We start from the raw sequence: 72,089 nt of genomic DNA, 5'->3' as shown, positions 1-72,089 counted from the left end.
GTCGCCATGGCGACGAGGGAAGCGAAACACGGAGGGCCGCTCATTGCGGCCTTCCGTGTTATTTCTTGCCGCCGGAGGCGATCAGAAGATCGCCTCCGGAGCGCCCTCTAGTGGGCTTTCATGCAGCCAACTTTTAGTTGGCTGCATGAAATAGGTTTTTTTTTATTAAAAAAAAACCCTCCCGCAGCCACCCTGGCGATTTAATCAGAACGCCAGGGTGGTTAAACGTAACGCCTGGTCTCTCCGGGATGACATGCCCTATAGCTGGGTCCTTTTGTAGCAAGTACCAATGCTTTTGCAAAATGTGACTAAGACTGGAATGTTGGGCACAGTATCTAGTCACAAAACGTAACTCTGTTGGGTAGTCTGATCCCAAAAACGTTGTCTTAATTAGAGATGGCCCGAACGGTTCGACTGTGAACTTATTCGCGCGAACTTCGGTGGTTCGCGTTCAAGAACGTACGCAAACTTTATGGCGGTTCGACCCGCCTCCTATACTACATCATTAGGGTCAACTTTGACCCTGTACATCACAGTCAGCAGGCACATTGTAGTCAATCAGGCTACACTCCCTCATGGAGGCCCACCCCTCCTTATAAAAGGCAGGCAGCGTCAGACATTTTACTCACTCGTGTGCCTGCAGTAATTAGAGAAGGAAGAGCTGCTGCAGACTCACATAGGGAAAGCTTAGTAAGGCTCTTGTAGGCTTGTTAGCTTGCTCCTTGCTGATTCTTATTGCCAAAATAGCACCCCTCAACACTCTTTTAAAAGCTAATCTTGTTCTTGTGATCTATTTTTTTTGTGTGTGTGACCCACTTGCATTATATACAGCCCTGTCAGTCAGTCGCAGCTGGCCTTTGGCCCCTTCCTACTGTGCCACTGCCAGGCCCAGCACATTCAGTGACTACCTGTGTGTGTGACAGGCAGCTGCACATTTATAATCCCATCCCAATCACTGCACCTTTTCACTGTTCAGTGCACCTACCTACCTACGTGAACGCACGCATTGTTAATACCACCAGTCATTGCACCTGTTCACGGTACCTGTGTGTGTGTGTGTGACAGGTGAACATTTGTAATACCCAGCAACACTGCATATACCTACCTGTTGTTCAGTGCACCCACCTACCTACGTGAGTGCACGCAGTGTGATATTTAATACCACCAGTCAATGCACCTGTTCACAGGTGCACATTTGTAATACCCATCACTGCATATACCTACCTGTTTAGTGCACCCACCTACCTACGTGTGTGCACGCAGTGTGATATCTAAAACCACCAGTCACTGTACCTGTTCACGGTACGTGTGTGTGTGTGTGACAGGTGCACATTTGTAATACCCAGCAGCACTGCATATACCTACCTGTTGTTCAGTGCACCCACCCACCTATGTGAGCGCACACAGTGTGATATTTAATACCACCAGTCACTGTACCTGTTCACGGTACCTGTGTGATAGCTGCACATTGTATTGATACCAGTCACTGCATACCTGTTCACTGCACATTGTATTAGTCAAGTCAGAGCATACCTTTCACTTCATCCCCCCAGTATGGGCAAAACAGGCAGGCCACCCGGCAGGGCTGTTCGAGGTCGTGCTGACGTGATTTCGTGCGGCCATGGACCATAGTACAGTGTTCAGAAGGCGTGTGCTATTAACCCCCAAGATTGTCAGGACGTAGTTGACTATTTAACACAGAACACCTCATCTTCCTCAGCTTCCGCACGGAAGCGTGACATATCTTCCTCCTCCTGTTCTGATTCTGGCACCCCACTTAACACTTAATCGGCCGCCACCACCAAAGTGCCATCACCCCGGGGCTCAGCGGTGTGGACATTTTTTTGTGTGTCTGCCTCAGATGAGAGCAATGCCATCTGTACTCTCTGTCACCAAAAATTTAACCGTGTAAAGAACAAGACCCGCGTAGGGACAACTTCCTTACGAAGGCACATGATGACAAAGCACAAACTGCAATGGGATGACCACCTGAGAAAAAGCAGCACACAAAAGCAAAGCCACACTCTGCAGTGGAAGATACCAGGCCGCAATTATTTCTCAAATAAAGTGATACCCAAACTGTACCATGAAGTTGAAAGGCAAGTGGTGTCATCTCTTGCACACAGCGTTGGGTCAAGGGTCCATCTGACCATGTGGTCTGCAAAGCACGGTCAGGCCTGCCTGAAGACTAAGTCAGTCCCCACACACAGCATCTCTGCCTGCACGCCGTGTGACTGCCTGCGCCAAAACTAAGTCGCTCCCCACACAGCACCTCTGCCTGCAGGCCGCTTGACTGCCTTCTCCGCCACCACCAACAAGGTCCAGGACTCCAGGTGAATTTCTGAATTTTTAAGGCCGTTGCTAGCAGCGGCCGCTATAATAATTTTTTGGGTGCGTTTACATGCCTGCCTAATTTTTCTGGCTGCACTGCAGCTGCAACAACAAAACAAAAGGCATGTACATGTGCCAATTCCCCTTCATTATTATTACCTTGCCGCGGTGAAGGGGCTTGCGTATCACAGTGAAGCAATGACCGACGGCTGTATGAGTGTCTCGATAATGAAATCGTTGCTTCATTGTGGACAGACCAAATTTGATCAGCTGGACAGTCACTGTTCTGTCATTCAGCTACCTCAGCCCGGTGACCATATGGGCTGGCAAGCCGCCATCACCTGCACTCTCGTCATGGTGCGCACCAGTCCAGCATGGCCGTCACTACACAAACAGCTGTTTGCAGTCACTGCGTACCTTTCACTGCATCTGTGACTGCGCATTGTATTATACCTGGCAGTTAGTGCATACCTTTCACTTGAATGGATGGCAGACTTGCCCTCCATAACAGATTCTCGTTAAAGGATTTAAAGTTGATTCGTCTAATATACAGCAGGGCCTCAAAAGTCCTCCTGTATTGTTATTTTTGGTCACTACCTCGGGACTTGCATGCCATGCCTGCTGCCTTCCTTGGATGTGTGGTAGCCGTTCCTGCTCCTTTGCCCACAGCGTGCCTGCTGCCTTCCTTGGATGTGTGGTGGTGGTAGCCGTTTCTTAGGCCCCCACTCCGGACCGGAATCGAACCAGGATTCCGCGGCCATTACCCGTGGCCACCATGGTACTGAGAAAGTACTATCGAAAGTTTCACACAGTTGAATGAATGGCAGACGTGCCCTCCATAACACATTCTTGACAAATGCTTTTGATTTGGTTCATCTTGCGCTGGGTCAAGGGTCCATGCCTGGCCTGCAAAGCACGGTCAGGGCAGGTACATTACTTATACAGCAAATGGGTCCTTCCTTGGATGTGTGGTGGTAGCCGTTTCTCAGGCTCCCACTCCGGACCGGAATCGAACCCTGATTCCTCGGCCATTACCCGTAGTCACAATGGCAGACTTGCCCTCCATAATAGATTCTTGTTGAAGGTACTGAACAGCAAGCAGAAAAAGTAATTTAAAAAAATAGATGTAAGCTTTACCAATGGTAGAGAAAGAACCATCGAAAGTTGATAAGGCAGTCAGAAATTACCTGATATCAATGAGGAAGAACAATCTCGCCATGGTGCGCACCAGTCCAGCACAGCTGTCACTACACAAACAGCTGTTTGCAGTGCGTTACACAGTGAGTTTGGTGTGTCAGTGTGAAGCAGTACTCTAATGGGCAGCACGGTGGCGTAGTGCAGCGCTCGGTCCCTGGTTCGAATCCCAGCCAGGGCACTATCTGCAAAGAGTTTGTATGTTCTCTCCGTGTCTGCGTGGGTTTCCTCCGGGCACTCCGGTTTCCTCCCACACTCCAAAAAACATACGGATAAGTTAATTGGCTCCCCCTAAAAAATTGGCCCTAGACTACAGTACTTACACTACATAATATAGACATATGGCAATGGTAGGGATTAGATTGTGAGCTCCTTTGAGGGACAGTTAGTGACAAGATATATATATATACACTGTACAGCGCTGCGTAATATGCCAGCGCTATATAAATACTAAATAATAATAATAATAATTACACTCCCTGATTGATGTATACACATGCAAGATGTTTTAACCACTGAAGGACTGCAGTCATAAAACCTCTTAAGGACCAGACACTTTTTTTCCATTCAGTCCACTGCAGCTTTAACGGTTCATTGCTCGGTCATACAACCTACCATCTAAATGAATTTTACCTCCTTTGCTTGTCCCTAATACAGCTTTCTTTTGGTGCTATTTGATTGCTTCTGTCATTTTTAGTTTTTATTATATTCATCAAAAAAGACATGAATTTTGTAAAAAAAAAATGATTTTTTTTAACTTTCTGTGCTGACATTTTTCAAATAAAGTTAAATTTCTGTATACATTTTTGTCCATATTTATTGTGCTACATGTCTTTGATAAAAAAAAAAAAGCATTTAGTGTATATTTATTGGTTTGGGTAAAAGTTATAGCGTTTACAAACTATGGTGCAAAAAGTGAATTTTCCCATTTTGAAGCATCTCTGACTTTTCTGAGCACCTGTCAGGTTTCATGAGGTGCTAGAATTCCAGGATAGTATAAATACCCCCCAAATGACCCTATTTTGGAAAGAAGACATCCCAAAGTATCCACTAAGAGGCATGGTGAGTTCATAGAAGATTTTATTTTTGTCACAAGTTAGCGGAAAACCACACAGGGGCGTTTCTAGGGTCCTTGGAGATCGGTGGCACCTGTGGGCACCAGGCGGGGAGGTATATGCGGCGCGCGCTGCGGCAAAAATGGGCGTGGCCACGAGGTGAGTGGGCGTGGCTGCGGGTGGGGCCAAATGTACATGAACTTAGCAGCGGTGTAAGCTACAGATAACGGGCCTGCCCATCGAAATATTGGATGGAGCCCCCTGTCCTTTATTTAGATAATTTACAATCAGTATAGGCATAGATCAAAGATGTATACGCACATACAATTTTGATTGGTCAATCACTGACCCCCAATTTTACCACCCCCGTGCAGTAAGTTTGCCAACAGACAATTAATTTTATGAACAGAGCTAAAATTGGCTAATCAAAATTGTATGTGTGTACCAGGCTTTACAGCTAATACTGTACATACTGAAAGTAGCAGGGATCAGCATACAATATAGCTGGTTTACAATCAGTAAAGGCACAGAGTAACACCTTACACTGTACACACTGGAGGTAAATCAGCACACAGTGCAGGCACTAGAGAACAGCGTATACTGTTCATACTGTAGGCAGCAGAATTCAGCACACTGCAGCTAGCGTGCCAAAAATATGAGGATCACGTTGTGCGGCGTGCTTATCGTGCCGCACCAAAAAATGGGTGGGCCATGGACCAGAAAATAGGTGTGGTAACGGCCGGGTGGAGACAAATTTACATGAACCTAGCAATGGTGGGACATTAGATTATGACAGTGGTGGTGAACCTTTTGGAGGCCGAGTGCCCAAACTGCAACCCAAAAGTCACTTATCTATCGCAAAGTGGCAACCGCAATTTAAACTAAATACTGTACAAACGTTTTAACTCATACATGAACATTATGGAAAATCCAAGTTGAAAATAAACCGTGAAGATAAACAATTTCATCCATCCTACTCCTGAAAAATGTATTCAATTTTTTAGAACCTCCCAGTTTTATTTTCTGTTTTAAAAAGCTAAAAAGTAGGTTTAATGCTATTGTCTCATATGATAAGGATTCAGCTTTTCCCATAGTCTCGCAGTTAGCAATCATGTGACCCCCAACAAGACAAATTCAGCAATCATGAGGCCTCCAACAAATCATGAGGCCCCCAACAAGACAAATTCAGCAATCACGAGGCCCCCAACAAATCATAAGGCTCCCAACAAGACAAATTCAGCAGTCATGAGGCACATAAATAGACAGCATTTCACATAAATAGGCAGAATGCCCCCTTAATATGGTAGCCCCCCAAGTTAGGTAGTGAGTGACAGGGACCCCCAGGTTAGCTCGTGAGTGACAGGCGCCTCCAGTTAGGTAGTGAGTGACAGGGACCCCGATAGTGAGTGCCAGGGAGCCCCTTTAGGTAGTGAGTGAGTGCCAGGGAGCCCCTTTAGGTAGTGAGTGAGTGCCAGGGAGCCCCTTCAGGCAGTGAGTGAGTGCCAGGGAGCCCCTTCAGGCAGTGAGTGAGTGCCAGGGAGCCCCTTCAGGCAGTGAGTGCCAGGGAGCCCCTTCAGGCAGTGAGTGAGTGCCAGGGAGCCCCTTCAGGCAGTGAGTGAGTGCCAGGGAGCCCCTTCAGGCAGTGAGTGAGTGCCAGGGAGCCCCTTCAGGCAGTGAGTGAGTGCCAGGGAGCCCCTTCAGGCAGTGAGTGAGTGCCAGGGAGCCCCTTCAGGCAGTGAGTGAGTGACAGGGAGGCCCTTTAGGGAGTGAGTGAGTGACAGGGAGCCCCTTTAGGGAGTGAGTGAGTGAGTGACAGGGAGCCCCTTTAGGGAGTGAGTGAGTGAGTGACAGGGAGCCCCTTTAGGGAGTGAGTGAGTAGGGAGTGAGTGAGTGCCAGGGAGCCCCTTTAGGGAGTGAGTGAGTGACAGGAAGCCCCTTTAGGGAGTGAGTGAGTTCCAGGGAGCCCCTTTAGGGAGTGAGTGAGTGAGTGCCCGAGAGGCCCTTTAGGGAGTGAGTGAGTGAGTGCCAGGGAGCCCCTTTAGGGAGTGAGTGAGTGCCAGGGAGGCCCTTTAGGGAGTGAGTGAGTGCCAGGGAGCCCCTTTAGGGAGTGAGTGAGTGCCAGGGAGCCCCTTTAGGGAGTGAGTGAGTGCCAGGGAGCCCCTTTAGGGAGTGAGTGACAGGGAGGCCCCCTAGGGAGTGAGTGAGTGCCAGGGAGCCCCTTTAGGGAGTGAGTGAGTGAGTGACAGGCCCCCTCCAGCCGCCGCCGCTTCCCCCCCTTACCTCGTAGCAGACCTCAGGATCAGCGGCGACTCTGCCAGTAAGAGCGGGCGCCGGACACACCCGCTCGATATGCGGAAGTGATGTCACTTCCGCATATCAGTGCGGGCGCTGGGTCCTAGCGCCCGCACGATTGGTCGCCAGCTCGCCGCCTGATCCTGAGGTCTGAGTGACGCGGCGGCGGCGGCTGGAGGGAGCCGCTGCCAGAGGGGGCCGGGCGGAGATCCGTGGCACCCCAGGATAGATTGGGGGCACGTGCCCCCCCAAAATAGGGCTAGCGACGCCCCTGAAACCACACTTTGTGACCAAAAAAATGAATTCTGCCATGGACTCACCATGCCCCTCTCTGAATACTTTGGGATGTCTACTTTCCAAAATGGGGTCATTTGTGGGGTGTGTTTATTGTCCTGGTATTTTGGGGGGTGCTAAATTGTAAGCACCCCTGTAAAGCCGAAAGGTGCTCATAGGACTTTGGGCCCCTTAGCGCACCTAGGCTGTAAAAAAGTGTCACACATGTGGTATCGCCGTACTCATGAGAAATAGTATAATGTGTTTTGGGGTGTATTTTTACACATACCCATGCTGGGTGGCAGTGGCGTAGCTAAGGAGCTGTGGGCCCTGATGCAAGTTTTACATTGGGCCCCCACAAGCACTCTATACATAACAATTGATACGTTACACCAATACCTGCCAATGGCAACTACAGTGTCAGATGTGCAAGAAGGGAATGGAGAGCAGTTTGTTAATGATTACTACTAATCAAAGTATCTATAGAAGTGATTATTAAAGCACATGACCAATAGAGAGCTAATACTGCAGTTGAGGGAGGGCCCTTTGGGGCCCCTCTGGCCCAAGGGCCCCGATGCGGTTGCAACCTCTGCAACCCCTATTGCTACGCCCCTGCTGGGTGGGAGAAATATCTCTGTAAATGAGATTTTTTTGATTTATTTTACACACAATTGTCCATTTACAGAGATATTTCTCCCACCCAGCATATTTATGTGTAAAAATACACCCCAAAACACATTATACTACTTTTCCCGAGTACAGCGATACCACATATGTGGCACTTTTTTGCACCCTAACTGCGCTAAGGGTCCCAAAGTCCAATGAGTACCTTTAGGATTTCACAGGTCATTTTCAGGCAATTGGTTTCTAGACTACTACTCACGGTTTAGGGCCCCTAAAATGCCAGGGCAGTATAGGAACCCCACAAGTGACCCCATTTTAGAAAGAAGACACCCCAAGGTATTCCGTTAGGTGTATGGTGAGTTCATAGAAGATTTTATTTTTTGTCACAAGTTAGTGGAAAATGACACTTTGTGAAAAATAAATTTCTGCTAACTTTTTACAAAAAATAAAATCTTCTATGAACTCATCATACACCTAACGGAATACCTTGGGGAGTCTTCTTTCTAAAATTGGGTCACTTGTGGGGCTCCTATACAGCCCTGGCATTTTAGGGGCCCTAAACCGTGAGGAGTGGTCTAGAAACCAAATGCTTCAAAATGACTGTTCAGGGGTATAAGCATCTGCAAATTTTGATGACAGGTGGTCTATGAGGGGCCGAATTTTGTGGAACCAGTCATAAGCAGGGTGGCCTCTTAGATGACAGGTTGTATTGGCACTGAAGTGCAGGAAGCGCAGGATGTTCTCAAATCATGACCTGACATGGCAGCAGAGAACATGGGCATGTGATGTATTGGGTCCGTAGACAAATAAGACCGCAATACATTCTTTTTGACTAGACCCATGTTAAGGAGAAGGCCCCAAAAAATGTTACGTTCGGAATCTTGGAGTGGCTTCCACCGTAAAGGCTGGGCATAGTAGCTTCTTGGATTGGCGGTTGCGTATTGTGTGGCATAACGGTTGGTCTCGCCACAATTAAGTCGTACCAGCAGTGATCAGAAAAAAAAATTCTGTCACTGCGGTGGGGCGGGTGAGCGTTTGGCCGGGTGACCAGAAGCCCGCAGGGGGGCAGATTAGGGCCTGATCTGATGGATAGGAGTGCTAGGGGTGACAGGAGGTGATTGATGAGTGTCTCAGTGGGTTATTAGAGGGGAGAATAGATGCAATCAATGCACTGGGGAGGTGATCGGAAGGGGGTCTGAGGGGGATCTGAGGGTTTGGCTGAGTGATCAGGAGCCCACACGGGGCAAATTAGGGTGATTTGAGGGTGATTTGATGGGTAGGTGTGCTAGGGGGTGACAGAAGGTGATTGATGGGTGTCTCAGGGTGTGAATAGAGGGGGGAATAGATGCAAGCAATGCACTAGGAAGGTGATCAGGGGTATCTGAGGGCGATCTGAGGGTGTGGGCCAGCCATTGGGTGCCCGAAAAGGGCAGATGAGGGTCTGATCTGATGGGTATGATGGGTAGCAGTGACAGGGGTTGATTGATGGGTGATTAGAGGGGAGAACAGATGTAAATAATGCACTGGGGAGGTGATCAGAGGGATCTGGGGGGGCTATCTCAGGGTGTGGGCGGGTGATTGGGTGCCCACAAGGGGCAGATTAGGGTCTGATCTAATGGGTAGCAGTGACAGGTGGTGACGGGGTGATTGATAGGTGATCAGTAGGTGATTACAGAGGAGAATATATGCAAGCAATGCACTGGCGAGTTGATCAGAGTGGGTCTGGGGTGCTATCTGAGGGTGTGGGCGGGTGATTGGGTGCCCGCAAGGGGCAGATTAGGGTCTATTCTGATGGGTAGCAGTGACAGGTGGTGACAGGGGGTGACGGGATGATTGATAGGTGATCAGTTGGTGATTACAAGGGAGAATATATGCAAGCAATGCACTGGCGAGTGGATCAGAGCAGGTCTGGGGGGCTATCTGAGGGTGTGGGCGGGTGATTGGTTGCCCGCAAGGGGCAGATTAGGGTCTGATCTGATGGGTAGCAGTGACAGGGGGTGACGGGGTGATTGATAGGGGATGAGTAGGTGATTACAAGCGAGAATATATGCAAGCAGTGCACTGGCGAGTTGATCAGAGGGGGTCTGGGGGGCTATTTGAGGGGGTGGCGGGTGATTGGGAGCCCACAAGGGGCAGATTAGGGTCTAATCTGATGGGTAGCAGTGACAGGTGGTGACAGGGGATGACGGGGTGATTGATAGGTGATCAGTAGGTGATTACAAGCGAGAATATATGCAAGCAGTGCACTGGCGAGTTGATCAGAGGGGGTTTGGGGGGCTATTTGAGGGTGTGGCGGGTGAGTGGGTGCCCGCAAGGGGCAGATTAGGGTCTGATCTGATGGGTAGCAGTGACAGGTGGTGACAGGGGGTGATTGATGGGTGACTGATGGGTGATTAGTGGGTGTTTAGAGGAGAGAACAGATGTAAACAATGCACTTGGGAGGTGATCTGACGGCAGGTCTGCGGGCGATCTGAGGGTGTGGGCGGGTGATCAGATGTCCCGCAAGGGGCAGGTTAGGGTCTGATCTGATGGGTAGCAGTGACAGGTGGTGACAGGGGGTGATTTATGGGTGATTTATGGGTGATTGACAGGTGATTATAGGGGAGGATAGATGTATACAGTACACAGGGGGGGGGGGGGGGGGGGGTCTGGGGAGGATCTGAGGGTGTGATCAGGAGCCCCCAGGGGGCAGTTAAGGGCCTAATCTAAAAAATAGCGTTGACATATAGTGACAAGGAGTGATTGATGGGTGATTAGGGGGGTGATTGGGTGCAAACAGGGGTCTGAGGGGGTGGGCAGGGGGTGTGTGAGGGGTGCTGTGGGCAATCAGAGGGCAGGGGGGGGGGGCAGATCAGTGTGTTTGGGTGCAGACTAGGGTGATTGCAGCCTGCCCTGGTGGTCCCTCGATCACTGGGACCACCAGGGCAGGAGGCAGCATGTATAATACGCTTTGTATACATTACAAAGCGTATTATATGCTTTAGATGCGGCGATCCAGAGGTTAACAACCCGCCGGCGCCAGAGGCGTATCTAGGCAATATAGCGCCCATGGCAAACATTGAGATTGCGCCCCCCCCCAAGTAGTCACATGCCTCCAGATAATCAAGTAGTCACTGCCTCCAATTACATTTTTAATTAGTAGTTTTTATTAAGAAGTTACACACCTCCAGATGCAATAATTCAGTAACCAGGTGCCTCACAATAAGCATTACAGTCAGGGGCATCAAGATCAAATAATTAGGTAGCCAAGTGCGGCAAAAGTTAGATTGTAAGCTCCTCTTGCACAGCCAGCCCGATCCCCTCCTCCCCACACAAGGTATACCTGCACCCCTGTAACAGAATTAGCAAATGCATTGCAGAGGACAAATGATTCCGATGATAAATCACAACTAAATGATATCCCTGTGATGGTAAATTAGATGAGACAACAGAGTCTAACAGCATCTAATTCTGGATATCCTGCTACTGTAACATCATCACTTCACTAATGCCAAACATTGCTTCATACAAGAGTCCCAGAAATCAGCCTCCTGTGATGTAAAGAAAACCAGCCTATATTGAGCAGAATAATAAAACGTGATTCTGTAATATTATACATTGTTATTATACCACCAAAAGTGTGGATGGAATCACATAAGCAAATTACAATGATAGCAAGAGGCCCTGTAGTGACATGTAACAGAGTGCAGTAAAGAGGCCCTGTAGTGACATATAGCAGAATGCAGTAAAGAGGCCCTGTAGTGACATATAGCAGAATGCTGTAAAGAGGCCCTATAGTGACATGTAGCAGAGTGCAGTAAAGAGACCCTGTGGTGACAAATAGCAGAATGCAGTAAAGAGGCCCTGTGGTGACATATAGCAGAGTGCAGTAAAAAAGGCCCTGTAGTGACATATAGCAGAATGCAGTAAATAGGCCCTGTAGTGACATATAGCAGAATGCAGTAAAGAGGCCCTGTAGTGACATATAGCAGAATGCAGTAAAGAGGCCCTGTAGTGACATATAGCAGAATGCAGTAAAGAGGCCCTGTAGTGACATGTAGCAGAGTGCAGTAAAGAGGCCCTGTAGTGACATATAGCAAAAAGCAGTAAAAAGGGCCCTGTAGTGACATATAGGAGAATGCAGTAAAGAGGCCCTGTAGTGACATGTAGCAGAGTGCAGTAAAGAGGCCCTGTAGTGACATATAGCAGAAAGCAGTAAAAAGGGCCCTGTAGTGACATATAGCAGAAAGCAGTAAAAAGGGCCCTGTAGTGACATATAGCAGAATGCAGTAAAGAGGTCCTGTGGTGACATATAGCAGAATGCAGTAAAGAGGCCCTGTAGTGACATATAGTAGAATGCAGTAAAGAGGCCCTGTAGTGACATATAGTAGAATGCAGTAAAGAGGTCCTGTAGTGACATATAGTAGAATGCAGTAAAGATGTCCTGTGGTGACATATAGCAGAGTGCAGTAAAGAGGTCCTGTGGTGACATATAGCAGAATGCAGTAAAGAGGTCCTGTGGTGACATATAGCAGAATGCAGTAAAGAGGTCCTGTGGTGACATATAGCAGAATGCAGTAAAGAGGTCCTGTAGTGACATATAGCAGAATGCAGTAAAGAGGTCCTGTGGTGACATATAGCAGAATGCAGTAAAGAGGCACTGTAGTGACATATAGCAGAATGCAGTAAAGAGGCCCTGTAGTGACATGTAGCACAATGCAGTAAAGAGGCCCTTGTAGTGACATATAGCAGAATGCAGTAAAGAGGTCCTGTGGTGACATATAGCAGAATGCAGTAAAGAGGCACTGTAGTGACATATAGCAGAATGCAGTAAAGAGGCCCTGTAGTGACATGTAGCACAATGCAGTAAAGAGGCCCTTGTAGTGACATATAGCAGAATGCAGTAAAGAGGTCCTGTGGTGACATATAGCAGAATGCAGTAAAGAGGCCCTGTATTGACATATAGCAGAATGCAGTAAAGAGGCCTTGTGGTGACATATAGCAGAAAGAAGTAAAGAGGCCCTGAGACTTGCAAAAGGAGGAGGGATGAAGTGCTCACCTCTACCACATTCCCGGCTCTCTGTTCCTGGACCGGAGTTAGATTTTCGCCACCTCCGCATCTTGTGCCTCCCTCCCATGGTAGATGCCTCCGGTCTTCCGCGCCCCCGCCCGCCGGCTCTCTGTCCCTGCTGTCAGTCAGACTTTAGTTTAGTAGCAAGAGGCGAGACAGAGAGGGCGCACACTTCCCGCCCGGTGCGCTTCAAATGCAGGAAGTAGTTGATGACGTCACTTCCGCATGTGACGCAACGGGTGTATGGAGTGCGCCCTCTCTGTCTCGCCTCTTGCCGCTAAACTAAAGTCTGAAAGCAGGGACAGAGAGCCGGCGGGTGGGGGCGCGGGAGACCGGAGGGATCTAGCATGGATGGGAGGGAGGGCTGGGAAGCACAAGATGCGAAAGTGGCGAATAGCATATCCCCCATGGAAAGGAACGAGGGGGGGGGGGGGGGGGGCGCGGGGGACCGGAGGCATAGTGATAGTGGAAAGAGCGGCAAGGATGCGTAGGTGGCAGGCAGCATGGGGGCAGGCATGGCGCCCATGGTGTGCTGGCGCCCATGGCACTAGCCATGCCTGCACCCCTCTAGATCCGCCACTGGCCGGCGCTTCCGATCGGCCAGCGGGTTGACGTCGCAGGTGGGCGGAGCCTATTGCCAGCGGATGCGCAGGCATCACAGCGCGCGATCCCCAGCCAGCTGAAGTCCCAGGACCCGACGCCAAGTGGCGTTACGTGGTCCTGGTCATGCCACTTTGTCGCCGCCAATCTACAGTGGGCGCTCGGCAAGTGGTTAAAGCACTTTAGGCCTGCAATTTAGCATTCAGAACTCTTGTAACCTCCCCAGCTTGCATATATTGATTTGAAAGGTAATCTATTATACAATAGTAAATGAGGCCTCGGATCAGTAATATTCTGTTGTCTTTGTGGTTGCTCAATGGACACCACTCAGACTGAAACCAAGGTTCCAAAAGGCAATACAATGATATACAGTACAATGATATAACCATGTAGCTAGGCAATGCAATGATAACCATGTAGAACCATGCAGTAGCTGTACCCACACTATAAATAAGTGCTAAGCTTGCTGTCCAGGAGTGTCAAATTGAAAGTGTGCATAAAACAACAAATCACAATTAATATATTGCTGAGTTCACTAGTGCCTGCTTTCTCAGGATGTAGCAAACTGTAGATTTTGCCACTTGTAATATTGTAGCAATTTCTTGGATGGTTTTTACTGTGTTTGCAACTTAAAGCGAATCTTAAATATAAAAATTACAAGAGTTTCACTTACCTGGGGCTTCTACCAACCCCTTCCTCCCGCAGCCATCCTGTCCCACACCGGTCCACACAGATCCTCGTTCTCCCGCTGCGGTGCAGTTTCAGTTAATCAGTCGGCGGTCCACTGTGCCTGCACGGCCCTTGCCACACTTATCCTTGTACATGTTCACGTCAACGAACTTGTCCTAAGCAGACGCATTAAGAGGTTCTCTCCAACTGATGAGTCGGCAAAACTGAAACTGCACCGTGGTGGGGTAACAAAGGATGCTGAGGACAGGATGGCTGCGGGGGGCTGGTAGAAGCCCCAGGTAAGCAAAAGTCTTGTACGTTTTTACAGTTAAAGTTCCCTTTAAGGATGGCTACTTTCACCTGCATGTAAAGCTCCTTTGATCACACGTTGTCTGTCCACAGCAACATCTTCCACGTGCATGCACCACACCTCTAATCAACTCCAGGGCCCATATGCAATTAACTTCTTCTTTCTGAGTTTTTTCTAAGGTGTTATTTTCACTCCTTGTCAGGGCCGGATTTCTGCAAAGGCCACAAAGGCCATGGCCTAGGGCGGTAAAAAATCAGAAGGATAAAAGGGCTGCAGGACCTGAGAGAGATAAGAGGCTGAATGTCAAAATAAATAATTTCTCCTGCTCTGAAGCCGCCCCGGCTTTGCTGCACACACAGTCAGAATTCCAGAGCTCTGTGTATTTTCCTTACTTCTTGGTGTGCGATGTGACAGTGCTATCTCCTGAACATACAAGCTTCAGTTTAATGCCAGTGGTGTAGTGAAACATGGATCACCATGTGCTCACTGCTTGCTGCGCAGACTCCGCAGTCTGTGACTTGTTGTAGACACAATTTCTGATCCAGTAAGGTAAAAATTTTAACAGAATTATTTCCACTTTACAACTCAAGCTGGGCTAAAAAATGTATTGCTGGTCAGACTCTGTTATTGACTTGAGCCATTCCTTCTCCTCTCTCCCCCTGGATTGTAAATCTTAAACAGAAAGATAAGGGGTTTTTTTCCTTAGAGAGATTTATGACAGCCCCTTCTAAGCTAAATCTTAACCCCTTGCTGGCTCATTTTAAGGCAGCAGTACTGTCTGCAGTAGTATGAGATAGACATTAGACAACTTCTCTATAATTATAATTGCAAGTGTACTGTTGTATACTTTTGTATTGTTACATTCTGTTTTGTATACCAAAAGTAATAACATACACTAAAAATAAAAAAAAAACATATTTGTACCGTGTTGGCAAACAGTAAAAAAAAATCTGTGAAAGAATCAGTACAATAAATAATAGAAAATAAATGCAACAGATCTGTGGTTACAGAAGAGCAGCTAGGGAGATGAACTGCTCTGCTACTTCATGCCTGGTACACACCATGCAATTTCCCATCAGATAGACGGGTCGAATCAATTATTTCTGACAGGTCCAATCAGATTTCTGATCATTTTTCTAATCGACTTTGTATAAGTGATCGGAAAATCGATTCAACCCATCTATCTGGTGCGTACCAGGCATTACTCACTGCTCTGACAGGAAAAACAATCATTTATCATTTTTTTAGAGAGAAAACATTCATAGGTATACACGAGTCACTAAAACAGGCATTTCCTCCTGCAAACAAGTGATCATTAGGGTGCATACACACATCCGACCATAGTCTTTTGAAAATGAAAGACCACAGACTAATTTTACCCCCTTCCATGTAGTATGAGAGCCATACCTTCACAGACTTTTCTATGGAGCTGAACTCCCCATCAGAAAAAAATCTTTGCAAGATGCTGCACACACAGATGCTGTACAGACACAAAAGATCAGTATCTGCAAAAGATCTGTACCTGCCAAAGATCCGTTCCTGCAAATTGCATTCATAGTCTATGAGATCTGCAGATCATCATACACACCTTGTTTAACTGACATTCATCTGCAGATCAGACAATCATCTGCAGATCTGAAAATCCATCCTGGTGGATCTGATCTGCAGATGAATGTCAGTTAAACAAGGTGTGTATGATGATCTGCAGATATCATAGACTATGAATGTATTTGGCAGGAACGGATCTCTTGCAAGAACAGATCTTTTGCAGATACTGATCTTTTTAATTGTCTTCAGCATCTTTGTGTGCAGCATCTTGCAAAGATTTCTGTCCAGGGGCGTAGCAATAGGGGGTGCAGCGGTAGCGACCGCATCGGGGCCCTTGGGCCAGAGGGGCCCCGAATGGCCCTCCCTCAACTACAGTATTAGCTCTATATTGGTCCTGTGCTCATATTAATCATTTATATATATATATACTTTGAATAGTGGTAATCATTAACAAACTATTCTCCATCCCCTTCTTGCACCTCTGACATTGTAGTTGCCATTGGCAGCTTTTAGTGCGCGGTTTCAATTGGTATGTATAGAGTGCATGGGGGGCCCCATTGTAAAACTTGCATCGGGGCCCACAGCTCCTTAGCTACGCCACTGTTTCTGTCTGATGGGGAGTTCAGCTCCATAGAATAGACTGTGTAGGTATGGCTCTCATACTACATGGAAGGGGGAAAAATTGGTCTGTGATCTTTAATTTTCAAAAGACTATGGACTGATGTGTGTATGAGCCTATAGTCTATGAGATCTGCAGATCATCATACACCCTTGTTTAACTGACATTTATCTGCAGATCAGATCCACCAGGATGGATTTTCAGATCTGTCAATGAATGTCAGTTAAACGAGGTTTGTATGAGGATCTGCAGATCTCATAGACTATGAATGCAATTTGCAGGAACGGATCTTTGGCAGGAACAGATCTTTTGCAGATCCTGATCTTTTGTGTCTGTACAGCAGCTGTGTGTGCAGCATCTAGCAAAGATTTTTTTCTGATGGGGAGTTCAGCTCCATAGACTAGACTGTGTAGAGTATGGCTCTCATACTACATGAAGGGTGGTAAGATTAGTCTGTGATCTTTCATTTTCCAAAGACTATAGTCTGATGTATTTATGCCCCTTAAGTCAGGGTGTTGGACAGAATAATACTGAGTGAAGGTGCATACACACATCAGACCATAGTCTTTGGAAAATGAAAGATCACAGACCAATTTTACCCCCCTCCATGTAGGACGAGAGCCATACCTACACAGTCTATTCTATTGAGTTGAACTCCCCATCAGATATAAATCTATGCAAGATGCTGAACACAAAGATGCTGAACACAAAGATGCTGTACACATTCAAAAGATCAGTATCTGCAAAAGATCTGTTCCTGCAAAATGCATTTATAGTCTATGAGATCTGCAGATCCTCATACACACCTTGTTTAACCAGAGCTTGTCCCTGATGATCGATGGGAACAGCGGCATACTTTACCTTCCGTGCGTTCCATTCGGCGGAAGTCCGGATGTGACGTAACGGAAGTGACGTTACGTTGGTTTGAACGCGCGGCTTGATGCGCTGGCGGGCGTCCAAGATGGAGGTGAGAGGGTATTTAACACTCACCCGAGTTGCCATTCCGTTTAGAAGCGCCCTGAGGACGCAATAGCGAAACCTAGGTCGGGCGGAACGGATGGCAGAGGGGAGATTTGCACCCTGCAGATATACATATTTTATACGCTGTGTCTACTGAGGGTCCCCTGTAACAAGGGCCCTTATGTGAGTATCTGTTTACATTTTATATGAATAAAAGTGCTTGTTTTAATTAATGAATACGGAGAGCACTTAGATTTTTGTTTTGCTTTATGACACTATATCCTCATATGCGGATAACATCTTCAGAGGGAGTAATATCAGGAGCATTTTGGGACCGCAGGACGTGGAAGTCACAGATCGGTGGGGGATATTGACCACACACACGCTCAGACCTTATAATTTGGGTCTTACAGGAAGCTGGTAAGCCTGCACTGTGAGGGGTGTTGGTGGCGGATCCCTGAATTAAGAGACCTTGCAGCGCTGAAGTTTTTGGGGATACATGTTATTATGAAGTCATTCTGAAGGACTTTTTAACTTCTGGGCAGCTCATGGGGACATTTATAGCTCTTTGCGCGGAGATTGTTTTATCTTTTTAAAGATTTTTATCTGATGAGGAGTTCAGCTCAATAGAATAGACTGTGTAGAGTATGGCTCTCATACTACATGGAAGGGGGTAAAATTGGTCTGTGATCTTGCCTTTTCCAAAGACTATGGTGCGTGTGTGTGTGTGTGTGGGGAAGGGGTGGGGCGGTTGAGTGGTACCGGGCCTAGGGCACTGGGAAGTCCAAATCCGGCCCTGCTCCTTGTTATAAAATGTCTTTTAAAACCACCAGCAAGCAAGAAAATACTAAAAAAAAATATGGTAAAACTTTTTCACCAACCTTTGGGTACCTTTTTTCAATTGTAAAATGCTAAAAAGTTGTTTTCAAAAGGAGATGACATTTATCTCCTAGTAAATAACTAAGGAGAAAATGTTAATTGCATATGGGCCCAGGCTTAATGGATAATGACATAATGGACTTGTCTACACCTGCCCATGAAATAGACTTTCAGTCAATTGTCCAATAACTTTTGAGCCCCTGAAAGAAAGGGATTGTGTTAAAAAATGCTTTAGTTGCCTCACATTTTTATGCAATCGTTTTGTTCACTTCACTGAATTAAAGCTGATTGACTGCACTCCAACTGCATTGGAGTTGTTAAATTTAAAATTCATTATTGTGGTAATGTACAGAACCAAAATTAGAAAAAGATGTCTCTGTCCAAATATTTGTGGACCTAACCGTATATCCTAATTGTCTTAATCCTCCTGGGTCTTCTTCAAATCTCGAATGGTCAGGTCAATGGATGAGCAGCAAACCCATTGGCCCAATAGCCTGTCTGTCACTTGACAGAAAACTTGCCAGGCAGCCTATTGGGCCAATCAAAGTGCTGGGATAATGTTCTTTAAAATGATTGGACTCGCATGAGCTCAGGGCAGGAGGAGTGGAGCTCTCGTCATTGCCAATTAGGAGGCATGAGTATGTAGCGCTCGCTATGCTACTCTGATAAGGCACACTAACTCTGATAAGGCACGTTAACTCTGATAAGACACACTATTTGTTATAGTGAATCAACCCCCTTAACTCTGATAAGGCATGTTAACTCTGATAAGGCACGCTAAGCATGCAGTAAGGGGAGCAAAAGGAGATAGCGAGTATTACAGGAGGTTACGCTCACTATTTGTTATAGTGAATCAACCCCATTGACGTTTCCCCCCACTTTTGGGGGATAAAAGCGAGTCTTATAGTCCAAAAAATACAGTACTTTTTTGTTGTAGTGGTCCTTTAACAATGTAAGGAAAAACTGTGGGAAAAATGGAGCAAATGAGGAGAAGATGCCCAGATGAAGGGTTCTGATTGGATGCTCTGGGCATCTGCAACATTTCCTCACCTGTTTTGCACCACTTTTGATTTATTTTTCTATGCACAGCATTTGATTGTCTAAAAATATTTCTTGTGTAAATTCAAAAAAACGTCAGAAAGGTTAATCATCTTTTTGGTTATCTTTATGATTCCTTTCAGTACCTCTTCTATGAAAAACCACAAGTCTACAACGATGAATAGGTGTGAAATTGTAACGTGCTGTGTAACCACACTAGCTGCTCACATGTATTTATAAAGTGTCAATGATCATTGAATGATATCTATGGCAGTGCTGACCACTTGAATACAGCATATAAGGAGGAGCACTGTTAAAATACTCACATTCTCACCATCGTGTACTCCAGCTCTACAAGAAAACCACAAGCACTTAATACCGCCGATAGGAAAACAAGGTAATTACTAATAATAATACCTTTGTCGCTGCGTTTCTGTGTCCGTGCCAGCTGCTTAGTGTGCATGCATGGCAGGGCTTTGAGCAGTGGTCGTGCACAGGCACGCGGGGGTCGCAGTTGTGTGCGTGCAGGGCTACGGTTATGTGCGCGCATGCGGGGTATCACTGCTGTTCTCGCACGTGGTTCCCTAGCAACCCATTTTTAAACAGACGGGCTTGTGACTGGTTAATAATAATAATGCTAACATTTGCATAGCCCTTTTATCCTAGTGGACTCACAGAGCTTTCGAGCTGCAGCCACTCAATAGGCTACCCTGCAATGTTAGGGGGTCTTGCCCAAGGATTCCTTACTGAATTAATACCGGCTTACTGAATACAAAGAGCCGAGGTTAATTGACTATTAATTGTGTATAACTGAGAAATGTGTAACTATAAGTCATGCAAGATTACCTTAAAGTGAGCTATTTGTAAGTAGGACTGTAGTAAAATCCTGTATATTTACTCTGGATTAAAATGTCAGAGTTCTAATGCCTAAGTGTGCTTTAGGCTAAGTTCACAGGGGATGTTATGGTCGAGCCTTATAAAGTCTTATAACACTGCTTACCGCACTGCAATGATATGTTCAATGATAAGTCACAGTGCAACGTTAGCGTTACGGTGTAATGTGTTGGTTTATGGTAACACACTGCATGGACACGTTACTTCAACACACAAGTTAACAGGTACAGGGAAGCACACTTTACATTGTCTGTATGCTTCACTGTACCTACTGTATGTGACGTAATGCAGCGGTAATGTGCGGTACTACTTTTTTGTCACATTGCGTTGTGTTCCTGTCGAACAGGGAACATAACATAACGCAAACAACCCACTGTGAACCTAGCCTTATATATGTTATAAAGGAGTCCAAGTAACAAAGTAACAACTCTAAAAAGCTTTGAGTCCAACAGTAGAAATGCACTACAGTTACACAAATGTTAGCATTCTTATTAAAAAATGCATTATAACAATGCAGTGTGTGTGTGTCTGCTTGCTGAGCTCTGCTAAAAATACTTACCGGTACTTTGAAGCTGTTACCACTTCCCACCACTTTTACAGATGTAAATTGATTCCACATGCTAATTATTATCATGTCTCTGCTGAGAACTTCTACTGTATACTTGTTTTTGCAATTTAAACCGGTTCGGGACCACTATATCTTGTGTCCCCCCCCACCCCCCCAAAAAAGGCTTTGTTTGGGTGGTACATTTTGCAGTGAAAGGTAGAAAGAAGTATCCGGGCACCAACAGCAGCAATAATGCTAGTACACCTTTAATACATCCCCAAACCGCTTGACATACAAGTATGTTAGGCTATACTTGTATGTCAAGCGGTTTGGGGATGTATTAAATGTGTACTAGCATTATTGCTGCTGTTGGTGCCCGGATATTTCTGTCTACCTTTCACTGTTGGATGTTGGTCTACTGATCTGGAGGCACGACTAGAGTCACCTGCTACCCCCTATCTGTCTGTGGCCTGCTGTCATCTTGTGCCAATCAACCTCTACCTCTAGTGGTATATTTTGCTCAGAATTTTTTTTTCTACTAAATGCATAACGGGAATATTAAGAAACAAACTGAAAAAAACCCATAATTTCTACGCTTTTTCGGCCATTATAGCTTTAAAATAATACATACTACCATAATGAAAACCCATGTATTTTTTTTGCCCATTTGTCCTGGTTATTACACCCTTTAAATGATGTCCCTATCACAATGCATAATGCCAATATTTTATTTGGAAATTAAGGTGCATTTTTTCAGTTTTGTATCCATCACTATTTACAAGCCCAGAGGTACAGAGTACCTAGCAAGCTCATGGTGAACCAGAACTCCTAGGAGTGTGTAAGGGGATACAATGGACCATAATTTTAGAAAATATTAGTAATATACCCTCTTGACATACATATTAAAAAAAAGTTCAAACCCCAAGGTAACTATTTATGTTTTGTTTTTTATTTAAAGTTTTATTTGGGTATTTTTGGGAGTGTGGGAAGTATGGACTTAATTTCAAAGTATGTGTATGTCTGTTTGGTAAAAATCAATGTATTTAAGTGTAATTTTATTATTTGGCCACAAGATGCCCTCAAGCATTACTTTCTGTTGCATACAATTAGTACGCTAAACAGGAAGTAATGCGTAGATGTGTTACTTCCGACATCGTAATGACGCAGGCATCTCATTGATGCCAGCGAGCGTTCATTGACATGGGGACTTAGATCAATGAATGGGAACTGAGTTCCCATTCATTGCTCTCTGGGCTAAAGGGCATCGACGAGTACCCCCATGGGTGATCGGCCACGGCAACGGGTATTTTCATGGACGTAGCTCCTACGTCCAGCATTTTTACGTCCAAAAAGCTAAACTGGTTAAACAATAGCAGCAAAATGTTAGTACTTCTGAATAGAACTAAAATAAGTAATGCAGGTAACATTGCATTATAGATCAGAGCCTTCGCCATTGCAATGTAAATAGAAGTCCTAATGAGGACCCATGCTAGCATATGCCAATGCTAATTTTTGAGAACCAATCATTCATGTTCTCCCGGATGTCCAATCCACCCCTTCCCCACAGTGATCAGTAAGTGGAAGCAGACTGTGCAAATAGCAAATATTATATTCACCTTTTCCAAATCCAGTTTCTTCATCACAGTGCTTCTCTTCAGCCTTCACTACTCCACATTTAAAGGATACCACAACTGACATGTGGCATAATGAGATAGACATGGGCAGGGGAGGACTGGGACCTTTTGGCCTGGGGGGACAACACAAACTAGAGGCCCGTTTCACGGCATCCCCAGCCCAAAGCCATAGCTTTCTTGTGTGCAAATCTTCAAATTGTGATGACTAACAGCCCCAGCCACACACACACACACACACACACACACTATGTACCTGATGTCTAACCCCATTTCTCCGCACAATCTACCTGTCTGTCTGATGCCTAACCTTAAAGGAGTTATCAGGCTTTTTTTTTTTTACGAAAATAAGTGCTACTTACCCAGGGCTCGTCCAGCCCCAAGCTCCCAGCATGTCCCTTGCCGCAGCTCTGCAGTCAGCTGTTCGCTGCCGCTGCCTCCCAGCCCCTGGCGATGACGTCAGGCCAACTGCGCCTGTGCGAGCGGCGCTGTCAATCACCGCCACATGGACCAGAGCGTACTGTGCAGACGCAGAACTACTGCGCCTGCGCAGTACACTCCGGTCCACGTGGCGGTGATTGACAGTGCTGCTCGCACAGGCGCAGTACAGGCCGACACCCAGGTCAGACTGGTGCCATCGCCGGGGACTGGGAGGCGGCAGCGAATGGCTGACTGCAGAGCTGCGGCGAGGGACATGCTGGGAGTGTGTGGCTGGAGGAAGCCCCGGGTAAGTAGCACTTATTTCATTAACAATGCCTGATAACTCCTTTAAACAACACCCCCCCCCCCCCCCCCCACACACACACACACACACACAAAACTACCTACCTGGTGATGCCTAACCCCACTCCTGCCCACCCACCATACAAACTACTTGTCTGACACCTACTCCCCCCCCCCCCCTCCAACTACCTGTTTGACAGTGCCTAACTGCCTGCCTCCCCCCTCCCCTGCCGCCAATCACACCACAAGAAGAAAAAACGTTCCCCCTCAGGCCAGGGTCAGAATGGGGATGATTATCACAGAAATTTTTTTTTAGAGGGCACTGGCCTGGGCAGAGAATTGAATTTGACAGCAGTAGCAGGCAGGCAGCAAAGTGTGAGTAACTCAGTGACAAGAAGGGAGAAGAGGTACAGAAACAAAAATTTTAAAAACCACCTTCTCCTCTGGCAACCTGGACCCGACCTCCTCTATCCTCCTGTCTCCTCAGTCCTACACCTCCTCCACAGCAGCAAGCAGCTATAGGTGGCATCTCCGACTCCCAGCCCCCAGAGTGTCCGACTCCTCCAGCCAGGACAGCCAGCCAGCCACTCGTAGCCGCAGCTCCAGGCCCCCAGCCCCCCCAGCACAGAAAGCTGAAGAGTGAGACAGCTCACTCCGACGACACCTCAGGCACAGCAGCACAGGGGAGGACTGTGTCCGACTCCTCCAGCCAGCCACTCGTAGCCACAGCTCCAGGCCCCCAGCCCCCCCAGCACAGAAAGCTGAAGAGTGAGACAGCTCACTCCGACGACACCTCAGGCACAGCAGCACAGGGGAGGACTGTGTCCGACTCCTCCAGCCAGCCACTCGTAGCCACAGCTCCAGGCCCCCAGCCCCCCCAGCACAGAAAGCTGAAGAGTGAGACAGCTCACTCCGATGACACCGCAGGCACAGCAGCATATTGCGGGCGGCAATGGCTCCAGGCGGGGGGCGGAGTCAAGCAGGGTCAACCCACCTGGCCGGAGAGGACCTAAGCTATTTGTGTCCTTGTGCCGCTCACATCCACCGCAGGAGCAGCCACGCACAAGGGCACACCACGGCCGGCCGCCTCAGCCCCTTCTTTAATTGGATACTTCAACTTGCTGGGAAATATCGCGCGAGGTTGCGATCCCCACTGCGAACCTGTCACCTGTGGTATGTCTGAGGCCGCTGCGTATAGCAGTGGCCAGCCCTGATTACTTAAGATTCGGGCAGCCCGGGGGGCAATTGCCCCCCGTCCCCCTGGGCCAGTCCTCCCCTGGACATGGGTATGTACAGTGCCTAGCACTCAAACAACTATGCTGTGTTCCTTTTTTTCTTTCTCTGCCTGAAAGAGGTAAATATCAGGTATGTAAGTGGCTGACTCAGTCCTGACTCAGACAGGAAGTGACTACAGTGTGACCTTCACTGATAAGAAATTCCAACTATAAAACACTTTCCTAGCAGAAAATGGCTTCTGAGAGCAAGAAAGAGATAAAAAAAGGGGGAATTTCTTATCAGTGAGGGTCACACTGTAGTCACTTCCTGTCTGAGTCAGGACTGAGTCAGCCACTTACATATTTACCTCTTTCAGGCAGAGAAAGAAAAAAATGAACACAGCATAGTTATTTGTGTGCTAGGCACTGTACATACCCATGTCTATCTCATTATGCCACATGTCAGTTGTGGTATCCTTTAATCAACAGCACACAACACTATCAGCATGTAATCAAACTGTCAGCAGTGATCCACACTCCTCCACCAGATTACCCCTAAGGTCCATACTTGCTTCACAATTTTCCAATGATTTTCCTGACGCCCGTCAATTTTTTGTGTGACAAGTGGTCATTTCCACGATCTTGCCACGTGAGTACAGGTGCACAATCACGCGAATGCGTCGTTTAGTATCGCACGATGATAATGACTGTCCTGGTGGATCAGATCTTTAAGATTCCCAATGACTCTTGCGCAAAGTATTGTGATTTCTTGAAGTCTCGTTCACTCCCGTTGTGTGTCATCATGCATACTGCCGGCCGTAAGATGGATCGGGGAGCGCTTGTCATCAGGGAGACGATGCTGGATCCATCTTCCTGTGTTGTGAGGTGAGTATGATGCATTATACCAGAGGCACAGCAATAGGGAACATTATTATAAAGGGGATTACACATGGAGGCACTATAATAGGAGGCTTTAAATAGGAAACAGGAGGCACTAAAATGGGGAAAAGGAGGTAGGGAACCATGAACTGAAAACACTATACAGTAAGTGAGACACTATTCAGAAAGTACTATAATTAGGAGGATTTTTAAGTAGCAACACTGAAAATGGGAGCACTATATAAGAAGCACAATAAATCGGAGGCATAATACTGAGGGATACTATGGGCTTGATTCACAAAAGAGTGCTAACTGATAGCACGGCCCTTTTTGCGCAAATGGTTGCGTTTTCGCACGATCACGAATTTTAGCGTGCAATTGCAGGTTTTCATGCGCAAACGTGAATTTTTGCGTGCAAACGATAACGTTTTCACGTGAAAATTCGCATTTGTGTGCGGAATCGTGCAATTGTGCGTGAAAATTTACAATTAAGCGAAAATGTGAAAATTCGTGCGAAAACGGCCGTGCTATCAGTTAGCACTCTTTTGTGAATCAAGCTCTATATATATGCTGTATGTATTATCTTCATTATTTTTATGTAATTTGTAAGGAGATAAACAGACAAGGGCTCATATGCAATTACATTTTTCTCCTGAGTTTTCTTCTAGGTCATGTTTTCACAATTTGGCAATAAAATGCCTTAAAGGAAACCAGAGCTGTTGTAACTAAAACCCTTTATACATACCTGGATCTTCCTCCAGCCCCATAAGCACGGATCGCTCCCACGACGCCGTCCTCAATCGTCTCGCAGCTCCGATACCGGGTCACCGCACTTTCGTCAGTCAGTCCAGTCTACGCAGGAAAAGTGCGCCCTCTACATATCTTTCCAGCAGCTGCTAGAGAGATACGCAAACAGTGCACTTCACTTACGTCAGACTGGCTCCGACTGATGGAAGTGCGGGGTCCTGGTATCAGAGCTGCGAGATGACATGAGGACAGCGGCGTGGGAGCGATCCGTGCTTATGGGGCTGGAGAAAGGTATGTATAAAATGTTTTAGTTACAACAGCTCTGGTACCCTTTAAACCACCAGCAAGCAAGAATGTACTCAAAATAATTTTGATAGTACATTTTCACCTACTTGGTGGTACATTTCAATTGCAGAGTGCTGAAAAGTTATTTTAAGCAGAAGATGAAAAATGATCTCCCTGGAGAAAACTAAGGAGAAAAAGTCAATTGCATATGGGCTTTCATTCAATTTACTTTTTCTCCTGAGTTTTCTCTTAACCCTCCTGGGTGTATAAAAAATTCCGCCAGGAGGCAGCGCAGCAGTTTTGTTTAGTTTTTTTTTAAATCATGTAGCGAGCCCAGGGCTTGCTACATGATAGCCGCTGCTCAGCGGCATCCCCCCGCCCTCTTCGATCGCCATCGGCGATCTCCGATCAGGAAATCCCGTTCAAAGAACGGGATTTCCTAGAGGGCTTCCCTCGTCGCCATGGCGACGGGGCGGGATGACGTCAGCGACGTCATTGGGAGTCCCAGCCCACCCCTCAGCGCTGCCTAGCACTGATTGGCCAGGCAGCGCAGGGGGTCTGGAGGGGGGGGCGGCACGGTGCGACGGATAGCGGCGATCGAGCGCGGGGCGGTGGCGATCGGTATGCTGACGCAGCTAGCAAAGTGCTAGCTGCGTCCAGCAAAAAAAAAATTACGCAAATCGGCCCAGCAGGGCCTGAGAAAACCTCCTGCGCGGCTTACCCCGAACTACGTTCGGGGTTACCGCCAGGAAGGTAAGTGGATCCGAGATGAACTTTTTACTCATTGCATAATTGTGTTCCTTTCCTATTGTTTATTCGGAATTCCTCAAACCAAATACTTTTTTGTTTTTGTTTTAATACTCTAATTCCCTATAAACTAAATAAACCACTCCCACAGGTTTTCAAAGAGCCAAGGCACTTTCAGACAGTAGCAAGGGCTCATGGGAGCTCAGTCTGGGCAGGAGGAGGGGGAGGTATTACTAGCCAGAGATTTCAGAGGCAGAGGGTAGGAGGGAGGAGGGGGGATTAGGTTTTTTTCACAGTCTGAGTGCTGATGGTGCAGATAAGCCTGCCTCTGTGTAATGTTTACAAACAACATGTCTGCTGTCATTGTATCACAGGAAGAAATAATCATATTCTATTAAAGCTGTTTGCAGCTAGATTTGCTGTGTAAACTATCTAAACTTTAGCTAAGATATATAGACAAGTTACTTGTTATAGTTCGTTTTTTTTCTTTTCAGATCCGCTTTAAGTGATCATTTTTCATCTTTTATTTAAAATAAATTTTCAGTATTTTACAATTGAAAAAGTAACAAAAAGTAAGTGAAAAAGTACTATCAAAATTATTTTGAGTATTTACCATACTTGCTTGCTGGTAGTTTAGTATTTCTTTATTTTATTGACAAGGGCCCATATGCAAATCACGTTTCCTTCTTTGTTTTCTCCAAGTTGACATTTTAACCCCTTGGGCCATATGCAATGCAATTCACTTTTTTTCTGAGTTTTCTCCAAAGTTATATTTTTACAACATAAAATAAAATGCCTTTTAAGCTACCATCAAGCAAACAAATACTCAAAATAATTTTTACAGTAATTTTTGACCTACTTTTTGGTACTTTTTCCATTGCAAAGTTATAAAAAGTTATTTTAAATTGAAGATGAAGAATTATCTCCTAGGAGAAAACTCAGGTGAAAAAGTGAATTGCATATGGCCCCGGGTGTAAAAATATTACCTAGGAGAAAACAGAGAACAAAAGGTTAACTGAATAAGGGCCATGTGCAGTTAATTTGTGAGATAAATAGGTAAGGCAAGATAAATGATGCAGGAAACCGCAGTAATATTGCTGTGTACATACATCACATGTTAATATTACCCTTACTAAAGGCTCTGTTTGTTTTTAAATATTTTTATTGTGGTAAGATAGAAAAACATCATGTTACAAGATCCCGTCTTTACAAATTCGACCACTTTTTATAAAAAATAACATAGCAATAACCCGAAGAGAGAGGCATATAGAGGCTGCCATATTTATTTTGTTGTGAACAATGCCACTTGCCTTGCAGTCTGTTGATCTTCTGGCACAAATAGTGTCTGATTTACAACCCTGGAATAAGCATACGGCTAGTCCAGTAAAACCTGAGCAAGTGTTGCAATAGCCATAGCAGCCATAGCAGCTGCTATAGGGCCCTGAAGCAGAGGGGGCCCAGGTGGTGCTTGATATATTCACTTTTAACTTTCTTGTGTTTCTCCCCCCTCTGACTATTAGTTCCCATGGACTATATGCGTGTTGATTGCACAAGAATGTAAATTGCCAATGAACTCATATCCATAGGGTAGAGGCAGGTGGCATAGCTAAAAAGTGCCTACATCTGAGAGCCCCATGGAAGTTTTGCTATGGGGCCCCATGATCTCTAGCTACGTCACTGAACCTGAGTCAGCTAAGTCAGAGTAACTGCTGCATGCTTGTTCGGGGTCTATGGCGAAAAGAATTAGAGACAAAGAATCAGCCGGCCTCCCAGGCACTGATTTTGTATAAAAGGAAATAAATATGGCACCCTTCATATCCCTCTCCCCTCAGGTTCCCTTTAATCAGTCTACACATTAATCCTTTGCAACAGAACAGAGCATAGCTGACACTGAAACAATGTGCATGGTAAGGAAACTTGCGGTGCTACAACATGGAAAAAAAATGACAAGTAGAACAATATATTACAGTGATTTCCTGCACGAGATCCAAAGAGAGATAAATCATGAGTTAACTTCTAAAAGGAGAGATAAATCATGAGTTAACTTTGATAAGGAGAGATAAATCATGAGCTAAGACAAGTAAGGTGAGATAATCCATGAGATAACGTTTGTAAATCAATGCCTATGGTTCGCATAGACGGATGCTCCGAACGGAAGCACTTTATAATAAACTTTATATATATAATTTTTGCTATAGGGCACTGGAAGACAATGAATTCTCTTGGGATCAGTGTTCTGGCGATGATTGCCTTTGTGATGTCTGTGCACTGTGGCGGTAATCGGAGATATGAAAAAGAGTGGATAGAATGGATGCAGAAGTATGATGTAACTTATCAGAATGATAAGCAGGTAAGGAACTTTATGAGTAAGTGAGTATGCAGTATAATTGTCAATGCCATTTACAGTATACATGTCCCTGCTATAAGTACACTTTAACCATTTCAGCCAGCGGGTATTTTTCACCTTATAGACGAGAGGAATTTTCCCCTTTTAGAGCTCCTACCTTTCATTCCCCAATAACTTTATCACTACTTATCACAAAAAAATGATCTATAGCTTGTTTTTTTCCGCCACCAATTAGGCTTTCTTTGGGTTGTAAATGATGTTAAGAATTATTTTATTATAAATGCATTTTGACGTGAATAATACGAAAAAAATTGAAAAAAAAATCATTATTTCCCAGCTTTCAGCCATTATAGTTTTAAAATAATACATGCTACCATAATTAAAATCCACGCATTTTATTTGCCCATTTGTCCCGGTTATTGCAACATTAAAATTATATCCCTAGCATAATGTATGGTGACAATATTCTATTTGGAAATAAAGGTAATTTTTTTCAGTTTTACATCTATTGCTAATTTTTAATCCATAGTATACATTTATAATAATATTGTCCTCTTGACATACATCTTATTTTTTTTTAATTCCCTAATGTCTGTGGATGTAATTTTACTATTTGGCCACAAGATGTCCCCACTGAGCAAAATACTATGCAGCGTTACATAGGAAACAATGTGCTGCCACATGGTTACTAGGGAAGTGACGCAGGTTTCGATGGAAGCCTGCATCACGGGTGGGCTGCGGGAAGATCAATGAATGGGAACAAAGTTCCCATTCATAAAACTAACGATCGGGTGGTGGAAAGTGTCAGAAATCGTCGGCGGGAGGCAGCGCAGCAGCTCTATTTAAGAATAAACACTGTTTTTGAACAAAAACAGTGTTTATTCTCGGCAAACATGCTCGGATTGGCACAGGGGACTTTTGTCCCCTGCAGCCAATTCCCCTGCACTCAGAAACAGCGCGATTGCGGGTGAATTATGCATGGGCACAGTACAGGGAGTCCTCGACATTGCGGCAGGTTGGAGGTTTGTATTGGCAGGCATTCACAAGTCTGGAACTCCCTGCATTTGGACTATAAGACACAATTACTTTCCCCCCCTCCACTTTTACGGGAGAAAAAGTGAGTCTTATAGTCCAAAAAATACAGTACTTAATAATAATAATATTTTGTAATGCATGACCGGTGTGACTATTCCCAGTAATCACATGACCAAGAGCTGTCTCCCTGGCGTATTACTCAAAACTGCAAGTCCTGGCAACACTTAGTGGGAAGCTATTGCTGGTGCTGTGGATGGATTACATTGCAGATTGCTATATGGGCACAAGATGTCCTCATAGCTACCATTCACACTAGCTCAACTATACTGTATATCTGTGCAAGAAGTCCCTGCACTGCAGTCATGTTCTCACCTCCCTTTCAGTTTGTAGCTGGCCCTATGCTGGAAAAATTAGGTAGCATCACATTTTCTGCATAGGAAAATACATTCAAACTGAGAACCTGTGATATGAATGGGCTAGTTCACACTTTGTACACAGATAAACATCTGACAATAGTACAGCATGACTCCACACACTGTGTGCATATTCTCTATCAATTATATTAGCTACTGCTAAAAAGTTTGTGTTTCTTCGCATAGAAAAGCAAAGATTGTACAGAAAACTGACAGACAAGTGTGAATGCTGCCTAAGCCTTTTCTAGGGCCAGGATGTCACCATAAGGATTGTACTGGAAACTGAGGCATTATGAGCAACATTTCTTTTCAAAGCATCAGAGAATTGCAATGCCATACTGATCTTTCAGCCTTATTCAAGTATGACAATCAAACTCCCCCCAGACATACATAGGTGCAACCACAATGCCTATATACCCCTTCCCCCTGTAACTTGAGCTGCTACCTTAACCTTTTCCCAATATAGTGTGGTGTAGCCACCATTCCAGCCCATGAAAACGAAAATATTGCCGGGACCCTTTGCAACCAAGTCGATTTACCTTATGTTTTCTTCGGGTTTTTTTTTTGTTGATGAGGCCCTATGGGGAAGGGAGGAGGGGCATCTACCAAGGGTCACAAAACAAGTGCAGTCAATATAACCACTCTTTCCCTGTGGGTAGCATCTCCCCATACAAGTACAAGTACAGCTACCAGGGGCGTAGCAAGAGGGGGTGCAGAGGTAGCGACCGCATCGGGGCCCTCCCTCAACTACAGTATTAGCTCTCTATTGGTCCTGCGCTCATAATAATCACTTCTATAGATACTTTTAATAGTGGTAATCATTAACAAACTGTTCCCCATCCCCTTCTTGCACCTCTGGCACTGTGGTTGCCATTGGCAAGTTTTGGTGCACCGTATCAATCGTTATGTATAGAGTGCTTGTGGGGGCCCCAATGTAAAACTTGCATCAGGGCCCACAACTCCTTAGCTACGCCACTGACAGCTACCATTCCATCCCTCCATGATAAACGCAGCCAACATGCAACTATTACCCTCCTCCCCATTACAAGTGTTGCCACTGTAACTTCTCTCCCGCCCCCCCCCCAACCAGAACACATTTTATCCTCATAACAAGTGTGACAACCACACAACCCCATATCTAATGCTGCCTCCATTCCCTCACTCCATGACAAGTGCAGCCATAATTTTCCTCCTTCCCCATGACAAGTGCAGCCAATGTAATTCCTCTCAGTGTAGGAGGAGGGACCTGTATGAAAAAGGGTGGAAGGGAAGAATCCAAACTCCTCAGAGGCTACAGAAGATGTTCCTGAGGTAATTACATCACTGTAACTATGTTACCAATCACACACCACACTGATCAACAACGTACAAAAAGGGCGCCTGGACAAAAAGGGCGCGGGGTGTAAACTCTAAATAATAATTAATCATTAATAGGGTTTATAAATATAGTGTGCTATATTTCGTTTACAAATAATGTTTAACAAAATTATAAATCATTAAATAATGTTTATGAAATCGGAAATTGTGAAAACGTTAATCTTCCCTGTTTCAAAAGTTAAACTTATAATTACGTTTATAAAAAAACCAATAATATATGTTTAATTGTTATAATTGTATATTATTGTGAATAACCGTCATTTATGGTTTGTTGTTATAATAAAATTTGAAAATATTGTTTATAAAGATGATATAAATATAACTACGTTCGTAATAAATGTTGTAATACATTAGTAATTATTACTAAAATTTTACTAAAACTATACCTAAGCCTACTCTTACACAGAACCCTACCTGTACCTATCCCTAACCCCTAGACTCCCCTGTTGGTGCCTAAACCTAAGACCCCCCTGTTGGTGCCTAAACCTAAGACCCCCCTGTTGGTGCCTAAACCTAAGACCCCCCTGTTGGTGCCTAAACCTAAGACCCCCCTGTTGGTGCCTAAACCTAAGACCCCCCTGTTGGTGCCTAAACCTAAGACCCCCCTGTTGGTGCCTAAACCTAAGACCCCCCCTGTTGGTGCCTAAGTAACCCTCCCTGTACCTACCCCTAACCCCTAGACCCCCCTCTTGGTGCCTAAACCTAGGACCCCCCTGTTGGTGCCTAAACCTAAGACCCCCCTGTTAATGCCTAAACCTAAAACCCCCCTGTTGGTGCCTAAACCTAAGACCCCCCTGTTAGTGCCTAAACCTAAGACCCCCCCCTGTTGTTGCCTAAGTACCCCTCCCTGTACCTACCCCTAACCCCTAGACCCCCCTATTGGTGCCTAAACCTAAGACCCCCCTGTTGGTGCCTAAACCTAAGACCCCCCTTTATTATGTGGATAATAATGTTTTACTAATTGTGGATTCAAAAAAAAATTTGCAATTTACGTTACGTACTGATCGCTTTATTTTGTGAATAATAATGTTTTACAAACAGTAAGAGATAAAACTTTAAATAATGTTTTAATTATTTAAATAAGATAAATATGTTTATTATTTTCATAAACGTTATTCGGCACGGGTGCATTTTATAAACGTAAATCACCACAAGTTCAGTTATAAATCATTAAACATCGCCGGGCGCCGTTTGTAAACTTTATTTAGCTCCTGGCGCCGTTTATAAACTTTATTTAGCTCCGGCGCCCTTTTTTCCTACTCGGCGCCCATTAAACGCTATTTATTATGGGAGTGAATGGCGGCGCCCTTTTTGTCCACTAGCGGCATGCGCCCTTTTTTCCCAGCTCCGTGTCTGGTATCTAAACCTCAAAGACAGGGATGTAACTTCATACTGTGAGTCCCACGAGCAAAACGTTGAAGAGCCCCCTAAATACTCACACTCCTTTCCCCTTTCCCTCTGGCATATGTGTTACTTCACCGCCAATGAGTTGGGCGCAGGGTGAAGTGAATTATGGCTCACCCTGCTGCTGCTCAAATTCTCAGCAGAAGGAAATACTATTCCCCCTCTAAGTCATAGCAACTTGGAGGGAGAAGAAATTTGAGGTCCAGTGATTGCCAGAACCCCTAATCAAGCAGCACCAAAGGGAGGAGCACAATCGGCTCAGTTGTGATGACATGACGTATGGATACTTTTTTTGCTTGTATATCAATTCAAAATTTCACAAACATTTTTGCTTGTATTTCAAAAAACATTTAAACCAAGTTACTCTCAATCCAAAGTTTTACTGTAATGATTTGTATGTACAATATGCAGTGCTGACAGTACTGGTGGAACCACTTTGTAGCTAGGTTATTGGTCAAGAATTCAGCACACCATTTCAATAATGCTAAGTTCTGCATAAGGCAGTGGTCCTCAAACTAAGGCCCGCGGGCCGAATGCGGCCCCCAGAGGCTTTTTCACCAGCCCCCACACACAAAATGAATTACTTATAGATGCCGCCTGCTGCATCTTTAAATATTGGTGGCCCATATATAGCATAGCAGTGGCACCACCTATCCACATGGAAGCCAGAAAGCCGTGTTTGGGGGTATACTATCTACACATGCTGTGTTGGTGGCATAATATCAGCTCTGGATAAATGGGAGACAATACCTAGATTCAATGTAAAGTTTTTTTTACATCATTTTATGTATTCTCCACCCCCCCCCCCAGCAGTCTGAAGTATGTTGACCCGGACCTTGATCGAAAAAGTTTGGGGACCTCTGGCATAAGGGTTGCCTTGTTCTGGGCTTTACAGCTACTGTATGTCTCATTGGTTTCTGCCCTTTGATTTCACAGGAAGAAGAACAAAGATACAACATCTGGGAGAAAAACATGGACTTTATCAATACACATAATGAGGAATTTAAAAAGGGCAAGCACTCTTATGAGCTCGGTATGAATCATCTAGGAGACCGGGTGAGAATATTTCTTCTAGGTTTAGTTCTTACAGTCTGATCATATATGGGGTGGAGGCAGAGATGGATTAAGATGTAATGGGTCCCTAGGCAAGGTAGTAGATTTGGGGGTTCCTTGTGGCCTTTTTGGTAAGCTGAAGTGGAGAAGCGGAGAGAGGTCAGAGAAGATGGCTAGTGACCTGCCTAGGTTGCCTGGTGAATGATCCTGCTCTGTGTGGAGGATCTTCTACAATACAGTGCAAGGTAAGACTACTGGAAGAATTGGCACTAGTATCTTTCTGCCAGGGATTTCCAGATTGGTTGGGAATCTCCACATGCTGTTCTTCATGTGGTAATACAGGCATTGGTGTGTATTGTAAATGTCTGTAAATTTTCGGTTTCACAGGAAGAACACTGCAGTTTTACCGGTACTTCTGACAGCTCCATCGTACATTTTGGGCAATTAGCGCAATTCGCATCACTTAGAGAACACATATGTTACCAGGGTATTGTGCAGTATTTCTTTTAAGAGAACTTCTGGCAATAGACTATAGTTATAGCTGTGATGCAGGAAATACATCACAGACACTCCAGCCATTGTGAAAGGACATCCGAGGGGAAAATAAACTAATGAGATAAACAATTTCATCTATTCTCCCTCTCCTAAAAATGACATTTTTTTTAGCTACCCCACAGTTTTATTTTATATTTAAATCTACTTTTTAAGTTTTACTGTTTAATGGCCTCTTCTCAATGACACCTTCATTGAAGTATGCTAGAGCTAAAATCTATAAACTGTTGACCCTTTTTAGCTCTTTCCTGCTTTCCAAAGCCATTTTCTGCCAGGAAAGAGTTTTATGGCTGTAATTCCGTATCAGTAAGGGTTATGCCCAGTCTGACCCGGTCCCGACATGGACAGAAACTGTCACTTGCATACCTGATTTCTTTCAGGCAGAGAAAGAAAAAATGGAACACAGCATCGTTATTTGTATGCTTGGCACTATACATAGACGTCTTTCTCATCATGTCACATGTCACCTCGGATGTCTTATAACTAGGCTGGATGTATGGTACCCATTGTTGGCTTTACACTTTGGGGTGGAAATTGGCCACTAACCAGCTAAGCTTCAATGGTGGCCTCCTTGTAGAGCAGGATATCAGTGTGGAAGGAGACCGGCTATAAATCTGAGTGTTCATTATGTAACCACAGAGGAAAATAAAGCTGATCTTGTGATGGACTTAAAATATAAATAACATTTACTTTCTGTATTCTAGCATCAAGAGGAATTGCAACTTATGGTGACAGGATTCAATATGGCTGATGTCAATAAAACATATCCACGATGTACAATCATATCAAAAGATGTTGCAAATACTGCTGTACCACCAGACTCAATTGATTGGCGAGACCACAACTGTGTCACACCAGTTATAAACCAGGTACAGTATACAAAGCAGCAAGACACAATTGAATCTCTTTTGTCGGTTGGTTTTGTTGTCATGTTTTCTTATATACTGTATTTTCAAAAGAATTTTTACAAAAGGCAAAAGTCTGACGCTTTGTTAGAGGGAAGCCTCTGGACCCTAAAGAGCTTCCCACATTTTCCGCAAGACCACAGATCCAGATCTGGACCCTCGAAGTTCATGGACAGGAGCATGGCCACACTATACAGGATGCCTCACCTCCTCACCGGGAGGTCATGCATACTCTTCAACAAGCTTTTGTCAAAGAGATTCGGGGGGTGGGGGTCCCAGTGCTCTATTGGGGAGACGGAAAGGACAGGGGGAATCCCTCTACTGAGGTAAGTACCCATTTGGGGCACTTTTTTTACTTCAGTTTTACTTAAACCGCCTCCGGACCCGCTGTCTCTGGTCCCTTAAGGACCAGATACTTTTTTTTCTAAGAAACGAGGGTTGATCACTGTGATTGGCTCAAAGTGATCATGAGGTCAGAAGCCAAAGAAATTGGCTCTTGACTGAGATATGGAGCTCTGTTGCTGCGGGTTGCAGCGTCACGGTATTGTCGCGAGTGCTGGGATTGACTTGTGCAAACAAATGCAGAAGTTAAAAGCTACACCCTGGCAGGGATAGGTGGACATAAACAGGGTGTTGATGTCAACTACACTGGCCCAGAAGTGATTGAGTATGATATATATATATATATATATACAGTATATATATATATATATATATATATATATATATATATATATATATATATATATATATATATACACAGTACATACACATACATGCGTTTATTTGAAAAGGGTGCCTGGAAAAAAAGGGTGCCTGGTGTAGCCCATATATGCCAAATTCGGCTACAAAAAGGGCACCTGGTGTAGCCCATATACCAACTTCGGCTAAAAAGGGTGCCTGGTGTAGCCCATATATTCCAAATTCTGCTACAAAGGGCACCTGGTGTAGCCCATATTAGCCAAATTTGGCTACAAAGGGCGCCTGTTGTAGCCCATATATGCCAAATTCGGCTACAAACGGCACATGGTGTAGCCCATATGCGAAATTCAGCTGCAAAGGGTGCCTGGTGTAGCCCATATATGCCAAATTCGGACAAAGGGCTCCTGGTGTAGCTGAAAAAGCTAGTTTTAGTTTATAAAAAGGATGCAGTTATTGGCAAAATGTGTTGGGCTATAAAAGGGCTCTAGCTAACTGAGAAAAGTGATTACAATGACCTATCCCTACTCTCACACAGAACTCTCCCCTGCTGGTGCCTAACCCTAACCCCTCCCTGGTGGTGCCTAACCCTATAACTCTCCTTCCTGGTCAAATAGCCCTTACACAGCCTGGAGGTGTGTTTGGGGTCATTGTCCTGTTGAAAACGAAATGATGGTCCAACTAAATGCAAACCGGATGGAATAGCATGCCGCTGCAAGATGCTGTGGTAGCCATGCTGGTTCGGTAAGCCTTCAATTTTGAATAAATCCCCAACAGTGTCACCAGCAAAGCACCCCCACACCATCACATCCGTCACGGTGGAAACCAGGCATGTAGAGACCATCCGTTCACCTTTTCTTTATCGCACAATGACACGGTGGTTGGAAATGAAAATCTCAAATTTGGACTCATCAGATCAAAGCACAGATTTCCACTGGTCTAATGTCCATTCCTTGTGTTCTTTAGCCCAAACAAGTCTCTTCTGCTTGTTGCCTGTCCTTAGCAGTGGTTCCCCAGCAGATATTCTACCATGAAGGCCTGATTCACACAGTCTCCTCTTAACCGTTGCTCTAGAGATGTGTCTGCTGCTAGAACTCTGTGTGGCTGTAAAGATCTCCTCTGTGGGGTCTGTTTTGTCTTCCGACACTACTGCAGCCAGACGCTGCTGGCTGCTGTTTGCAGAGTTTTTCTGACATTCACAATGATCTGTTGATCTGTTCATTTGCATTTCATTCGCATTCCATTGTGGTATGGCTTGGTTTTCTGAATCTAAGCGCTATGCTGTTTGCATGGATATGCATGAACTTATGAGATGCAGGCTAAGTGAATGCAGATTGCTGCCTTGTCCTTTTACAGGTCTGTCTCTGATTGGTGCATTCATCCATAAATGTCACTTCCTGAGTCTGCTTCCCCACCCGACACCTTGTTAGTCTTTGGACTGAAAGTCCTGAGTCAGACTTTAGTTAGATCCTAGTGCACTGAATCCGGCAGGACCCCGGCCTATTTGCACATAGCTAGAGTTATTGTATATTATCGTGTATATTGTAATTGACCTTTGATATCTGTAATCAGTAGTATATTGCATATCAATTGTATTTATCTGTGTATGACTTCTTGCCTGTTTCTGACTGCTCCTTCTGCCTCGCGATTCTGTACCTCTGCTTCTTGTCTGAAACTTTACTCTGAGCCTGTCTTACGATTCTGTACCTCTATCTGCTCGGTTGTTGCCTACCTGATCTGTCTGACTATCCTCACTCACCAGTGGGCCCTCGCCACTGGAGAGGGTACCGCTGAGCCTCTATCAGCAAGTTACTGTTTGCACCAATCTCTACACATACTGGTGCCTCTTTGTTATTTTCATTATTGTATTAGTGTGTTCAACTCCTGTTTGTTTGAATACTCTGCCACCAGTGGGCTCCCCCCACTGGGGCTACCGCCTTGGTGGCGTTCGCCACTTTACTGTGCACGTGAAATAAAGTATACTGACTTGTTATGTCCTGTTAAGGTATTGCTCATTGCTGCATTCGCATTGAGCAATTTCTGTCTGGCATGTGTGGATGCTCTGTGGATGAATGTCTGTTTCCTCAAAGTTTGCTATCAGTTTGACAGACATTCATCTGATCTATTGCAGATCTGTTCCTGTTCCTTTCCTGTTAATGTATTGCTCATTTCTGCATTCGCATCGAGCAATTTCTGTCTGTCATTTGTGGACTGTTCAGAGCATTTGTCTCTCTGTGCCCCACAGCTCCACCTGTTGGCTGGGTTTGTTCCTCCACAGGTGTGTTCCACCATTACTGGGCTCCTCTGTCTGAACGTTTGTGGAGATCTCCTCAGAGTCAGCGTACACGCTGTGCGCTGACCGTGGAGATCGCTCCCGCAATCGTTACAGTGGCATTGACCTGGTCTCTAATCTGAGCTGCTGTTAACCTGCGATTTCTGAGGCTTGTGACTCGGATGAACTTATCCTCCGCAGCAGAGGTGACTCCTGGTCTTCCTTTCCTGGGGAGGTCCGCATGTGAGCCAGTTTCTTTGTAGCGTTTGATGGTTTTTGAGACTGCACTTGGGGACACTTTCAAAGTTTTCCCAATTTTTCGGACTGACTGACCCTCATTTCTTAAAGTAATGACGGCCACTCATTTTTCTTTACTTAGCTGCTTTTTTTGCCATAATACAAATTCTAACAGTGTATTCAGTAGGACTATCAGCTGTGTATCCACCTGACTTCTCCACAATGCAACTGATGGTCCCAACCCCATTTATAAGGCAAGAAATCCCACTTATTAAACCTGACAGGGCAAACCCATACCTCCCAACATTTTAATTTTACAAAACGGGACACTTAGGCCACACCCCCAACCCCTTAGTCATGCCCACCCCACAAAAAAGTTTTTTTTAAAATAATGATCAATTCATGTTAATTACTCCCGAAAGGGGAGGCACTGTGAGAGTGCCAGTGGGTGGGGAGGAGGGTGAGGGTGGCCGTGGGTGGGCAGATAGAGGGGGGAAAAAACGATCGAGGCACCAGCCCGGGATGCGGTATGCGGCACGGATGGCCGCCGCCATTAAGCTTCTCCCTCCCTCCCTCCTAATGTGCCCCCCAGTGTCCCCTTCCCCCCGCAGAGTAAAATGGGCAGTGGAGCGGGCTGTCATTAATCTTACCATTGCCTCTCGTACTGGGATCTCATCTGGTCTTCTCGGCTTCCTGCTTCCTGTGACATCAGATGAGATCCCGGTACGGCAGTGGTAAGATTTACAGCCCGCTCCGCTGCCCATTTTACTCTGCAGGGGGAAGGGGACACTGGGGGGCACATTAGGAGGGAGGGAGGGAGAAGCTTAATGGCGGCGGCCATCCATGGCATCCTGGGCTGGTGCCTCGATCGTTTTTTCCCCCTCACTCCTCAGCGGCCGGGACCAGGGGGGGCAGTGCGGGACAGCGAGACGGCCCCCGAAAATCGGGACCGTCCCGACGAAAACGGGGGCGGTTGGGGGCCCTGCACACCTGTGAAGTGAAAACCATTTCAGGTGACTACCTCTTGAAGCTCATGAAGAGAATGCCAAAAGTCTGCAAAGCAGCAATCAAAGCAAACGGTGGCTACTTTGAAAAACCTAGAATATGACATATTTTCAGTTGTTTCACACTTTTTGGTTATGTACTATACTTCCACATGTGTTAATTCATAGTATGGATGCCTTCAGTGTGAATCTATAATGTTCATAGTCATGAAAATAAAGAAAACTCTTTGAATGAGAAGGTGTGTCCAAACGTTTGGTCTGTACTATATATATATATATATATATATATATATATATATATATATATCCTCTATAATAATCTCCCTGTGTCGCTGCGTCCAGCTGTCCCTGTGTCCCTGTTATTTGCTACTGCGCATGTGTGCAGCACGGACAGCTGGACGGGACCAGGGAGCGAGGCGTGTAGGCGAGCGAGGCGTGTAGGCGAGCGAGTGTGCACGGCTGGAATTGACTTTTTGGTTGGCAGACTGGAGGCTGAACTGTGTGCAAGGTGCACATAATCACAGGAAGTCCTGAAATGGGCACCTATAATGTTCTGCAGATTTAATGAGGGCAACCGGAAGCGCTTGCAATTTGCAAATATAACTGGGTCACTGCAGTGGTCTGCAACATTAGTGTGTGTGTGTGTGTGTGTGTGTGTGTGTGTGGGGGGGGGGGGGTGCCATTGTAAAAAGGGCAACACCTTAATTTGGATGTGAAAATAGCCGTGAGTAGAATATCGGTAAAATTACCAATATAATACTAATAAGCTGGAGGTAACTATGGTAGTAAAATCTCAGTGCTTTTTACCAATATTTTACTGTTGCCTAACCTGACTGCATTCTCACTTGAACCCTCCCTCTATTGAGGGGTAACCCTAACTGAATCTCCAAACTGATGCCTAACCCTATCCAACGCCCCAACCTATACCTAACCCTAACAGACCCCCTCAACCTATGCCTTACCCTAACAGAAAGAGATGGGCCGAACCTCAGATTTTAGGTTTGTGAACGGCGAACACGACCTTCCGCAAAAGTTCGTGAACTGGCGAACTCGGAGAACCGCAATAGACTTCAATGAGCAGGCGAACTTGAAAAACTACAAACACTGTTTCTGGTGCAAAAGTGATAGAAAAGATGTTTCAAGGGGTCTAATACCTGAAAGGGGGCATGGCAGAGTGGGATAGATGCCAAAAGTCCCTGGGAAAATTATGGATTTGATGCACAGCAGGGTTATAATCCCTAAAGGGCAGAAATCACATTGCATCCCTAAATTTGAGACATAAAGTGCTTTAAAACATCTTGCCTGTGTATACATCAATCAGGTAGTTTAATTAGTGTACTGCTTCACACTGACAGACCAAACTCACTGTTTAACACACCACCACAAACAGCCGCAAAGGGTTGCCAGTTGACAACCCCAGCCCAGGACATAAACTGTCAGTCCTCTCGGTGGCAATGTTTGTGTAGTGATGGCCGTGCTCGTGCGCACGTTGGTGAGAGTGCAGGCCATGATGATGAAAATTGAAAAATATGTTTGTTTGTTTTTTTTTATTAATTGAAAATTGAAGTTACTTATAAAAATGTTTTCCTGATATATGTTACTTTGATAACTGTGGTAATTCCAGAGCTAATACCTGCCGACGAGAGCTGACTAGATAACCTCGGGCCGATCGCACGTCCCTGTGACTGGCGACGACGCATTCGGATGTCTGACTGCCTTATCAACTTTCGATGGTTGTTTCTCTACCATTGTTAAAGCTTCCATCTATTTTTTTAAATTACTTTTTCTGCTGTCTGGGCAGTTCCTTCAACGAGAATCTGGTTTGGAGGTCAAGTCCCGACTCACGGAGGTAGTGACGAAAAATAACATTACAGGACAACTCTTTCGAGGCCCTGCTGTATAATGATGAGACTAATAAACTTTAAATCCTTTAATGAGAATCTGTTATGGAGGGCAAGTCTGCCATTCATTCATCTGTGTGTGATAAACTTTCCATGGTACTTTCTCAGTACCATGGTGACCACGGGTAACAAGCCGGGAATCAGGGTTCGATTCCGGACCACAGTGGGAGCCTGAGAAACAGCTACCCCCACCACACATCCAAAGAAGGCAGCAGGTCCCGACTCAGGGTGGTAGTAATGAAAAATAACATTACAGGAGGACTCTTTCGAGGCCCTGCTGTATAATGATGAGACTAATACACTTGAAATCCTTTAACGAGAATCTGTTATGGAGGGCAAGTCTGCCATTCATTCAACTGTGTGATAAACTTTCCATGGTACTTTCTGAGTACCATGGTGACCACGGATAACGGCCGGGGAATCAGGGTTTGAGTCCGGTCCGGAGAGGGAGCCACAGATGCAGTGAAAGGTATGCACTGACCGGAAGAAAACAGTGTGCATTCACACAGATGCCGTGAAAGGTATGCAGTGACTGGTATAATACAGCATGCAGCCACACAGATGCAGTGAAGTGTAGGCAGTGACTGGTATAATACAGTGTGCAGTCACACAGATGTAGTGAAAGGTATGCAGTGACTGGTATAATACAGTGTGCAGTCACACAGATGCCGTGAAAGGTATGCAGTGACTGGTATAATACAGTGTGCTGGGCCTGGCACAGTACAGCAAGGGCCAGCTGCAACAAGACAGGGCTGTATATATAAAGTGTGAGTCACTGTGGCACACACACAGAAAAAAACACATCAGAAGAACATTAGCTCTCAAAAGAACTGTTTTGGGGTGCTTTCAGCAACAAATATCAGCAAGGAGCAAGCTAACAACAGCCTAACTAACGCTTTCCCTATCTCCAGCAAGCTCTGCCCCTTCCTCTATCTATAGCAAGATCAGCAGAGTGAGAACATGGCCGACGCTGCAGTGTTTTTATAGGGTGGGCGGGAGTCCAGGTGGGAGTGCAGCCTGATTGGCTGCCATGTGTCTGCTGACTGTGATGTAGAGCCTAGGTTCTCAACGTGTGGTACGCGTACCCCAGGGGGTACTTCTGATGGTTCCAGGGGGTACTCAGGCTTGATATACTTAACCAAGAATAACACATTTAGAGTTTTAGAAACTGATAAATCTTATTTAAGAAACACCAAATTAGGTGTTTTAGCTAATTAAAAGCTTAAGTAAATGCTTGGAAATGATTTAGAACCAATTATAATGTACTACGATTAAATATATATTTGTCAAGGGGTACTTGTGATAAGGTTTACTATACTAGGGGGTACTTGGTAAGTACAGGGTTTTCAAAGGGGTACATTCCAATAAAATGTTGAGAAACACTGATGTAGAGGGTCAAAGTTTCGCCCAATGATGTGGTATAGGGGGCGAGTCGAACTCGCTATGTGATCGCGGTTCGCCACGAACACTAACCACTCGGATTCGTGCGAACAAGTTCGCCAGTGAACCATTCAGACCATCTCTACTAACAGATCTCCTCAACCTATCCTGAACCCATGCCTAATCCTAAAGAACCCCCCCAAGCGATACGTAAGCCTAACTAATCTACGGGTACAAATAGCAGGAGCCGGAGGCACCATGTTAGTTTGGCACCACCACAGGCGCCCATCTTAAAAGCCGTAATTAGTTTCTGTAAGTGATAATTTGGACATCAGACACCCCCGATAAAATATTGGGTGGCCCTGCCCACCCCTAATTTTATTGAGCGCCTCTGGAGCCCAAATTACCCCAGTGCCTCCTGCACTCAAATTAACTGTTTTGTGAGTGTGATACCTATATTGTGCCATATTACCCAGGTTTTAGTCTTTCCAATGCAGGTCTCAGTTTCTGGTTTTGGCATTCAATTTATTTTTAGGTATTAGGTTCTTTCTTGGTTATTAAAGCCCATCTTCAGGCACAGATCTAAGAGTATAATCTCAACAGAACTGGATTAAGACCACACAGGGCTCCAGGCAGAGCAATGAATTGCCCTCCCATCATTTTCCCAATCTCCTAGTTTATTAGTTGAAAGGGTGCTCCAGCAAGTTAAACGTCCCAGGGATGGTCATAGTCAGCCAACTTCGCTACGCTGGAACTATGCATAGTTTTACGCAATTACGCTTCGCCAAACTACGGCTTCGAAATCAAATATTCGCTTCGTATGCATTTCGTAGACTACGTGTCAAAATACGCAATTACGCGTAGTGCGAAGCGTAGTGTATGCGGATGCTTATGCTGTATGCAGAAAATTTTACGCATTAATTCCCCTTTAATTGCTTATTACCCGGAACTCTTCTATGCGTACTTTCCCCTTTCCAATGCGTAAATTTGTAAGCATACAATCGCATGCGGAAAATTAGACGCGAATAACGCATTCGTAGTTCACTACGCAATACACATGTTAACTATGCAAAGTGGGCATAGGCTACGCGTAGCGGTACTTCGTTACGCATGCATTTGTAAGCATAATTTTGAAACTTCACCTACGAACTACGATGCGTAGATGCGAACTACGATGTGTAAATTCGCACTGGCGTAGTTTCTGCTCATCCCTGAAACGTCCAATAAACAATAAGAGGCAGCACTTTATTGCACTGCCGCAAAGGCAGTCTGGTTTTATCTGCAGGCCGCACTATTATTAGACAGAAGTAACCTGCTAGATTCTGCACATACCATAAATGTAATATCCACTTTGTCCCCTGAATATATAAATTTAGTATCCATGGCTCCTAGATACAAGGCACTGTTGTTGTCCTCGGCAGGTTTTAGTGCGCCGTATCAGTTGCTATGTATGGAGTGCTCGGAGGGGCCCAATGTAAAACTTGCATCGGGGCCTATAGCTCATTAGCTGCACCACTGCATGTGTCTCCAGATAAAATCATAAAAAAAAAAAAAAAAGAAACAATCAAGTATTCACATGCCCCCAGATAAAATAATTAAGTAGCCAGGCACATCAAAATTAAGGAATTAGATAGCCAGGTGCCCCCTAGATACAAACAAAGGTAGCCATGTTCCCCCTGATAAAAGAACTAAGTAGCCAGGTATGCCCCTTGATACTGGTATTAGTTAGCCATCTGTTTCCCTATTTAGCAGAATCCTGAAGTTTTGTTGGTTCTCCAGAAAGAATTAGGTAGACAGATGTTCCCCCCAATTAGAAGTATTAGGTCGTCCTGTGAACCACCCAATTAGCAGTATTAGGTAACCAGACATAGTATTAGGTAGCCAGACATACCTTCAATAGTATTAGGTAGACAGATGTATCCCCTAATAATATTTGGTAGCCAGAGGTTCCACCCAGTATTAGGTAGCCAGAGGTACCCCTCAGTATTATGTAGCCAAAGGTAGTGCCTCCTCTCCCCAGTATCAGGTAGCTGTAGGTACCCCTCAGTATTATGTAGCCAAAGGTAGTGCCTCCTCTCCCCAGTATCAGGTAGCTCTAGGTACCCCTCAGTATTATGTAGCCAAAGGTAGTGCCTCCTCTCCCCAGTATCAGGTAGCTCTAGGTACACCTCAGTATTATGTAGCCACAAGTGGATAGCCAAATGTAGCCTTCCTGGATTAGGTAACCCGGTGTGCCCCCTAAAATTAGGTAAGTAGAATTGGTACTATACATACATATGCAATATATCTAATCATTCTGTATATCACTGCAGGTATACTTTAACTCACCTTCCCTCAGAGAATGTAAATAAGAATACCTCCATCCTATATTTCTGTTTACTAATACACAAAAGACTTCAATTTGTCATACTTTATTTCTTGCAGAAAAGATGTGCGTCATGCTGGGCAGTCAGTGCTGTTGGATCTTTGGAATGCCAGTTGAAAAAGAGGACCAATAAACTACGGGCTCTCAGTGTACAACAGCTTGTGGACTGTGCCTCACAACATGGATGCCGGCCTTTCTTCGTACATGAAGCTTTCAACTATGTCAAGAAAAAGGGTATCACACTGGATGAAAACTATCCATACGTAGGAAAGGTAATGAACACATTGAAAAGTGGAGTAAAGGTACTCTGTAACGCTATGAGAGAATTTGCCGCCGGGAGATTTGGGCACAGGATACAGCCGGTATGGCTTATCCTGCTACTGCACAGGTTCCCGGCGACGTTAAATACTATTGCCCCTCTAGGTCCACGTGGATAGTGGGGAATGAAATAATTTGTCTTCCATCGATTGCTGGAAGCCGAATTATAGTGTTTTATAAGTAACTTCAGCTCCGTCTTCTGACGGCACTGAAGTTACTCACTGTGCGCCGCTATAGCAGGCAATTCCTGTTGCGGTCTATGGTGGCGCCGGCTGCGGTGGATTGCCAGTGTTCTCTCTGTAACACCTGCCTAGTTTTGCCTTTGCAATGGTCAGTCATCTTGGCAAACCTGGCTAAAATTACACAAAACAGAAGCACTACCTCAGCAAACTGACATTTCCTTGACAACATTGATTTCGGCTTTATCCTGCGCACACAAATACCTGATCACCAATAAGGAATTTTTCTGTTACCTACAAGTTTGGAGTTATGTATTTACCTTCTCTAAATAGCTTGAGAAGTGAAAGGTTTCTCCCATAGAAGGGCCCATGTGAAATTAACTTTTTCTTCCGAGTTTTCTCCTAGGTGACATGTTCGCGCCTTGCCAAAAAATTTAAACCACCAGCAAGCAAGAACATGCTCTAAAATTTTTTAATACCGTACTACTTTTTTACCTGCTTTTTGGTACTTTTTCAAGGAAAAGGACTAAAAAGTTATTGTTACAGTTATCTCCTAGGAGAAAACTCAGGAGAAAAAGTTAATTGCATATGGGACTTGGAGTGCTTCACTCAAATATCGATCACGCTGGAGCATACTATTCAGAAACATATAGGCATAGCCATGTTTTGGATGAAATAATAAAATCTTACTATAAATCAAAACAAGTTTGTACCTTTAAGCCTCATCTACACGCGTAGATGAGGCTGCGATCCGGCGGCTCGATTAGCCGCCGGATCGGCTCTTCCGCATACCCGCGCGTGCCCGCCGCATCTAGTGTTGGGCGAACAGTGTTCGCCACTGTTCGGGTTCTGCAGAACATCACCCTGTTCGGGTGATGTTCGAGTTCGGCCGAACACCTGACGGTGCTCGGCCAAACCGTTCGGCCACATGGCCGAACTAAGAGCGCATGGCCGAACGTTCCCCGAACGTTCGGCTAGCGCTGTGATTGGCCGAACGGGTCACGTGGTTCGGACCCGAACGCGCTCTGATTGGCCGAACGGTCACGTGGTTCGGGTAAATAAATACCCGAACCACGTCATATCTCCGCCATTTGTCTGTGGGTTTAGCTTTGGGTAGGCAGGCAGGGTAGTTCGCGCTCCAGCCACGCTAGCCAGGGTCCCCCCCAGTCATTGTGTGTCGCAGCTGGGAACAGTAGTACACCGCTCGCTCAGCCACACTATATATAGCATTGTTTACTGCCACTGTGTACCTCGCTCAGCCACACTATATAGCATTCTGTGTACTGTTCTGTGTCTGCTGGGAACAGTAGTACACCGCTCGTTCAGCCACACTATATAGCATTCTGTGTACTGTTCTGTGTCTGCTGGGAACAGTAGTACACCGCTCGTTCAGCCACACTATATAGCATTCTGTGTACTGTTCTGTGTCTGCTGGGAACAGTAGTACACCGCTCGTTCAGCCACACTATATAGCATTCTGTGTACTGTTCTGTGTCTGCTGGGAACAGTAGTACACCGCTCGTTTAGCCACACTATATAGCATTCTGTGTACTGTTCTGTGTCTGCTGGGAATAGTGGTACACCGCTCGTTCAGCCACACTATATAGCATTCTGTGTACTGTTCTGTGTCTGCTGGGAACAGTAGTACACCGCTCGTTCAGCCACACTATATAGCATTCTGTGTACTGTTCTGTGTCTGCTGGGAACAGTAGTACACCGCTCGTTCAGCCACACTATATAGCATTCTGTGTACTGTTCTGTGTCTGCTGGGAATAGTGGTACACCGCTCGTTCAGCCACACTATATAGCATTCTGTGTACTGTTCTGTGTCTGCTGGGAACAGTAGTACACCGCTCGTTCAGCCACACTATATAGCATTCTGTGTACTGTTCTGTGTCTGCTGGGAATAGTGGTACACCGCTCGTTCAGCCACACTATATAGCATTCTGTGTACTGTTCTGTGTCTGCTGGGAACAGTAGTACACCGCTCGTTCAGCCACACTATATAGCATTCTGTGTACTGTTCTGTGTCTGCTGGGAATAGTGGTACACCGCTCGTTCAGCCACACTATATAGCATTCTGTGTACTGTTCTGTGTCTGCTGGGAACAGTAGTACACCGCTCGTTCAGCCACACTATATAGCATTCTGTGTACTGTTCTGTGTCTGCTGGGAACAGTAGTACACCGCTCGTTCAGCCACACTATATAGCATTCTGTGTACTGTTCTGTGTCTGCTGGGAATAGTGGTACACCGCTCGTTCAGCCACACTATATAGCATTCTGTGTACTGTTCTGTGTCTGCTGGGAACAGTAGTACACCGCTCGTTCAGCCACACTATATAGCATTCTGTGTACTGTTCTGTGTCTGCTGGGAACAGTAGTACACCGCTCGTTCAGCCACACTATATAGCATTCTGTGTACTGTTCTGTGTCTGCTGGGAATAGTGGTACACCGCTCGTTCAGCCACACTATATAGCATTCTGTGTACTGTTCTGTGTCTGCTGGGAATAGTGGTACACCGCTCGTTCAGCCACACTATATAGCATTCTGTGTACTGTTTTGTGTCTGCTGGGAACAGTAGTACACCGCTCGTTCAGCCACACTATATAGCATTCTGTGTACTGTTCTGTGTCTGCTGGGAACAGTAGTACACCGCTCGTTCAGCCACACTATATAGCATTCTGTGTACTGTTCTGTGTCTGCTGGGAATAGTGGTACACCGCTCACCCGCCACTGTATAGCATTGTGCTCTGTGTCGCTGCTGGGAATAGTGGTACACCGCTCACCCGTCACTGTATAGCATTGTGCTCTGTGTCGCTGCTGGGAATAGTGGTACTGTATAGCATTTCTGTACTGCCACTGTACTGCTGCCAGTCAGCGTGTACTGTAAGGATAAGTGAAATGAGGAAGAAATCCGGTGAAAGAGGGAGGGGCAAGGGAAGAGGTGTTTCCCCTGACGGTTCACGTACAGGCCACAGGGGAGCACCCAAGAAAACCCACTCAATACCGCCCATGTTGTCCAGGACAACAACCCTCACAAATCCAAAAGAACAGGACCAGATAATTACTTGGATGACCTCTCAAGCGTCCAGCAGTGGGTTAAGCAGCACCAGCACATCACGCACGAGGTCCGAGTCCTCAGCCAGTTACAAGGAGCCAGTGGGCACAAAGCTGACACAACCGGCAGCGACACCACGCACACAACTGCCAGATAACCAGTCCGATGAATTACCTCAGGACACAATGGGGTATTCGCAGGAGCTATTCCCAGCCCAACAAACTTCCACCTTTCAAAGGTCAATGGAGGAACAGCCAGAAATGTTGTGCCTGGATTCACAACCGTTAACTGTGGGAAATGCACCGCGCACTGAAATACAAGGCGAGTCCGAAGAGGACTCGGAAACCCAAATCCCAGAGCAATTTGGGCAGGAGGGGTTGCAATTGCAGGAGGTCGGCCGACAAGATCTGGAAGACGACGTTGGAGTGTGCTGCGCAGAGGTTGTTGTGGGGAGCTCTACTCCACGGCGGCGGCCCACAATGACATATGACGAGTTTGAGGAGATGGAAGAGGAGGGTATGGACAATGTGGACAGAGACCCAGATTTTGTTTGTGAACGAGAACATCGCCGTCGTAGCAGCAGCACAGATGAGTCTGTTGAAGAACCCACTGCTGCACGAGCTCGCCTTGTGCCACAAGGTAGGCGGCGCGCAATTTCAGGCACCACAAGCGTGGAAGTTCAAGTGAGAGGCAAAAGAGGAGCAAACAGAAATCGCCAGCAAGGAGGCAGGTGCTCCAAAGTCTGGGCTTTCTTTGAAGACTGCACTGAGGATGTTACCATGGCGATTTGCAAGGTGTGCAAGACCCGCCTGAGCAGGGGGAAAAGTATTAACAACCTCTCCACCACCAGCATGAGCCGTCACATGCTATCCAAACATCCCACTCTTTGGGCAAACGCGTCAGGACAGGGTACCAGAAACAACACTGCCTCCCTTGGGTTCACCAGACCCGCCTCAGCAGCAGCAGTAGCCCAGCCATTGCGTGGTTCACAACATTCACAAACATCAGACGACGCTGACACTGTCACTTTCCGGAGTAGTGCTCTTGAGGTCTCCCAGTGTTCTTCAAACACAACAACCAACAGCCCTTCCGTGTGCAGCGCTACGGTTCAGTTGTCTGTGTCGGAGATGTTTGAGCGCAAGAGGAAATTGCCAGCAAATGACCCCCGGGCCGTGGCAGTAACAGCCAGCATAGCCAAGCTTCTGGCCTGCGAAATGCTGCCATATCGATTGGTGGAGACAAACAGCTTCAAGGGCATGATGTCAGTGGCCATCCCACGTTACGTGGTTCCCAGCCGCTACCACTTTGCACGCTCTGCAGTGCCTGAGTTGCATGAGCACGTGGTCAGCAAAATAACCCGAAGCTTGAAGAATGCCGTTGCCTGCAAGGTTCACCTCACCACTGACACCTGGACGAGTGCGTTCGGCCAGGGTCGATACATCTCCCTTACCGCGCACTGGATGAACCTTGTGGAGCCTGGCAGCGATTCCTCACCTGCTACGGCACGGGTGTTGCCCACGCCACAAACAGCTGCACCGCCGTCCCTCACACTGGATAACAGCAGCACCTACCTCTCTGACTCCTTCTCCTCCAACGCATCTCAAAGCTGTACCTCATCCGGAAACGCTAACCCAGCAGCAGTAGGATCGTGGAAGCAGTGCAGCACAGCTGTTGGCATGCGTCAGCAAGCGTTGCTGAAGCTAATCTGCCTTGGGGATAAGCAGCACACAGGGGAGGAAATTTGGAAGGGAATAAAGGAACAGACGGATTTGTGGCTGGCACCGCTGGACCTGAAACCGGGCATGGTTGTGTGTGATAATGGGAGTAATCTCATTCGCGCTTTAAGGTTGGCTAAGCTGACACACATCCCTTGCCTGGCGCACGTGATGAACCTAGTAGTTCAGCGGTTCCTGAGGACATACCCAGGCGTGGCCGATCTTCTGTTGAAGGTGCGTCGAGTGGCCAAACATTGTAGAACTTCCAGTACTGCTTCGGGGGCACTCGCCAAGATGCAGGAGCGCTTCAATCTCCCCCACCATCGCTTGCTGTGTGATGTCCCTACGCGCTGGAATTCTACGCTGCACATGCTAGCCCGCTTTTGCGAGCAGAAGAGTGCAGTGGTCCAGTACATGACGGCGCAGTACCGAGGCGCATCCGGCCAGCTGCCAAGCTTCTGTGGATCCGATTGGGCCAACATGTTGGACCTCTGCCAAGTCCTCCAAAATTTTGAGCAATCCACGTTGCTTGTGAGCAGTGACAACTCTTCAGTCAGCATTACCATACCACTGCTGTGTTTACTGAAGAGGTCGATGTTAAAAATCAAGGAAACAGCTGTCATGATGCAACTGGGGGAATCTGAAGGAGAAAACGATCAGCGTGATGGTACCAACATCAGGCCATCCGCCTCAGGGAACGCTGGCCCCAGCAGCTATGACGAAGAAGAGGAGGAGGAACAGCTGGAGTTGGAGCAGGAGTTTCATGCCACCACTGACGAGGGCCAGAGCGGTGCACGTTGGACTTCCACAATTCAACGCGAATGGTCAGCAGAAGCAGACCAGGAGGAAGGTGACGACTATGATGCATCACAACAACTATCACAACGCTCACAAGAGGATGATGAGGATTCTGGTGGGACTCTGGCACACATGGCTCAATTCATGCTAGACTGCATTGAACGTGACCCACGCATTGTGCGCATTCTGGACAACACCAATTACTGGGTTTATACCCTTCTGGATCCACGGTACAAACACAATGTTCCAAAACTGCTTGAAGAAAGAGTCAGACAGGTCAAAATGGAAGAATACCAGCAGGCCCTTGTGGAGACTTTAGAGAGGAGATTGACATCCTCCCCCTCCTCTAGCCAGTTGTACGCAGACAGACTGACTTCCGCAAACCCAGGACGACCAGGAGGGCAGCAAACAACGCAAGCCGCAGCTAGTACCCAAAAGGGAATGGTATCGGCAGTGTCCTTGGAGTGGGAAAATTTTCTGACACCCATGCAGCAGCAGCCCACTGAACAGCAAGCGTGCAGATCCACCTCCAACACCGATCGCCTGGAGAAGATGGTCAAGGACTACATGTCAGATGACGTAGCTGTGTCTAACAATCCATCTGCACCCTTCAACTATTGGGTATCGAAGCTAGACACCTGGCACGAACTGGCAATGTACGCAATAGAGGTGCTGGCTTGCCCGGCAGCGAGCGTTATGTCGGAACGCTGTTTCAGTGCTGCCGGAGGCATCGTCACAGATCGGCGTATCCGCCTCTCCACAGAAAATGCAGACCGTCTGACTCAAATTAAAATGAATCAATCCTGGATTGGAAACGACTACGCAACACTCCAGGACCCCAACCAAGTAACATGACCAATGAACATCTGGGATGGTTTAGCGTTTCTGGTCCCTGTTTATTGAACCTCTCATCTGTATTACACTTATGACTGCATGGCGGCAAAAAGCATTGCTATATCCGCACGCTTTTTGTCCTCATGCAAGGCCTGTGTTGTTGTGTCTCAAAAAGCTTGGCCTTCTCCTCCTGCGCCTGCTCCTGTTCCATCACGTCTGCTGCTGCTGGGTTAGCATTTCCAGTCCCTGTTTATTGAACCTCTCATCTGTATTACATTTATGACTGCATGGCGGCAAAAAGCATTGCTATATCCGCACGCTTTTTGTCCTCATGCAAGGCCTGGGTTGCATCTCAAAAAGCGTGGCCTTCTCCTCCTGCGCCTCCTCCTGTTCCATCATGTGTGCTGCTGCTGGGTTAGCGTTTCCAGTCTCTGTTTATTGAACCTCTCATCTGTATTACATTTATGACTGCATGGCGGCAAAAAGCATTGCTATATCCGCACGCTTTTTGTCCTCATGCAAGGCCTGTGTTGTTGTGTCTCAAAAAGCTTGGCCTTCTCCTCCTGCGCCTGCTCCTGTTCCATCACGTCTGCTGCTGCTGGGTTAGCATTTCCAGTCCCTGTTTATTGAACCTCTCATCTGTATTACATTTATGACTGCATGGCGGCAAAAAGCATTGCTATATCCGCACGCTTTTTGTCCTCATGCAAGGCCTGGGTTGCGTCTCAAAAAGCGTGGCCTTCTCCTCCTGCGCCTCCTCCTGTTCCATCATGTGTGCTGCTGCTGGGTTAGCGTTTCCAGTCTCTGTTTATTGAACCTCTCATCTGTATTACATTTATGACTGCATGGCGGCAAAAAGCATTGCTATATCCGCACGCTTTTTGTCCTCATGCAAGGCCTGGGTTGTTGTGTCTCAAAGCGTGGCCTTCTCCTCCTGCGCCTCCTCCTGTTCCATCACGTGTGCTCTGTGCTGCTGCTGGGTTAGCGTTACCGGTCCCTGTTTATGGAACCTCTTCTCTTTATTACATTTATGACTGCATGGCGGCAAAAAGCATTGCTGCTATATCCGCACGCTTCTTGTCCTCATGCAAGGCCTGGGTTGTTGTGTCTCAAAAAGCGTGGCCTTCTCCTCCTGCGCCGCCTCCTGTTCCATCACGTGTGCTCTGTGCTGCTGCTGGGTTAGCGTTACCGGTCCCTGTTTATTGAACCTCTTATCTTTATTACATTTATGACTGCCTGGCGGTAAAAACCATGTTACCTGTGCAAAGAAACATGACATTTTCAGCATTTAAAAGACAATTTTTCCTTTGAAACTTTACAATCAATTTTCTCAAAAACTATAAGCTCTTTTTGCTAAATTTTTTTTTCCTCTTGTACCCACTCCCAAGGTGCACATACCCTGTAAATTTGGGGTATGTAGCATGTAAGGAGGCTTTACAAAGCACAAAAGTTCGGGTCCCCATTGACTTCCATTATGTTCGGAGTTCGGGTCGAACACCCGAACATCGCGGCCATGTTCGGCCTGTTCGGCCCGAACCCGAACATCTAGATGTTCGCCCAACACTAGCCGCATCCCCGCTCGCCGCGCGTGCGCCGCATACGATTCCCCGCTCGTCCCCGCCGGCCCCGCTTATCTTCCGCTCGATTTCCTGCCATTGTCCCCTCGCGGGGAGCGAGCAGGGAATCGGCGGAAGCACGATCCATCCTGTCGGATCTTATCAATCGAGCCGCATCAGCGGCTCGATTGATAAGGAGCATCGCGGCCGCATCTACGTGTGTAGATGCGGCTTTAGTGTGTGCTGACAAAGGTGTCTGTGCTGACAGAAAGAGATCGTACCTCTGTCCTCAGGTCTAATAGACAGGATCAGGTGGACTTATAATGGAATACATATTATACAATTTAAAAGCTAGGTTTCATGTGTCCAAGCAAATCTGGAGTCACTGGATCATGTGATTTCCTCTTCGCCAGGTTTTCAGGCCCAGGTTATTCGTGTCTCCTTGAGAAATTCCCCTTAATTGTGGAGTTTTGCTATGTCACTATGTTTACTGCATTGAATGCTGTTTGTTTTATACCTACCTACCTATAAAATCTGTATCGTAAAACTAGTAAAAAAACATAAAAAAAACAAACATGAAACCAGTTGCAGTCTGCAAGCAACAAACAAAGACACTGCAACAATGTTTGGGGATTTCAGTTTTTTCTGCTTTTTTCCATTTATTTTTATTTCTTTTCATTATTTATTGGTTTATTCTTCTTATCTGTATTTCTTTACGCTGAATATCAGAAACAGCATTGCTTGTATAACTGGAGGATGGTGGCCTGGGCAGGCCAATGTCATCAAATTCCTGAAGGATGTGAGGAAAAGCTTGAAGAAGTTGTGGGTACTATAGGACCTGTGTCTGTTGCTATTAAGGCAAATGTAACTTCATTTCAGTTTTACAAAAAAGGTATGTAAAGCAAATTGATCCAACATCTCTCTGTGCAAGACTTGAGACTGATTAAAAAGTATAAGCACTGTATGTAGCTGCGATCTTATTACAGCAGTTGTTTAGAAAAGTTTCAGCTAGGTCAGATGAGACAGACTTCAGTTAAGCAGCCTCTAATGTTATATGGAAAGGTTAGGTGAAGTGAAGAAGATAAGGATTTGATAAAAAGTGGTTGTTTGTGTCATTTAGTGATCTGGCAAAGCAAATCCAGACGCGTATCTTTAAGGGTATACATATGGTACGTGCCCTAGGCGCCTCCCACTTCAAACAACAGGAGGGGCCCCATCCTAGCAGTGTTTTGGAAGAATTCCTGAGTCTAAGGGAGTAGCAATCACCATGCACTCTGGTCATCTCAGGCTTTGTCATATATCTACATTAGAAGCTATTGAGAGGTGAGCTCCAAACTTTTCCCTCTCTTCCTACCACAGATCATGTCTCAGTCCCCTGAGATAGCGGCAGATGCTTCTGGTGTGGAGGATGCAGGTAGAGATGGCCCGAACGGTTCGCCGGCGATCGCGGTTTGCGATCGCGGAGAACCGCAAACTTTTCCGGAACTTCGGTTCGCCCCCATAGTGCATCATGAGGGTCAACTTTGACCCTCTACATCACAGTCAGCAGGCACATTGTACCCGATTAGGCTACACTCCCCCCTGGAGCCCCACCCCTCTTATAAAAGACAGGCAGCGTCAGGCATTGGACTCACTCGTGTGCCTGCATTAATTAGAGAAGGGAAAGCTGCTGCAGACTCTCATAGGGAAAGCTTAGTTAGGCTCTTGTAGGCTTGTTAGCTTGCTCCTTGCTGATTCTTATTGCTAAAAAAAAAGCACCCCTCAACAGCTCTTTTAAGAGCTAATCTTGTTCTTGTGATCCATTTTTTTTTGTGTGTGTGTCCCACTGACACTTGTGTTGCATAGACAGCCTTGGTAATTCCTACTGTGTGTGCCACTGCCAGGCCCAGCACATTCAGTGAATACCTGTGTGTGTGACAGATGCACATTGTAATACCCATCACTGCATATACCTACCTGTTGTTCACTGTGCACCCACCTACCTACGTGAGCGCACGCAGTGTCACTGTGCCTGTCCGGTACCTGTCTGTGTGTGACAGGTGCACATTGTAATACCCATCACTGCATATACCTACTACCTGTTGTTCACTTCAGTGCACCCACCTACCTACGTGAGCACATGTAGTGTCACTGTACCTGCTCGGTACCTGTGTGTGTGTGACAGGTGCATATTTGTAATACCAGTTATTGCTTAATTGTTCACATTACCTGTGTGACTTCACGCTGTGTAATATACCACTCTGAGCATACCTGTTAACTGCACCTGTGTGACAGCTGCACATTGTATTGTAATACCAGTCACTGCATACCTTTCACTGCATCTGTGACTGCACATTGTATTATACCTGGCAGTCAGTGCATACCTTTCACTTAGATGGATGGCAGACTTGCCCTCCATAACAGATTCTCGTTAAAGGTAGTAAAGTCGATCAGTTTCATATACAGCAGGGCCTCGAAAGTCCTCCTGTATTGTTATTTTTTGTCACTACCTCAGGACTTGCATGCCATGCCTGCCGCCTTCCTTGGATGTGTAGTGGTAGCCATTTCTCAGGCTCCAACTCCAGACCGGAATCGAACCCTGACTCCCCGGCCGTACGCTTTCTTTAACAATGGTAGAGAAAGAACCATCGACAGTATGAGCAGTGATGGACTACTGGGTGCGCAGGCTTGACCTGTGGCCAGAGCTGTCACAATTTGCCATCCAACTTCTTTCTTGCCCTGCCTCAAGCATTCTGTCAGAAAGGACCGTCAACGCAGCTGGAGGTATTGTCACTGAGAAGAGAAGTCGCCTAAGTCACAAAAGTGTTCAGTACCTGACCTTTATCAAAATGAATGAGGCATGGATCCTGGAGGGCTACTGCCTGCTCCAAGACTAAGTCAGTCCCCACACACAGCATCTCTGCCTGCACGCCGTGTGACTGCCTGCCCCGGCCAAGACTAAGTCGCTCCCCACACAGCACCTCTGCCCGCAGGCCGCTTGACTGCCTTCTCTGCCACCACCAACAGGGTCCAGGACTCCAGAATCAGAATATTTTATTTCGCCAAGCACGACTGGGCCATGCCCGGAATTGGTTTTGGCAAGTACAGGGCAAGTGTGAAGAAAAAGAACAGGACATACAATACAACTACATGCAAGCATCAGCAATACAAAGATACAGTTCCAGCAATTGGTCGCCTTTGAACACATTTACATAGCAATATGCTTCCATGCGATCAGGTTTAGAGTTCAAGAGTTCAGGTAGTTAACGGCTGAGGGGAAGAAGCTGTTCCTGTGCCTTGTGGTCCTGGGGTAGATGGATCGGAATCTCCGGCCTAAAGGGAGTCTGCTGAAGAAGCGAAAGCCTGGGTGGGACGGATCATTAGCTATTTTTGAGCTCTGGAGCGCAGTCTTGAGTTGAAGATTTGATCAAGAGGGGGGAGTGGTTTCCCGATGATTCTCTCCGCTGATCTGATCACCCTCTGCAGTTTGTGTCTGTCGCTGGCGGAAGAGCCAGCATACCAGACCAGGATGGAGGAGCAGACAATTGTGGCTGTGTAGAAGCTTGTCAGAAGCTCTCGGGCCATACCGAACTTCTTCAGTTGGCGTAGGAAAAATAGTCTCTGCTGGGCTTTTTTCTGGGTGGCGTATGTGTTGGCTTTCCAAGTCAGGTCCTTAGAGATTATCGTGCCGAGGAGGCGTGTGCAGGGAACGTTCTCAACTACCGTGCCATCAATGCTGATCGGGGGTGGAGTGGTAGCGTGTTTCCTAAAGTCTACAATCATCTCAACCGTTTTTGCCGAGTTCAGGACCAGCCCGTTCTCCCTACACCAGTGGCAAATTCTGTCAACCTGGTGGCGGTACTCATGCTCACCATTCCCAGAGATGAGGCCAACAATGGTGGTATCGTCGGCGAACTTGATGACTTTGACTGAGTTCGCGGTGGACCTACAATTGTTAGTGTATAGGGAGAATAGGAACGGTGACAGTACACAACCTTGAGGGGCCCCTGTGTTGGTGGTCCTTGGTTGAGAGATGATAGTGTCCAGCTTGACGACCTGGGATCTGTTGCTTAGGAAGTCTGTGATCCAGAGGCAAAGGGTAGGGTGGACCCCAAGGGTAGCAAGATTCTCTTGAAGTATTTGGGGGCTGATGGTGTAAAACGCCGAGCTGAAGTCAAGTAGAAGGATCCTGGCGTATGAGTCAGGTCTATCCAGGTGTTCATTAACGAGCTCCAGGCAGATGTTTATGGCGTCGTCAGTAGACCTATTTGCCGTATACGCAAACTGGAACGGGTCCAGCAGGGACTCAGTGGACAGCTTGAGGAGAGGCAAGACCAAGCTTTCGTAGGATTTCATGATGACCGATGTGAGAGCCACCGGCCTGAAATTGCTGAGGTCTGAGAGTCACCATGTTTTTTGGGGACAGGGATGACTGTGGACTTCTTAAAGCAAGCAGGGAACCTGCCTTCCTGGATGGATTTGGTAAAGATGGATGAGAGAATAGGGGCAAGCTGCTGCGCGCAAGTTTTGAGAGAGGCTGGTGAAACGCCGTCTGGGCCTGAGGCTTTTCTTGCAGGTGGATTCCTGAATTTTTAAGGCCGCTGCTAGCATGCCATGCCAGCTGCCTGCTAGTAGTGGCCGCTATAATAATTTTTCTGGTGCATGTACATGCCTGCCTAATTTTTCTGGCTTCACTGCAGCTGCAACAACAAAACAAAAGGCATGTACATGTGCCAATTCCCCTTCGTGATCATTAACTTGCCGCGGTGAAGGGGCTTGCGTATCACAATGAAGCAATGATCGCCGGCTATATGGACAGTCACTGTTGTTCTATCATTGAGCTACCACAGCCCGGCGACCATATGGGCTTGAAAACCGCCACGGCCTGCCTTCTCGCCATGGTGCGCACCAGTCCAGCACGGCCGTCACTACACAAACAGCTGTTTGCGGTGCGTTACACAGTAAGTTTGGTGTGTCAGTGTGAAGCAGTACTCTAATTACTCTAATTACACTCCCTGATTGATGTATACACATGCAAGATGTTTTAAAGCACTGTAGGCCTGCAATTCAGCATTCAATGTGATTTCTGCCCTTAAAACGCTGCTTTGCGTCCAATCCAGATTTTTCCCTGGGACTTTTGATGTGTATCCCACTTATCCATGCCCCCGTCCTGGTGTTAGACCCCTTGAAACATCTTTTCCATCACTTTTGTGGCCAGCACAAGTGTTTCTAGTTTTCAAAATTCGCCTCCCCATTGAAGTCTATTGCGGTTCGCGAAAGTTTGCGCGAATCGAACTTTTGCGGAAGTTTGCGAACCGAAAATCGGAGGTTCAGGCCATCTCTAGGTACAGAATCTCCCATTCATTCCCCTCTCTGGCATTCACACATTCCACAGCCTTATCCCAGTGTGCTGTGTTTACTCACTTTTATTTATGACACTCTCTGCACTTTAACCATTACTCTGCTGGCATCTCTGTGGCCAACACACTTGTCTTTCAGTTTTCAGTTTGTGTTTATCTGCGTACGTTTTCTGCACACCAAGTATGCAGAAAACGCACACGTTTTTTCACAGCAGCTAATGTAATTGATACAGAAAACTGACAATATGTGCAGAATTATCATGCAGAATGTCAGTTTTTTTCTGTGCTTGAAAAACACATTAAAGAGAATCTGTATTGTTAAAATCGCACAAAAGTAAACATACCAGTGCGTTAGGGGACATCTCCTATTACCCTCTGTCACAATTTCGCCGCTCCTCGCCGCATTAAAAGTGGTTAAAAACAGTTTTAAAAAGTTTGTTTATAAACAAACAAAATGGCCACCAAAACAGGAAGTAGGTTGATGTACTGTATGTCCACACATAGAAAATACAACCATACACAAGCAGGCTGTATACAGCCTTCCTTTTGAATCTCAAGAGATCATTTGTGTGTTTCTTTCTCCCTGCAGTTCTCATGCACTGAAGTTTCAGGCTGCTCTTTTTTCTCCTGCAAACAGCTTCGCCCTCGTCTGTAATTCTTCAGTATGTGAAAGCCCAGCCAGCTCAGAGGACGATTTATCCAGCTTGTAAAAGATAAGAGAGAAGAGAGAAGCTGCTCTAATCTAAATAATACACAGGCAGTGTGCATAGAGGGGCCTGGAAGGGGGAATTCATAGCAGAACCACAACACTGAAGAACTTGGCAGCCTTTTGACACAGGCTGACAAGTCTGACAAGGGAAAGATACATTGATTTATTACAGAGACTGTGATAGCAGAAAGTGCTGCAGTAAGCCAGAACACATTAGAATAGCTTTTGGAACTTGTCGGATGATAAAAAACAGGATGCAATTTTTGTTACGTCGTCTCTTTAAAGGGATACTGTAGGGGGGTCGGGGGAAAATGAGTTGAAGTTACCCGGGGCTTCTAATAGCTCCCCACAGACATCCTGTACCCGTGCAGCCACTCACCGATGCTCCGGCCCCACCTCCAGTTCACTTCTGGAATTTCTGACTTTAAAGTCAGAAAACCACTGCGCCTGCATTGCCGTGTCCTCGCTCCCGCTGATGGCACCAGGAGCATACTGCGCAGACCAAAGACCATACTGGGCTTGTGCAATACTCTCCTGATGACATCAGCGGGAGCGAGGATGCATCTGCGCAGGCGCAGTGGTTTTCTGACTTTAAAGTCAGAAATTCCAGAAGTGAACCGGAGGCGGGACCGGAGCATCGGTGAGTGGCTCCGTGGGTACAGGATGTCTGCGGGGGGCCATTAGAAGCCCTGGGTAAGTTCAACTCATTTTCCCCCGACCCCCCTACAGTATCCCTTTAAGTGTGAACTAGCTCATTGATTAACATGAGTTCTCAGTTTTTCTGTGCAGAAAACACATAGGAAAACAGTGAAGTATGTTCCCTGCCTTAATGTATTAGAGGCAGAGGATCAGCAGGATAGCCTAATTTATTTCATAGTGACTGTTACATTCCAGTAGTTGTGTGTGCGTGTGTGTTCTGATTGCGTGAAGGGGTTACCTTGTCCAGAAAGGTTAGACAGGATGTTGTTGATTGTAGGGGTGTGTGGGGTGTGTGTGGGGGGGGGGGGGGGGGAGGGGAGGGATGGCACAATTTTAATATTTTCTATGGGCACTGTCTTACCTAGATATGCCACTGAGCAAATCGATTCATGACATCATGGGACACGTATATTGACCTTAGAATTTCACCTGAGAAGATACCTATGGATAAGGGTGGGAGATTGTCAAATTCAATTTCGCAGCAAATTGGGCCTAATCTCACTTAAAGGACCAGTATAGTGAAAAATTGTAATATTTAAAATACATGCAAAAACTTGCAAATAAGAAGTATATTTCTCCCAGAGTAAAATGAGCAATAAATTACTTTCTTCCTATGTTGCTGTCACTTAGAGCATGTAGTAGAAATCTGACAAAACATGGGGGATTCTCATCATGGAATTTATTCTTTATAAGGACACTCCCTAAAAAGTATTTATACAAAGTTGCTGGCCAGCCTCCCTGTTCACTGCACAATATTCTGTCTGTTAACAACTGCTTTTCAACAAGTGCTTCTGAAAAGAAAAAAAATCTTGAGAATCAGAATAAATATCTGGGTTCAGTTCAGGGAAAGTGAGATGAGGGTGCATTTTAGACATCATTGTTTTGCTTTATGACTGTATTATTATGTGCATGTACTGAAAGTAAGTCAAGCAGAGTAGAACTGTTTTGATGTGACTATTCTAGCAAATATATCACTGTTTCAGCTGTACGCATACAGTAGGTACACTGAGGAGATTTAGCTGCATTGCTTAAAGAGACACTGAAGTCTTGTTTTTTTTACCTTATTTTGTTCTTCAGCCTTCTTCAGCAATAAATTCTAAGCTGAATCACCGAAATTCCCAGGTCAGAATGAGTTATTTATAGCCCTGAAATTGACCTGCAAAGGTCGTAGATCTTACTGCCTAGTAGAGGCAAAGCTTTGCCCAGTAGCTCTACCTCTTATCCAGTCAATCTCCGCCGATCTCCGCCTCTCTCTGCCCCTCCCAGTGAAAGAAGACTGAGAGGGGCGGGGAGAGGAGGAGATTGACTGGAGCAGAAGCGGCTCTGCTTCTACTAGGAAGGAGAATGATACGAGCCATGAAATGTTTCAGGTCAATTTCAGGGCTATAAATAACTCGCTCCGCTATGGGGATGCGGCGATTCAGCTTAGAATTTATTGCTGAAGAAGGCTGAAGAACAAAATTAGGTAAAAAAAAAGATATTTTAAGTTTCTCTTTAACCACTTAAGGACCACAGGCTTTAAACCCCCCCCCCCCCCCCCCCCCCCCCAGTGACCAGGCTATTTTTTCTTACAAATTAGGCCACTACAGCTTTAAGGGCTCGCTGCCCCCCCCCCCCCCCCCCTCCCCCCCCTTTTCTGCCTACCAAGAAAGCTTTCTGTTGGTGGACTCATCGCTGCTGGGGTTATTTTTTTTTTTATTATTAATATATAAATGTATTTATTACTACTCTTCATCAGTAGCTAGTTTTGTGTCTATCACTTATAATAATAAATGATTTCCCTCCTGATAGGTGTGTATGAAGACCCTGCATGTGATGGCAAACCACTGAATCATGCAGTGCTGGTAATTGGGTATGGCATGGAGAAAGTCGGAAACAGAAGTGTTGCATACTGGCTAGTTAAGAACAGGTAAGAACCATACAAGTAATTACTGTGATCCTTTCATATTTATTGTAAAAATGTCAGACCAACCTACATTTGGATAATTTGAGGGTGTGTGTAATCCCAAGGGATTCTTAGAGAGACAGGAAAAAACAGAGGGAGACATTTATCAAGAATGTCTGAGACAAAATATTGGTAGGTTTTTAGAAATCTATGCAGAACTGTTTCAGACATCTTAAGAAATCACTAGATAGTGCAGTTTTCTTCTTAACCTGTTCTTAAATAGGAGAAGTTAGGAAGGTTTCTCAGACAGTGCAGTGCTTGAGGGAAATTGCTGTTGCTAAGGTAGCCAGTACATCTGCTGTATTGATACCGCCAGGTAGTGTTGGGCGAACACCTAGATGTTCGGGTTCGCGAACGTTCGCCGAACATCGCCGCGATGTTCGGGTGTTCGCGCCGAACTCCGAACATAATGGAAGTCAATGGGGACCCGAACTTTCGTGCTTTGTAAAGCTTCCTTACATGCTACATACCCCAAATTTGCAGGGTATGTGCACCTTGGGAGTGGGTACAAGAGGAAAAAAAAATATTTGAAAAAGAGCTTATAGTTTTTGAGAAAATTGATTGTAAAGTTTCAAAGGAAAAACTGTCTTTTAAATGTGGAAAATGTCATGTTTCTTTGCACAGGTAACATGCTTTTTGTCGCCATGCAGCCATAAATGTAATACAGAGAAGAGGTTCCAGAAAAAGGGACCGGTAACGCTAACCCAGCACCAGCAGCAGCACACGTGATGGAACAGGAGGAGGAGGCGCAGGAGGAGAAGGCCACGCTTTTTGAGACACAACAACCCAGGCCTTGCATGAGGACAAGAAGCGTGCGTATAGCATGCTTTTTACCGCCATGCAGTCATAAATGTAATAAAGATGAGAGGTTCCATAAACAGGGACCGGCAACGCTAACCTAGCAGCAGCAGCAGCAGCACACGTGATGGAACAGGAGGAGGCGCAGGAGGAGAAGGCCACGCTTTGAGACACAACAACCCAGGCCTTGCATGAGGACAAGAAGCGTGCGGATAGCATGCTTTGTACCGCCATGCAGTCATAAATGTAATAAAGATAAGAGGTTCAATAAACAGGGACCGGGCGGCAACGCTAACCCAGCAGCAGCAGACGTGATGGAACAGGAGGAGGCGCAGGAGGAGAAGGCCACGCTTTCAGGCGCAACTCAGGCCTTGCATGAGGACAAAAAAATGCGTGCGCAAAGCAATGCAATGAGTAGTTTTCAGGACACAATGGGCTATTCGGAGGAGCTATTCCCACCCCCACAATCTTCTACCTGTGAAAGGTCAATGGAACAGCCACAAATGTTGTGCCCGGATTCACAACCTTTTTCTGTGGAAAATGCACCTCACACTGAAATGCAAGACGAGGCCGAGGATGAACATGACGTCAACAACTCAACATGACGCAAAATGGGGCCGGAACAGAAAGCTGCTTTCAATGTTTTGAAGGCCTTAATTGCCTCCGGTGGCCAGTTAGATGCATCATTCATCACACCCAAATCCCAGAGCAATGTGTGCAGGAATTTGAATCGCAGGAGGTGTACCGAGATCATCTGGACAAGTGACCAAGTGACAAGTGACAAAGTGAAAAGTGACAAAATGACAAAGTGACAAGTGACAAAGTGACAAGTGACAAAGTGACAAAATGACAAAGTGACAAAGTGACAAAGTGACCAGTGACAAAGTGACAAGTGAGAGGTTGTTCTGGGGAGCTCTACTCCACTGCACACAGTCACATATGAGGAGAGGTCTCGTCGGGACTGCTGATCCTCCTCAGCTTGCTCAAAGCCTTGAGGGTTCCTGAAGATCCTCTGCTTGGAGTTAGCCGGGGTTCAGCTTGGTGTCGGGGTCGGCGGCGTCCTCCTCACTCCAACGTGGCAGATCTTCTGTTGAAGGAAAAAAAAAAAACATTTTTTAAAGTCCAGTACCGCTTCTGAAGGACTCACCAAGAGATGCAGGAGCGCTTCAATCTAGCGCACCATCGCTCGCTGGGTGATGTCCCTCCCTACGCGCTGGAATTCTACGCTGCACATGCTAGCACGCTTTTGCGCAGTGCCGAGGCACATTCCAGCAGCTAGCTACCAAGCTTCTGTGGATCTGATTGGGCCACCATGTTGGATCTCTGCCAAGTCCTCCAAAATTTTGAGCAATCCACGTTGCTTGTGACTGAGCAGTGACAACTCTACAGTCAGCATTACAATACCACTGCTGTGTTTACTGAAGAAATCAATGTTGAAGATGGAAACCGCTGGCATGATGCAAGTGGGGGAATCTGAAGATGAAAACGATCAGCGTGATGATACCAACATCAGGCAACCTGCCTCAGGAAACGCTGGTCCCAGCTATGACAAAGAACAGGACGAGGAACAGCTGGAGTTGGAGCAGGAATTGGATGCCCCCACTGCCGAGGGACAGAGCGGTGCACGTTGGACTTCCACAATTTAGCGGGAATGGACAGCAGAAGAGGAAGAAAGTGATGCTGGTGACGAATATGGTGCATCACAACAATCACAACGCTCACAAGAACATGAAGACAGAGGAGTCTGGCAGGATTCTCTAGCACACATGGCTCAATTCATGCTAGACTGCATTGAACGCGGCCCGCGCATTATTCACTATTCATTACTATTCATTATTCTGGACAACACCAATTACTGGGTTTATACCCAGTTTATACAAACACAATGTTAAAAAACTGATTGAAGAAAGTGTCAGACAGGTCAAAAATGGAACAATTCCAGCAGGCCCTTGAGGATGGAGACTTTAGAGAGGAGATTGACATCCTCCTCCTTCTCTAGCCAGTTGTACGCCGACAGACTGACTTCAGCAAACCCAGGAGGACCAGGAGGGCAGCAAAGAACACAAGCTGCTGCTAGTGCCCAAAAGGGAATGGTATTGGCAGTGTCCTTGGAGTGGGAACATTTTCTGACACCCATGCAGCAGCCCACAGAACAGCAATCGGGCAGTTCCACGTCCTCCAACACCAATCGCCTGGAGAAGATGGTAAAGGACTACATGTCAGATGGCGTAGCTGTGTTGAACAATCCATCTGCAGACAGACGGTGAGTGTGACAGCACAGAAGGACCATGGCAACTCACTCATAGTACCACAGTTTGATAGTGCTGCCCAAAAAATTATATGGATCCGTGGACCCGAGCAGTACTGGGAAGTGGGAACGCAGATTTTAGTACCTAAACACACGATACAACATGTTTTTTCGGGGTCGGACTCTGAGGCACATACAGATGGTCCCGATCATCATCCTCATCATACAACTCTTCTCCTGAGTCTGACCCACCCACCACCTCTGCCACCCCAACATCCCCAGACACAGACCCCTCATCGTCCTCAACATTAACTTGGGATGCTGGCCTGAGCCCGACCTCCTCCTCCACATCAGGCCCCATCATCTCCTCAATGGCAGCCCTCAATAATCGCTCTGGCGCCGGACCGATGGACACAACGTTCTCCTCCGGGGAGGGCTGCTGCTGACCACTGGCTGCTGGGGTGGATGTTATAGCTTGCGTGGGGCGTTGGCTGTTGCTGTTGTTGGGAGTGCTGCTCACAGCGGAGGTCTCTGAGGAACTCATGATGAGCTCATATAGTGGTTGACGTTGAGTGGAGTATTACTGATCCCAGCAATATACACACTGACTGGCAGAGTACGCAATGCTATATAGTGGTTGACGGTGAGTGAAGTACTACAGATCCCAGCAATATACACAGTGACTGGCAGTACAATGGTATGGGTGGGTGAGCAGAGTACTACAGATCCCAGCAATGCTATATAGTAATGGGGTGACTGAGTGAGCGGCAGTGTACTACTGTTCCCAGCAGACACAGAGTGGCAGTAAACACAATGCTATATAGTGTGGCTGAGCGAGCGGTGTACTACTGTTCCCAGCAGACACAGAGTGGCAGTAAACACAATGCTATATAGTGTGGCTAAGCGAGCGGTGTAGTACTATTCCCAGCAGACACAGAGTGGCAGTAAACACAATGCTATATAGTGTGGCTGAGCAAGGTACACAGAGTGGCAGTAAACACAATGCTATATAGTGTGGCTGAGCGAGCGGTGTTCTACTGTTCCCAGCAGACACGGAGTGGCAGTAAACACAATGCTATATAGTGTGGCTGAGCGAGCGGTGTACTACTGTTCCCAGCAGACACAGAGTGGCAGTAAACACAATGCTATATAGTGTGGCTGAGCAAGGTACACAGAGTGGCAGTAAACACAATGCTATATAGTGTGGCTGAGCGAGCGGTGTAGTACTGTTCCCAGCAGACACAGAGTGGCAGTAAACACAATGCTATATAGTGTGGCTGAGCGAGGTACACAGAGTGGCAGTAAACACAATGCTATATAGTGTGGCTGAGCGAGCGGTGTACTACTATTCCCAGCAGACACAAAGTGGCAGTAAACACAATGCTATATAGTGTGGCTGAGCGAGCGGTGTAGTACTGTTCCCAGCAGACACAGAGTGGCAGTAAAGAGAATGCTATATAGTGTGGCTGAGCGAGGTACACAGAGTGGCAGTAAACACAATGCTATATAGTGTGGCTGAGCGAGCGGTGTACTACTATTCCCAGCAGACACAGAGTGGCAGTAAACACAATGCTATATAGTGTGGCTGAGCGAGGTACACAGAGTGGCAGTAAACAGAATGCTATATAGTGTGGCTGAGCGAGCGGTGTACTACTATTCCCAGCAGACACAGAGTGGCAGTAAACAGAATGCTATATAGTGTGGCTGAGTGAGGTACACAGAGTGGCAGTAAACACAATGCTATATAGTGTGGCTGAGCGAGCGGTGTACTACTATTCCCAGCAGCGACACAATGACTGGGGGGACCCTGGCTAGCGTGGCTGGAGCGCGAACTACCCTGCCTGCCTACCCAAAGCTAAACCCACAGACAAATGGCGGAGATATGACGTGGTTCGGGTATTTATTTACCCGAACCACGTGACAGTTCGGCCAATCAGAGCGCGTTCGGGTCCGAACCACGTTACCCGTTCGGCCAATCACAGCGCTAGCCGAACGTTCGGGGAACGTTCGGCCATGCGCTCTTAGTTCGGCCGTGTGGCCGAACGGTTTGGCCGAACACCATCAGGTGTTCGGCCGAACTCGAACATCACCCGAACAGGGTGATGTTCTGCAGAACCCGAACAGTGGTGAACACTGTTCGCCCAACACTACCGCCAGGCTCTGAGTGAGGAATTCAGCAGGGGGGAAGAGCACTTCACAAATCATGCCTAGCCTGCACTGCACAATCTGTAGAAGTGCTATAAAGCACTTCTTTATCTAGGGCAGTTTAGGGATGGATTTGCGTTTTCTAGAAATTCCTCCCTAAACTGCCGCTATTAAGTAGGATTTAAGAAATGTCTTATTATCATGCAGAACAGTTTCCCCTGCTGGTTAGTACTGTTAAATCTGGCCCAGAGACACCAGGAGCCCCTTATGGTGTAGTATGTCCAGTGCTAATCATGTAGTCTAAAAGAGCAAAAGAATACTCAAAAGTGTGGGTTGCACAACTAGCAACCCCAGTATGCAGGCAGGTAAGGAAATCACGTCCTCACTCCGGCTCTTTAGGTCGTCTGATATGTGGTTCACGCTCCAGAAAAAAGCAGTAGTTCAGAAGTGAACACTAGACTAACCACCCAAAGCAGCTAAGGGGCTGTGACATAACAAATGGGAAGGAGAAGGCGCCTCACAAATAGGTGGTAGGGGATAACAGGTATATCTATATTATGTGACTAAAAATAATACATAATAAAAATGCCTTACAAATAATTGATTCCCAAAGAGGAGTTTGGCGCGCTCCACCCCTATTATACAACCTATAACCCCTAACTGTAGGTTTGCTGCACAGGTAAGAATATCACATATACCTGTATATTCATAAAAATCAAACAATACAGGTCAGGTGCACCTTGCGCTTCCTTACAGTCCACTAATATCCATCCACAGAATATTAACTGATAGTTCATACAAGATCGTTCTTCTGATCTTCAACTCCAGTGCACCTCAGAAAAAACAAACAAATAAAAAGAGAAAGTTCATCGCATAGATTGCAAAGACTGCTGGAATCCTCCACCTTCTATTCCCTGTGTGGTTTAACAGGAACACCTCCTTTCTGTATTCCACCACCACTAGGGACTGCTCTGACCTTTTGCTATGGCTGCTCAGGCCCACAGACAGCTCACCAAGCTTTAAAGGGAAGATCCGCGCGCGTCCAGTTAAAAATGGCGCCAGCCAAATAATGGCGCCTGGTTACGCACAATATTTTTTGAAAAACGATATTTATCGAAAAACTGTATATATCGTTTTTACGAAAACTGATATTTATCGTTTTTATGAAAACCGATATTTGTAATTTTTACGAAAAACACACACACACACACACACACACACACACACACACACACACACACACACACACACACACACACACACACACACACACACACACACACACACACACACACACACACACACACACACACAGCAAAACCCATATTCAACACATTTCAAAATGATATTTATAGTTTTATGGAAGTCATAAAACGATAAATATCGTTTTCAGTGCGGCGACATTTTTTAACTCATAAAACGATAAATATTGTTTTATAATGCAATTTAATGCGGCGCCATTTTTACACTGGAGGCTCTGGCGCCATTTTTAACTGATCCCGATCCGCGCTGCCCCCCAAAAACAAACTGCACTTACCTGGGGCTTCTTCCAGTTCCTGGCAGTCGATCGGTGCCCTCGCCGCAGCTCCACTCACTCCCGGTGTCCAGCGGTGAAGAAGCCGACGTCGCCAGGTCGGCTACTGGGTCGGCTTTCTGTGCACTCTATGGTGTGGGTCATGTTGGGTACGTGACGTCATCGGGTCTCTACTGTGCAGGCGCAGAACTACTGCCGAGAGGGAGAGGAGCTGCGACGAGGGCACCGATCGACTGCCAGGAGCTGGAAGAAGCCCCAGGTAAGTGCAGTTTGTTTTTTTGGGGCAGCGCGGATCTTCCCTTTAAGCAATCAGACAATATCAGCTCTTTACCTCCTCACACCTTGCGATTTTCCTCAGTAAAAAATGCAAAAAAAACCAAATACATAGCGTAGACTGCTTGAGTGGAATTTGTTGTGGAGAGGGGAAAAGAACTGCACCCACTGCCAGATTAGTCACCACATGTGAACATGGGCCACCTTTCCAAAACACGTGTACCTACACAGCACCATCAAGAACCGTGCTCACCTTGTATCTTGCTTCAAAGCGTGTGTGCACGGATTTGCTTCAGACACTATTCTCCCTTCTGGCATGTGGGTCCCTCACCATCAACCAACACAACAGTCCACTGCAACTGAAAAGCTTCTATAGTGTAAAACCTTTTAGTAAAAGTATATTTAAAACATAGCGCTACTCACAAAAGTCCAAGTTTTAAAGCATAAAATCAAGTCTGCTGAGGATGTCTCCTCCAGGCACCAAAAGCACTTCCTGTCCAGTTAGCCACACCCTACGCGTGTGACACGGCTGTCCCCCCGGGGGGACAAGAGAGCAATCGGCTCTCATAGGCAGCCGATCGCCGTGATTGGCCGCCTGAGGGGAGGGAGGGGATTGGGGAATAGAAATAATAAAGGAAATAGTAAAAAATATTCAAAAGATAACAACATAAATATTTATAAAAAATAAATAAACACAAAGGGGGTGATCAGACCCCACCAACAGAGAGCTCTGTTGGTGGGGAGAAAAGGGGGGGGGGAATCACTCGTGTGCTGTGTTGTGCGGCTCTGCAGCTTGGCCTTAAAGCTGCAGTGGCCAATTATGAAAAAAACAGCCTGGTCTTTAGGGGGTTTACCACTATGGTCCTCAAGTGGTTAACTGCTAAAATAATAAGATACCAGCCAGCCTCCCTACTCACTTGCACACTATTTTGTCAGCTAGACTTTGCAACTGCTGATCAGGAAATGCTGTTGAAAACAAACAAAACCCTGAGAATCCCTGAAGAAATGGTCTGGCCCAAAACCTGTCGGTTCTGTCAGACAGGAAGAAAGCGAGCAAACAGGAAGCAGACAGGAAGAAAGCGAGCAAACAGGAAGCAGACAGGAAGAATGTGAGCAAACTTTGGTATTGTTAATAAAGAAATAATAATAATGGCACAAAATTAAATTAAGCAATGATCTGTGTAGCACTTTTTTCATGAATTTTTCTTAATTTTCTGAATTGTTTTATATAAAAATGATAAGAGCCTATTTGAAAAGTATAAATCTGTTTCTATTTCAGCTATGGAGAACAATATGGCGATAAAGGTTACATCAAAATGGCTAAGGGTAAATGCAACTTTTGCGGCATTGCCTCCCAAGCAACCTATGCACCCATTCGTAGATGGAATTAAATGGTGCAGGCTGATATTTCTATAATGTGCATTTTATTAATGTCTGCTTGTTTCAGTACTGGAAAACAGACCACCTGGTACCGACGTACGCTCCAATATCAGCCTCCCAGCCAGAAAATATTTAATAGCTGCATTTTAAAATTAATATTCTGCATGCCTGCTTGAAGTAAGTGAAAGAGTCAGGCCCCGTTCACACTCGGGACATCAAAGCGCAATCGCCTAAGTATTGAGATTGCGATTTTGCTTTGCGCTATATTTTGGCGATTGCATTTAGGGATTCTCATTCCAGTGAAGAAGAACTGTGACGCAATCGCCAGAAAAATGCCACATGCAGCACATTTCCTATAGGATTACTCATGCAGCAATGCTTTGCTGATCATTGGCAAAGCGAAGGAAAAAAGCGCCCGAGTGTGAACCTAGCCTAAAGCTACATACACACAGTAAATAAAAAAAACAATTCACCCCAGTTCAAAGACCAGCATTGCTAGGAGCTGC

The 72,089-nt window shown here is 46.1% G+C and overlaps 1 protein-coding gene across 1 annotated transcript; it reads left to right on the top strand.

Annotated features, from left to right (window-relative positions):
• The first annotated feature begins 19,794 nt into the window (after positions 1 to 19,794).
• LOC137531683 (cathepsin K-like) lies at positions 19,795 to 71,781 on the top strand. The gene is made up of 8 exons (XM_068251634.1): positions 19,795 to 19,839; positions 29,308 to 29,459; positions 34,622 to 34,741; positions 35,995 to 36,159; positions 46,113 to 46,325; positions 55,243 to 55,405; positions 63,052 to 63,169; positions 71,483 to 71,781. The coding sequence occupies exons 2-8, from the start codon at positions 29,322 to 29,324 to the stop codon at positions 71,592 to 71,594; spliced, it is 1,029 nt and encodes a 342-aa protein (XP_068107735.1). The 5' UTR covers positions 19,795 to 19,839; positions 29,308 to 29,321; the 3' UTR covers positions 71,595 to 71,781.
• The last annotated feature ends 308 nt before the right edge of the window (positions 71,782 to 72,089 follow it).

The sequence above is a fragment of the Hyperolius riggenbachi genome, chromosome 9 (genome assembly GCF_040937935.1).
Source record: "Hyperolius riggenbachi isolate aHypRig1 chromosome 9, aHypRig1.pri, whole genome shotgun sequence".
Lineage (NCBI taxonomy): Eukaryota > Metazoa > Chordata > Amphibia > Anura > Hyperoliidae > Hyperolius > Hyperolius riggenbachi.
The sequence above is the reverse complement of the archived record's forward strand: the minus strand, read 5'-3'. Positions and strand labels throughout refer to the sequence as shown.

Excerpts from the sequence above, each read along its gene's own strand:
- LOC137531683 (XM_068251634.1), top strand. The coding sequence starts at position 29,322 with ATGAATTCTCTTGGGATCAGTGTTCTGGCGATGATTGCCTTTGTGATG. Across the intron at positions 29,460-34,621 it reads CTTATCAGAATGATAAGCAG|GAAGAAGAACAAAGATACAA; the intron begins GTAAGGAACTTT and ends TTGATTTCACAG. Across the intron at positions 46,326-55,242 it reads ACTATCCATACGTAGGAAAG|AAACAGCATTGCTTGTATAA; the intron begins GTAATGAACACA and ends GCTGAATATCAG.